At 34.8% G+C, this 72,089-nt stretch overlaps 2 protein-coding genes across 2 annotated transcripts in view; one reads left to right on the top strand and one right to left on the bottom strand.

Annotated features, from left to right (window-relative positions):
* Positions 1-1,625, top strand: part of LOC113554399 — a 7,652-nt gene extending 6,027 nt beyond the window's left edge. The window contains exon 2 of the mRNA XM_026958225.1: positions 790-1,625. Coding sequence (XP_026814026.1) covers positions 790-1,413 — 624 coding nt within the window. The 3' untranslated portion in view covers positions 1,414-1,625. The remainder of the gene's footprint in view (positions 1-789) is intronic.
* A 14,192-nt stretch (positions 1,626-15,817) lies between these two features.
* On the bottom strand, positions 15,818-65,783 carry LOC113554475 (ski oncogene). Its single transcript, XM_026958351.1, has 6 exons — positions 64,014-65,783; positions 17,287-17,540; positions 16,942-17,191; positions 16,728-16,815; positions 16,426-16,604; positions 15,818-16,271 (listed from the first exon to the last, which is right to left on the bottom strand). The coding sequence occupies exons 1-6, from the start codon at positions 64,941-64,943 to the stop codon at positions 16,002-16,004; spliced, it is 1,971 nt and encodes a 656-aa protein (XP_026814152.1). The 5' UTR covers positions 64,944-65,783; the 3' UTR covers positions 15,818-16,001.
* Between the last annotated feature and the right edge of the window lie 6,306 nt (positions 65,784-72,089).

Genomic DNA, 72,089 nt, shown 5'->3' with positions numbered 1-72,089 from the left:
TTAATAATTTATCATATTTATAACACTTGCAATATAATATTATAATATACGCAGATACATCTCATCGTAACTAACCTCGTTTGAATTTTTATAATTAAATAAATTCGGTCTTAAGAAATTAGACCATTTTTCCATCAAGCTATTTTTATAATGGGCTTCATGTGGGTATATTCAATATTATGTCGTGTGACACTCAAATCGAATTAATTAATTTAAGTTAAATATTAAATTAAGTTAAATATGCACGCGTAGCATATTATTAGTCACTTTCTAATACGCGAGTGTTCAAAAACGTTGCATTTTTTTTGATGCTTCTTTTAAAACAATAACAAAAAAAAAAATCGAAAATCGAAAATTCTGATTAATCTACATAATCCCTAATAACGTTGTCAAGACTTGACTGCGTGCGTTATAATGCATGTGGCTTTTGTTATCGTGACATAGTATACAAAGATCAGCTATAGGGTCGATTTACTATACAAAAAAAAAATAACAGATAACTCCCCTCACAGAGTTAAATATTGAAGCATTTTCACTGCTCTAAAAAGTGAAGACAAACACACATGCACGATGCACACACGTAAACACACACAATCGCATTGTAGAACTGAAATACATAATATTAATTTCGGTGTTAAGATTTGTATGTGTCGTTGACAGCGTAAAATATTTATAATAATTCGTAATGAATAATGATAACATTTTGGAGGGGGGGGGGCTCCAAATATCTCGCACCGGGGCCCTGCACGAAACGTAGTTGTGGCACTACTATTATGGTTTTTTCCTTAGAACGCAACGTGCACATCATCCGCCAGTGGAAGCGATGACGAAGACGGCGGTGGCGGTGGTGGTGTTAGTAGTGCCGTTGTTGGCGGCGAGGGCACATCGCCGTCACCGTCGCTGATGGACCGAGTGACGGGCGTGATGGACAGTGTCAAGCAGCAAGCATCCGAGACGCTCGACGGGGCCGGGTCCGCGGCCGGGAACGCGGCGTCGGTGCTCAGCCGCCTCCAGCCGGCCACCACCAAGCAGGTGTCGGAAGTCGGCGGAGGCGGCGGCGGATCGCGCACGGCTGAGAAGAAACTGCAGTCCGGCGACAACACGCTGGGGCGGCTGCAGGAGACCAAGGGGCGCACCGTGGCCGCGGCCAAGAAGGTGGTGGACGAGACCATACACAAGCTGCAGTCGACCGTGAGCGACATACGGCGTACGGTCACCGGCGACGACCGGGACGACGTCGGCGGCGACCGGAGGATAAGCAGCGCGCTGGACGGCCTGCTCCGGGCAGTCGGCACGGAAGGCAAAGCGGTGTTTGAGTACGCGTCCGATGTCATCAACGAGACGGCCGACCGTGCCAAGGCGGCCGTCGACAAGGCCCAGACGCAACAAAAACGACGGCCAAACCAACAATGATCATATTATTATTATTATAATATAAATATAACATTAATTATTTATATAATAACATTTTTTATTATATTATGACACTGTTCGCGATGTCAAATAATACTATTTGTGTTATACCGAGACATTGTTCGTTGACTAATATTTGTACGATAACGTGTGTGTGTGTGTGTGTGTGTGTATAGTGATATTGGTTAATAAATTATACTCTCTCACAATAATTGTACACAAATGTACATTATTTTTGTGAATGTTTGTGACTTAACTTTGCAGTCCCATAACACAATAGCATGCGTATTTCTACTATTCCATTTTACTTGGGTATAATACATTATATTTTAGACACTACTGAAGGCGTGAAGATACGGTGGTACAGTTTGCTATTTAAATATCACTTCGTAATATTCATACGGGTTGAAATTGTTGCTTTCTATACAGTGAAAGTGACAAAATTCACTTTTCTAATTGAAAAGTAAACGAAATTCATTACGATTTTATTTGTGTATCAAGTAAAATAATTAGGTATCTACATTGCTCAGATTACGGTATTATCCAATATATTATTCCTATTCGTTTCCGTGTATTTATGTCTTGTGTGGTTTCACTACAACTTTGTATGTCGTATGTCGCGCATCCATGTCATGATGTCATATATGGCAAATCATATCCGATATCAAAATATATTGTGGCTGACGAATTTCACTCTGTATATTAGTCAGCAAACACCTGGACATCACGCGAAACAAGAAAAACATAAACCAAAAGTAGCGCTAGATCATCTATAACGTTCAAATCTTTAAAACTAATGTGTTTTTTATGTGAATGAATTTTCATACTTGGATCTCGGGTGTACGTATACTTATTACATGATATGAACGACGTTATTAATGCCGGTGTTACATAAGTTTATTTATTATATAAATCATATTTTAGTATAATATTTGTATATGTAGGTAATATAGGTATAGGCGTACCTTATACTGAAACGACTATGCGTCTATGCGCATTGTACAAATGAGCCAAATGAGGTAGCTCTACATCATAAGCATAAATATTCTGTGGCAATAAATCAAACAAATCGTTTTATCTTTATACAGTACAAAGTTATGAACGTTTACCTAACCGTGCACAATGACAGAGAAAGTCATAGAAATAATGTAAATTTGTGAATCATTTAATATAGTTTATTTTATAAAAATAAAAACCATAATAACTATATCACCGAGTAAGATTGTTCTTAAGAGGACCTGCGGACCACCTTACTCACATGCTGAGTGTCTCTACCTTACGAGTGCATATCATAAAAATGTATGATAAACAGTTCCCATTTATCTTCGTTAATTGTGATTCAATTTATCTACTATTAAGCTTAAATTAAACAACATTTTCAACAGGTTTGCTGCAAATGTTTTTTCGTATTTTAATTTTGAAGCTAGTTATAAGCATTTTTAAATTGTAATATTTTACACGCTTATGATCAACTTCAAAATTAAAATATCGAAATGATATTCATAAAGACATAAAAAACCACATAATCTGTTATTATATTCAAGTTAAGTTATAGGTAAACCTATTATAATATTAAAACTAACGAAGCTAAGTATAAAATACTGCTAAATGAAATATACTAAACGTTAATGTAAATAGTATAATATTACGTTACTGACTTGTTAAACGGAGGCAACACATACGAGTGAGATTTCCTCTTAATAAAATTATACTCGTCGATTTAATTAAACATTATAATTACATTTAAAATGTAAGTTATATTTACTGTTCCCACATCTGATAATAATAATTTATACTCTGATTCCTGATAGTTGGATCGTAACACATTTATAAAAACAATATTTTATTTTACTATGCATTCTAACGTTACTTCTAACGTGTACATATTATTTGTTTATATTTCAGTGTACTGATTGCCAAAAATTAGAAACATTTCGAGTTATGAAACATCATTTAGAGGATCTAATGGCGAGTAAAACGACCGTGATGATTGACGATCATTCAAACTTTAAGACAATAATCCAAAGTTCAATAATTGATTGGAATAACGAAGCTATAGCAGCTATCGAGCATGGTACTAATTTATTAATGGACTCATTTAGGCTAACCGATGAAGCTATTCAAAAATCCACTCATAGTGTTAAATCTGATATCGAAAATGACAAGAAAACAAAAAAAGTGACATGAATAATTAGACTATTGCATTGAAAAAATTCGTGTTTTTATTTTTTTAAACATAGTATAACACAGTAAACAATATTATTGTACTAAAATGAGATAAAAAATAATTAAGTAAAAACAGGCTTTTTAATGCGTCATTATATTTAGAGTAAGTAAAAAATATTTATTAATTTTAGTATATTTAATTGTAAGAATCCTTTGTGTACATCATCTGGTATCTGTTCAAAGTATAAAATATTATCTAGATAATAATAACGATAATAAATAATTAGTTTCAACAAGCTTATATATATATTTTCAAGATCACAACATGTTATACAAATGACAGGTTATTATTATGTATATTATTTACAATAAAGAATATATACACATAGCGCTATCTATGAATTTGTTAATGAAATCCTCATAAATTTAATCATACTATTATTTTTTTTTTAAAACAATAAAGTATGGTAAAAAAATTATGAAAAACAACTTGATTTGTACTTGTCAATATTTTTTCCTTTTCAAAAACAAGAAATGGGTGGGAACTATTTACCACATGTCAATTACTTATCTAATTTATTATAAATTATATGATTATAGTTAATAGAGATTAGGTGGTGGATTAGATATTATATTATGATTTATGAAAAATAAAAAAAAATAAAAGATATTTAATATAAAATAAATTATTCAAAAACATTTCATTACATAAATAAATGTATACTCTGTATTATTTATTTAAGTTTAAAAATATAATAGGCATGAATAAATAAAAAAATATATAAATTAAAAATCAAGTGTAAATATTCTTATTTTTTAAAACCAGGTTTTTTTCAATAACTCAATCGTTTTATGTTACAATGTTATCATTATTATCACAAAAAGAAAATATTAGGTACCTACTTGGAATTGTAAATAGTAATGATTAAATTCAGATCATTTAATGTTATTTCATTATTTACTATTATTGCTTTATTGAAATAAGTCGAAATGCTTATGCTAATAATATTTAAATCTATTTGATTCACTTTTAACCAAAAACTTTATTGTTATTTGACGTTCTGTGTACTATTAAATTGACTTTTAAGATTTTATAAATACGTCATTAATATAATATAGACAATACTACAATATTCTTATTGTTTAATTTAATATTTCTTATCGTGGGTCAAATGGGTTAATGACTTAAACTGCGGATATTTATTAATAAATGTCTTATACAAATACAAGAAACAGAAGAAAGAAAGAAGAAGGGCGTAGACAAATAATAAGACAAAACCGATTCACTGTTTCTTATCTGTCAAACGGTAATAATAACTGAATTGGTTATAACTTATAAGTTATAAGTGATTTAATTGCTCCTTTAATGTTTAATTTTTATTACAATTTTAAAATTTTATAACGTGTTGGAGCCAACGTTTTTTTGTACAATAACTTACTTTACTAGAAAAACTCCCACACCTTTGGTTTGAACCCCCAACCCCCCCCCTGTATACGTGCCTGTCTTAAATATATTTAATCCTACTTTAATTTTTATAATTTTTCGAATTTGACTATTATCAAACTTAAAAGTTAAAGGTAAGTAGTAAGAATAGCATCTGTGATTGTATGTGAACTTTTTACGATATTTTAATTTTTAAATAAGTTATGTGCACTTTTAAATTATAATATTTATATAATACTTATAATTTACTAAAAATCTAAAACACCGTAAATAATAAAAATAAAACCACGAATAATGTTTTATTTTTAAGTTTAATTTAGACCAATTCACTATAATACTACTACAACTATAACAGCATAAAAGTGGTTCTGCTGAAATATAATTTTTATTTTTTATCCTATGTTTTACTATAGTAAAACTAAGACAACACATGCGGGTATGACGTTCTATATTTGTCTTTCGTATTCAATTAACCATTAGGTACAGTATGAATTTTAACCTACATTTTATACCAAACCAAGTTCAATTCAATTCTTTATTTTGAGCAAAAGATGAATTAATTTTACAATGTTATGCGTTTATTTATTTGTATGTTCAACCCGGACTGATGACTTATCAGTAATCACTTTGTAGAGTAGTCAAAATGCTTAAATTTTCAACTTTGAGGGTGGTTCCAGGTAAAATATTCAATATTGGATCTGGTCGGTATCAAAATTTCTAGTGTTTTTCAAAATAAAAAAAAAGACGAAAAACTAGTAAAGCGAATTATTGGAGTGTATTATTGGAGATCGAGTGTATCTTTTCATTGAATAAGTCACTATATATAAGGGTTGTGATAAATTTTAATCCTATGATAAGTCATTGTATACGAAAAATCTTTCTGTGCGGAGACCGTCTGTTCACTATCCAGCTCACATTTTTGAAGATGTTTTATAATATTGTAACGTGATCCTGGGAATGATACCTCGGGAGAGACATGGAACCTGGGAGCCTGTGGATATAATTACTATTGATTATAGCCGGGGGTAAATAAATATAAAGAATCTAAAATGTATTTAAATAACCAGGACTTGATGACAATTGTTATATTGCCTTCTAAATACTTATATCAATTATTAATAACAAATTATATAATCTAAAGTTATACAATGGTCAATGGTAGATCGTAGTCTTACGAAGTGTGGTTGTCGGCAATGAATTGAGGACTAATATTTACAGCGAATCGAACTGTCGTTCTTTGTAATGGTAAAAGGCCTTACAGTTAATTGTGCATGTGAGTATGTTGTTGTATCATCGGTCAGCATTATAATTTGTATCGTGGCATATAACATTGTTACAATATAAATATATTGCTTATAATATAATTTATGTTATTATTTGTTATACGGCAAGTTGAACTAATTTTTGAATAAAATCAATCATATTTATTATATAAATTATAATATTATTGAATTTAATATTGTTAGCCATTATTAAATTTTAACCAACATACCATAGATCAATATAAATATATTTGTGGAATAAATAGCTTAAAAGAGATCTAAATATTTTGAATATTCAGAATATTTAACTGTAGTGAAAAGTTTCGAGACCCTAAATATTGATATTTTTAAAATAACAGTTAAATAACATTAGTGAGTAATTTTTTATCTGAATGTTAACATAAAAGATTAAAATGTCTTAGTTTATATTTTTGATACTTTAAGATTCTTGTAAGAATAAGACGTTATTACATGAGAAACCTTGTATTACATTTTCTAGTCTAAGTTATCTACATAATAATTTACAAATTCTTACAATTCAAATGAATTTTGAAAACATTTTAACTTAAAATTTTTATGAAAAACTATAATATAATTTTTAGTAAATTCTAATATTATTTGATTAACGATTCTAGTTACTACGCTATATATTGTTCATTTTTGAATTAAGACAAAATTGATTTTGTATAAAACTGGTTCTGCGAAAAATTCCCGATTTTCTAAATTATTATTATTTTGTTTTTCTACATTCTTTTGAAAAGTATGGAAAACTTATTAAAAATGTATGACGTTCTATATTAGTGTTTCCCAACCTTTTTGATAATGGTGACCCACTAATTTACTATTTGTTGGGTACACAATCCTCACTAAAAAAAAATTGTCTAGATTTTTATTTAAAAAATTAGTAAAAATTAGTTTACAAAAATCACGAGTCGTAACCAATAGGTTGGGAAACACTGTTCTATATAGTACCAAGTAGATTCAAATATTTTCTAATAAAATTTACTATCTAATTTGAAAATCGAAATATTTTTACTGACCTTAAAAATAACGTTAACTATACACAAACAATTATATTACAAAACAAACACATCGTTGTAATTTGTAAAACCAACATATTCATAGCTCCGCTTAGAATCTAATACAGATAAAAATCGTCAAAATATTTACCCAAAACCAGTTCATGAAAAAATAGATTTTGGTTTTTTATTGTAATTTAAAAATAAATAACCATAGAAATTTGAACTGCTTACTAAATACTTTTATTCTAGACATGATATAATTTTCGATATATTTTGAATAAACAAATTATTTAAACACAAAAACCATCGAAAATCTGCGTCTGTGGTCTGCAAGACGACCGGACGGACGTCGCGAATCGCCAAGACATTTCACATTCGGTATCTATAATCGACGAAGAATACAATTATCGCAGATTGGATCTGCATTGCCATTATATTTACATACTAGACCGGACATGTGACACCAGCCTCAGGACTTAGAACAACGATAGCCGAGTATACCACGGCTACGATCCGGTGATATTATATTATATATTATGTAATATTAGATTCACACACAATTCAAGCCAAACGATATAATATTGATTAACCCCGGCCACGCGGCACACGTGGTGGATCGTCAATTTTATTCGTTCGTCTATCTACGCATACTGCTTTGCTTTAATACAAAATATATTCTTTTCCTGTAGGCGATTATGCGGTTAATTTTAATCTAAACGATTCTCCAATTTCTTCTCTGCGTTCTATTTTATTTTAACGGATAGAATTAGTTAACGTGTGCATACAATAGGCCGCCGTATCATAAAATATTCGATCGCACACACTTAAAATATATCTCCACCGCGCTCATATACAAACATTAAACATATATTATATGTATAGGGTTTTAAAATTTTATGAAATTTTAATGAAATATTTCATTGCAATGTAAAATAAAATATAAATTATTGTATCTTAAAGTTTATAATCACGTCAACTTGCAAGTGAAAATTTTCAAAAGTTAGTTTATTGTATGAAACAAAGAAATTATGTATAATAAATAATAATAATAATAACCAACAAGGACCCAATTAATAATACAAGTGATAAATTAAAAAAATATCAAAAATTTATAGTGCATATTTTTGCATACTTACTATGAATATTTTCTGTGTTTAATCAATATATTATTTCTAATCAACTATAACCGATCATGTTTAAAAAAAGAAAAAATATTTTTCAATATTTCAAAAAGAATGAAATTTTTAATTTTGAAATATTACAATTGAAACATTTCAAGTGAAATATTTCAAATTTAGAACCCTATATATATATGTATGCACGTAAAAAGTAAACGTTATGCATAACCGTATAATCTAAATAATATAGGTTACGTTTTCAATAACTCAGGTTTATTTTACATATTTAATGTGTATCAACGCGCGCACATCCTCGATGGCCCCCTATAATGCTAACTCTATCCTCTCCTACATAGTACAACATTTATGCTTGATAAATCAGTGCCGGTGCACTTTTCCTCTCTTCAATTTACCTATGGCAGATTATGCATAGCAATGATTGATATATTTTTATATGCGATTCAAATTTTCCCAATATTTTTTAACACTTCTTTGAGCGCCACGTGTCCGTCGGAAGGCATTTGGCTGCTGGTTATAACACTGAAAATGTGGTCGCCGGCTGTCACGCTACCATATTATATTACTTATACACCAAGTGTCCGCGGGCTGTCAAATTCGCGTATATTTTTAAATAAGCTCTGTTGTGCTGGCGCTAAAGTTACGATACGTTTGATACTGGCATTGCACAGAGAAGAAAATTATGCATCGAATAGTATATTATTTTACCTCAATTGGATATCTTTAAGGTATGGAAATAAATGTTTGAACAAATCAATGAAACATTCGTCAAAAACGGTCAAGTGTTATTAAAGTTTATGAGCTACAAACATAAGGACAAACATTTTATTAAATACCTACAATAGTAAACTTGTTTGTAATTAAATTCACATATCAATTACCTGTAGCTCCTTCAAAACTATGAATACGTTTTACCTAATGTATCTTGACGTGGCATCTAGTATCAGTATCGGTTCGTGATATCGGACATGATCGGTAACTAGACTGAGTCTGTATGACAGTGTAAGGAAAATGAACGTTCACGCCGCTTATAATTTATATTATATATACAGTACAGATTATTATTAATTATTATTAGCATGATTTAACTTTTAAAGACCGATATTTACTTGTTTAATTCTACCCCAAAAAGTAACTGAAATGTACGATTATTTATAAGTAGGGCTGTGGATTTGTAGAAAAGTGCATTTTTTGGTGATTGTGAAATGTATATATAGCTTTGTAAGTACATAATTTGAATTATGTAATGACAAATCCATTTATGAAAGTTTTATTTTGCATTTTTTTGCCTTGTCGTATTTTCCTTTTTTAGTTAATTTTCTGGTATTTTTAATTAAATTCCATTAAAATAAATACATAAAAATTTTTTTAGGTAAATAGCATTATTAATCTCGATCAACTTCAAAATCTAACACTTTATACGCTCCCATTAGTCCCATTGTATTGACTATAAATACGTTATTAAATTAATATAATTAAAATATTATATATTAGGTATGCATTTAAAAACTATCTATATGCAAAGAAAAACTTAATAATACAGAAATTAGCTGTACATGTCGAAAAATGGCAAAATATGCATAATAAAACTTTGTATTTCAGATCTATTGACTATGATTCAAACTTGTAGCTATTCTAGCTGCTTTTTAGACTGTTTGAAAAAAACATATGAATGCGTATTAATCCGGGCCTTATTGATCATATACTTAATCAAAATTATAAAAGTGTAAAAAAAAATACATAATGTAAAAAATCGGGTCCTTATTATGACTAGGTATAAGGTGTTGAACAAATAATGATTATAATGATATGTATACTTTACTTGTCATGGAATGCCTAATCGTTATGAAAAAAGTACAGGTGTAATTTGAAAAAGTGCAGGTAGGATATAGGTATACAAATTATATTAAATATAATTTATTCTATAAATAGAACACTGCCGCCGTCCAAATTGATAGAGTTTCGATCACGATTATAAAGAACTTTATAGTTCCTTATAATCGTGGTTTTGATATACGAGTTAGGTTAGGTAAATGTGGCACCATCTCTAACTTCTTTGATATTCATTATCTCTCTAGACGCGTGGTCACTGTTTTTACCTATACCCCGGTCATTACAAACGAAAAGTTCTACTATTACGTGAAATTTTAAAACATGTGTCCGGCACATTTACCATTCGACACAGACTAAGATATTGTGTCATTGTGGTGACACCGCGTTGGCGCGTTATCACCACTTTACTAGTTGAACCGCCGGACCGACGTTACCACATTTCATACGTGAATCGCCAATTCGGCGAACGAGTACTTGTATTCCAAACGCACTTTCGACCCGTGCTCGTCACACGATGTTCCCGGACTCTGACCACGAAAGTCGAACGACGACCACAACTTCGTGCTCACCCTTACTTCTCGACGCCGAAGTCGCGTGCCCCCGACACAATGCCGCACGCGCGAGCATAGAGCACCTAACGACGAAACGGCAAATACTGTACTCCCAGTCACCCGCGCGACGAAGTTGTATATTTGTTCTACGTAAATATATACACGGCGCACACGCGACCGAAAATTACGAATCGAGTGTCCCAGTCATTTATTACCTACCCAAGTACCCCAAGTCTTGTCCTGTCAACAAATCTTTATCCTTCTATAACGTAGTCGAAAACTACAACATTTAGGCAACAAGTGTTTGGTCGGTTGGCAAACTTGCACACGACCGTATACCGAACACTTTCGTGCCAAAATATCTATCTTAGTCCGTGGTATCCGATGATCAAATATCAGACACCAGATAACAAGTCAACACCAGCTTGGCCAAGAAGTTTGCTAAATAATTTCTATCTGCGCTGTCGACCGAAACGGCTGCAGGGCTTCGACCACCAACCCCAAGTTGTCGGGGTCGTCCATCCACCCAATACTCTTCCCCCCCCCAGACTTGTGCGGTCGACCTCCCCGCATGAGTACTCACCATCAGCTCATTTCGACCTGCACATTGGCTTCGGAGTTGGCAGCTATCACCTTACAACCTAACCAAACTTAAAAAATAAAATCTAAAAATAGTTAATATTTACGTAATTAATTTTATTATTTTCATTTCTTTCTCATACCTTTATTTTATTAGGTATACTATTTAATATACCTATTTATTTAGCAAAATAAATAATAGATAAAAAGTTATTGAGTTTAACTATGAACAAACTGACAACTGTAAATTTGATTCGGTTTGAAAATTTATAAAAATCATTGCGTACATTACTGTGGTATACAACACACATTTACAGTACGATACAATAGGTCACATTAGGTCATATTATAGTAAAAACGTTGATCTACGTGTGGCAGTAAATATAATATAACACGCGTTTGCTAACAGCGCTACACGCCTACACCTATACATCACAGTACGTCAGTACCTATATAGATATAGTAGGTGCACACATCTATAAATGGCTATAATATATATTTTGCGATATCATATTGCAAGTATTATTTTATTGTAATATAGGTATCATTTATTATCGATTATTATTTAAATGTTATGCCACCTCATTTGAATATAACGCAGCGCGCGAACAACATTTCCGCCACCAAACTCTGGCAATCCGCACTTAGCAGCTCGGAACCGGGAACTGGGTGACGTTACGACTGTCACGAGGGCGGTGTGACCCCTCCCCAGTTAACGTTCGTACATCTGTCTCAGTATTATATATTATAATAACATCGTGGCAAATTTGCAGACACACGCACGCACACACACACTGTATATATATATATATATATATATAATGACAAACCGTATTGCACTCGTGTTTGTGGATTTGTGTGAATATACGAACACGAAGACGAAAGAGATGACATTGACGCAAGGTCACCTTGACCACCGCCGCGACCGATCGACAAGATAAATACACATATTATACAATACCGTGGTCCACCCACCATAACTACCACCCCTCTCACCCACCACAAACCAACATCGAGATTTATCATAATTTATATTTATATTAGATATATGTTTGTGATATATACACGCATAAATACGTCCTTACTCTCTTTCACTCTCTCTTCCTTGGACAGATATATAGTATTATGTCGCATCGATACTTTTTTCATTTAAAAAAATCGTTTTGCTCTCACCTCTCGCATAATATTAACTAGGTACTAGGTATTAGCAATACGCGTAAGTTAAAACGTTTTCTAGCGCCTACTTAATATATATATATATATATATATATATATATATGTACATTGTACAAGCATACAACCATATTTTACTTTGGTGTCACGAGTTTTCGTATAAAAATGTTTATTAGTAATGTTAGAAAATGTAGAAGAAAATCATTAATGATAAAATTAGTTGTTCTGTCGTATTACCTAAATCAGCGTTTAAACCTTACAAAATATTGTTGATATGAAATTTGACTTTCATTTTAAATCCAGATAAAATAATAATTTCAGTTTTGTTTTGTTCATTGTTTAAAAACAATTAATCAATCTATTTCAATATGCAAACTCGATTCTAATTTATATTAGATCGAATTTGATAATTAATTGTTTTTAAATTTAAAATCAAAAGACATTAGCACTTAGATGTGAACAGAGATTTATAAATGTTAATTAATATTCAATACTAAATCAGGTATCCAGCCATTATATATATATTAATAACTGAATTTTCTTCTATAACTCATTTTTCATGGTGAACCATTTTTGTGATATCATTAGGTAATGATAATTCATAACATTTATACTCTGTAAATTATAATTATCCTATCATCATGATAATTTTCTTGTCATAATTTATAATATATAAAATCATAAATGATAATATATTATGTAAGATCAAACGTATGCAAATTTTCGATACAAATTAAAAACATTTAAATTATATACTATGTTATAGATTTCCGTACAAAAACAAAACACAATCCTAATTTTTATTTATTAATATAGTAATCTTTTATTTTGATTCTTTTTTTCTGGTTTTTTTTTTTCAAAAAAATGTCCATAAATGAAATGGTTGTTTTTTGTTTTAAATTAAAAACATTACACAAAAAAAATACATGTAAAGAAAACCCGTTTCAATACACCATATAATCATGTATATTATGATACAATGTATTTGGTACAGGCAGTATAATATATACAAAAAAAATTAATGACTCGGTTTTGCTTAAAAAGTGCTAACAAAGCTTGGCACAGTTAAAAAACTACCTAATATAAGTTACTTAAAAAAACTTAACATCGTTACAAATAATAATAATAATAATAATAATAATAATAATAAGAATAATAATAATAATGATAGTAAAATGAAACAACTAAATATTTCATTTTATATCAGAGTTAGAAAACTCTAAGTTACGAAAAAAAAATTCTGTACATCAACAACAAAATATACATAAGAACATTAAAATTTCAAAATCAATATTATTACACAGTTTTGTCAATTAACATTAAATAATAATGAGAAAAATGTATGTGAACACAATGGTTGTTTTTGATTTCCAGTCAAGTTAAATAAAAATGTGTTATACTATTATAATATATTATTATTCTACTCCTTTAATAAATATTAAATATACATACCCAACAAACTATTACAACTAATCATTGTGTTTTGACATAATTTAGTTAAATTGCACAAGATAGAAAAAAAAACTAATACAGCATGAAAATGTTTAATTTATTACAGAATTCGAGTTATTTACTTATTTTTTATCTTTTCTTTTTTAAGGAAGACTTGATATTTACTTAAACAAATTAAAAAAGGGACCTTATTATTATTCCGTTGTTAACAAAAACACGGTTTAAAACATCTTTAAGTATATTTATATAATATATATTATAATAGTATATACTTTATATATAAATTACCTACTGGCTTTCACATCAGGTACATATTAAAACTGCGTGGTAACAAACTATATTATTTTTAATTAAACAATAATGGGTATAGTTAAATTTAATAGATTTACATATTTTTAAACCTGTATGTTATATTTGATACACATTGCTATTAGGTACTAATATTCTTATTATTAATTTGCATACTTGAAATACATTAGATATAATGAAAAAAATTGTTGGATGACACAACAACGCACGCCAACATTAACAACAAAAACTCACTTAATAATAAATCAATCTACCATTATTTCTAAAATAACATTCTTTTTCTCTTTTTTTTTATAAGCCTAATAAAATTCCATAATTATTATAGTGCATGCAAAACATACATAAACTATATTATATTATTTATGCTTCTTATTATTAATTAAATTTTTTTTTTTGAGTAAGGTTAGTGTATAGTATTGCAGAATTAAGGCACTTACTAATTTGTACTGAATTATTCTCTAGCCCGAGGGAAAAGGATATATTGTTCTTCAAAACTACAATTATAATCGTAATTTTTTTTATATATATATATACATATATTTTAAAACATAATACTTATTCTACGTTGTCATCTTAAAATCATTAAAGTTTATCTACCTTTATGTATATATTAAAGTACTAGGAAATGTATAAATATAATTTTATACGTGATTGCTTTTTTTTCATTATTATTAATATTTGGTGCGATATTATATGTAATATTATGTATGCAAATAAATAATAATTAGACACTATGGAAAAAAATTAGGAATACTGACTTTTCCCAAATAAAAATTTTTTCTTTTTTTTACACATTCCAATATTGAAATAATATACACAAATTCGTCCATTAACTATTAAGTAAAATGTATCGAAAAAGCACACATTATCAAAATAGTCCATTAATTACACTTTGTTTAGCATGAAAAAAAACCTCAGCGTTTATCAAAAAAAAAAATTCCAAAACGGTTGTTGAGACAATATACCACATTGGCACATTAACCGATTGCCAAAGTTTTTACTCGTACTTAACAGAAACTATGTTTAAAAATTTCACAGGTCAACTAATAACGCCCTACAAATATTGGGAAATCAAGTATTAAATTGAGCTCCTTCATAACCATGCTCTATTTTTTTTTTCAAAATTTACCATTCCTATTTTTTCTTCTAATAATTATTGAAAAAAAAAAAACAAACAAAAAATTGGCACAGCAACTTTTAACATAAATAATTTAAAATGAATAACAAAAAAATTCAAATAAATAAATAAAAATAATCCTAAACTAAAAATTCATAACAAAAAGAAAATTAAATTATATATAAGTATTTATATATATTAAGAAGAATTGTCAGGAAATTAAGAAAATCAAATTAACAATATTTGAAATTAGATTATTTACATAAGACAAGAGAATTCAACAAAACATTATTATTGTTATACACAAAATAATAACAGAAATAATAATTATTATTATTATTACTTTATGTATATTTTAATATTTATACACATATATTATACTTGTAGTACTGAATAAATATTATAAAAAGCTTGTATAATTTATACATATTATTATTTACTTTAATTTTATTTTTTTAAGGAGAGATCAATTGTCGGTGGTAGCAATATTAAATTAAATAATAATAATTAATAATAAGTAAACAACAGGCTGCAGTTATAATAATCAGTCGATGGATTCCGATTTGATCAACACTGAGGTGGCTGTGATGGTAGCAGTGGTAGCAGCCATGATATTGGGCTGCAGATTATGAGGTGGAGGTGTTTTGGGCTGACATGGTGGTGAGGTTATCACGGATACTGGACTACACCTCTTGTTCATTAATGGCAAACTGTTGGATTTACTATGTTCTTGGTCAATACCACCGCTGTTTTCCCATTTAATCATCATACAGTCATCTACTAATAACGGATCTTCTTTGTTCGTATGCCTCTTCTGTTGGGGAACAAAAAGATAATCAAACATTAAGAATTTTCAAACATCTTCATCATAAAGGGACACTAATATAATGGTATAAATAGTATGATAAATAATATGTTCAAGTTGACCAATTAATATTTATCCGTTCTGAGTTATGACATTCACTTACCGTGTTCAATTGGTTTCTAAGTATTTCGTTCTCCCGGACGAGTTGCTGATTTTTCGATTCTACTTTTTCAAGCCGCAGAGCAATCCGCTCAACCAATCCGATCACTTGTTGTCGCGTCGTCTCCTTAGCATCGCTCAAGGCATCCAAAACAGCAGCCACTTGCTCCATGACACTGGCGGCTGTGAAAATGACAATCGACGAATATTAAAAAATTAGTAATTGCTGATAGAATATTAGTAAATGAAAATCTGAATAAGTAGACAAAAAAATCTACTCGATAGCTAGACGGTAGGTTTACTCACCAACACTGTTGTATCTTCTCTCAGACTCTTGAGTCGGGATAATGTCTTTGTTTTCCTGTTCACCGTCATCTTTGTCTTTGAATTTGACCTGAAATAGATCATCCGAATATTTATTATAATATTATTATGTTAACACGGAAATAGAAAAACACTATAAGACGACTTGCGTGTACAATGTGCTGCCTACACACGCGGCGTGATGACGTTTACTCACCGTCGGTTTGGCAGTATTGTTGTTGTTATTACTGCTGTTATTATTATTGTTATTGACATTGTTAGAGTTTTGATAGTGATGGTTGTGGTGATGGCCTAGGATATTGCTGGCATTAGCATTGCCGTTGTGTTTAGTAGGAGGCGCCAACGCGACATTCGGTTGAAAACTCCTGCCAAATTGTTCGGACTGCGTGTGTGATATGACTTTTTGCGGGTCCACTAACCTCGGCGGTCTCTCCCTCTTGATCAAACTGCGTTACGGCACAACAAATAATTTGATATTAGTGAAACAAAACAAAAAATGCTCATCTGGAAACCGATGCAAAAATGCGGCGATGTGTCTAACCTGTCGTTTCTGTACAGGTGATGCGAGTTGTTCATGTACATGGCCGCGGGTGGCGGCACCCACGCACCGTAGAAATAGTGAAATGGGTCCACCATGTAGTTAGGCAGCGTGGGCGCCATGCCCAACGCCGAGTAGTAGGCTGCCGTAGGCACCGCAGGCGGCGCATCCTCGAGCTTCGTCCTTTTCAGTGACGGCGGCGGTGTTTCTGCCCTGGACGGGCGAACCGTACACGAAACAGGCACAAGTTCCATCAACTAAAAAAAAAATATGTCGATTAGCTATCATGTACAGATATTGATTATTTTTATTTTACAAGTATCTTTTAATTAAAATATTAATACGATGCTATTAAGTATCTACGTTTAGAAACAGTTTTTGGGCGATTATTACGTCGATCCTTACAATCATCGACATAGATAACTCTTTGCGTACTATCTATATAATACGTAAATATATATAGACTACATCAAACGATGCCCCACACGATAGTGCAATACCATATGCGTTAAACTCGTATCGTTACACAAAGTACCTACACACGAGTAACGTCATTACAAAACGTATCTCTGTCCACTGATATCACAATGACTAATTCGAATGACGATTTTTAAATCAAAAATTGAAAGGTATTTTTACAATAAATCTATTAAGTTATTTTAAATGTTAAGAAATAGATTTTTCAATATCTTTTTAAATCTTGAATTATATGTTATGTTTGTGTCAACACTCAACCCTATCCCTTGATTTCTACCCAAGAATTTCGTTTTTATCAGACCTATACAATTTGTCATGCGCACATTGGCAGATGAATTACAATTTTGGATTATATCGATTCGGCAAGTACGTGCGCGGCACACGCATGAGATTTAAGTCATGGTTGCTAAAGATTATCTACATAATATCAACTAATTTAACTTTTGACGAATAAATACCATGGCCTACACTTCGGTTTCAATGATAATAATACAAATTTGATCGATTTCATTTGGGTAGGACGGGGAAACTCAATACCCACAAAATTCGGTGACATGCATCTATTCGGAAATATTTTTTGTTGTTGCTATTGCTTTATCTAAATGTACCATGATTGTGAGAGGAAAAGGAGAAGGTTAATTAGACACGATACTTATTTTTTATGATCAATTATTTTATTATATTCATGTAATTTCTTTTGAAGCGAAATACGCGTTCGTTGCTTGTTGTAATATTTCTTCTGCCATGTAACTGTGATCACAAAACACGTCACGTGCGCAATTAGTCAGACCGGAATCGAATCGTGTTAATAGACCATTATTATAGTACCATTATATAACAAAAACGATGATGAAGATGGTGGCGGGTTTTTCAAACGTACCGATCTCGACGTTTTCGATACTGTAAAACGTATATCGTAGGATCGCGGAAAAAAGCAATAAAGGGTCAATGGAATTACATTTTTATATAATATTAAAATCTTCAATAAAAAGTTTAATGTATAATTATTGTGTCTATGCAATTATTTTCCTATTCTGAAAACTTTTTCAAGTGAATGTTCAAAACAACATATATTTAATAGTATACTAAACATCGTCACATCAAAAATATAACATAAAAACGCACATATAACCCGAGTCCGAGGTATGTATATTTATTTAAACGTGAGCGTTTAAATCGATCGTTGTAAGCACAAAGCACCCTCCTTCTTTCATAGAAAATATGACGCAGAATGTAATAATAATATAATAAAAAAGAAATATACGTGAAAGTCTATACACAAAGAATATGGATATCAAATAAATATATAACGGTGAAATCAATACGATAAAGGACTGGATTTATGGTTAGGTTAGAATGATAGGTTGAAGATACATCATGGTTTAAATTATTTGAAAAAAAAATATTCTTTACTGTGCTGAACAACAAATTAAGTTATATCAATCCGTAATGATAAAAAAATAAAATAGGTCGATACGTCATTTTAAATATTGGATAGTTTTTTTTTTTTGTTTTTAAATTATTTACCATTTTACATTATTAAACCTAATATAAAATAACAAGTTATAACGATATAGAACATTAACACAATACAAAAACAAATATGTAAAAAAATAGATGAGAAACGTATTCTTTTTACAATAATTTGTCGTTTTCGTAAATGCGACAACGTACTTAGCGCTACGGACTATAACAACAACAAAAGGGTCGTACATAATACGCCTCAATATAATATTATATTATGAAGGAACAGATTTACAGAACAGTAAACCATGATATTGTCATAAATTCCGTTTGTTTTCCGATCGGATATTATTATAGGTAGGTTATAGATATGATTAAGTGTATATTTGTATCATCAACATTTCATCGAAAACAGGTCAAACACTGCGGCGGCGGCGGTTTGAGCGAGAAAATCGATTTCGGTGAAATACTCCGTCGTCGTATAAAGCGTGGTTGCGGCGGCGGCATCACCACAAACTCGACTAAAGAGAGAAAAATTGGCTTGGCAGCGCGTCGAGGGATATAATCGATAAGGGGCGTAGTTTGGAGGGTGGCACGAATTGCAATACATGTCGCATATTAATAAAACTATATTACACAAGTACACTGCACACATACGCACACACACACACACACCAGCACCCGCACGCGTGTTTATAAAAATAAATTGTGCGAATGCAAAAAAAAAAAAACAAAAATACAATGATGTATCATACCAAAGTAGATACAATATTACGAAACGAAAAAGTCAACCGGGAAGACCAACATGCAAACGGAAGTGGCGGCGGTGGCATTCGATAGGTTTCAAACGCCCGCCGACGCCGACACCCGGGCAATCTCATCTACACGGGTGCAAACCTGCGGAACGCGCCTCGGTTGACGAATTGATGTTGGGCGGGGGAAGAGGTTGATTATCGTATAAACATACGGCAGCGAACGAATAAGTACGAGCACCGTACTTGGATCGGAAGAAAACCATTTTGATCGAGTAAACGACTATTATACGACACGTATAGTCAGGTACACTGTACACGTCACGTGATAATGTGCAAGTGATGTCTGACGAAAAACGCTGCGAAAAAATTTGTCTCTCACCCCGTGTAAAATATTATAAATGGAAAATTATTATACTTATTTACTCAAATACGCGTGCGAGCTAGTGAATAATAAATAATAATATGATATGATGATGATCGAAATCGAACCCCCGGGTAACGTATTGATCCGTCTGGCAATGACGTCACGTCCAGACGTCCCTTGCAGACAGTGGTAGCGGTGGCGGCGATGGCGGCGACGGCGACGTGAAGCTGCCGCGCGCCGGACGAGGGTGCGCGGTTGCAACGGCCGAGGGGTGTCGGGTGTGTATATTTGTGTGTGTGCGTGTGTGTGTGGGAGACAAAGGGTAGTATATAGTCGTCGAAAACGCGGGGGTGTAGGGACACGCGAAGGCGGGCTGCCGGATCGAACCCGAGCGCATCGCGTCTGGCGGCGCCCCGCAAAGTTTACGTTTATATGGTGCACATATATGATACTGTAATAATATATTATTATTATTATTATCCTCATTATATTGTATATACAGTGTGTGCGTGGAGATGCGACCGCGAAAAATATAATAAACCACGTGCGTGTGCGTATATATACCAGTGCGCTGAATATAATATATGTACAGTGTGTGGCGCGGATATGACGGGGCGGATTCGCCGCGGGACGCACAAGACATATAATGCAATATAATATATAATATACGTGTACGTTTTTCGAGAAGAACAAAAATCTCATATTATAACCGCCACCGACCGAACGTCGAGCGACCCGCGTTCGGACTGTGCACGAAATGTGTAACCCGTAACACGTCAATGGGTTATACAGCCGTATAGGCATGTATATATATTCATATTATTTTATATCCACGATACGCGTGTTATAATACGCATATACGAACATAATAATAGGTATATACTAAAAATTATATATAAAAACCGAGTCAAAATGAAACGCGTATGGGGCTCTTCTTTAGACAGGGCGGAAAAAAATACGAATATCTGTTGGACGGGTCCAGGAATGCGCGTACGGCGGGTGATCACCCGCTGCAGTAGGTCGTTACGACAATGATAACATATACGACGCCTGCGATAATAATATAATATCGTATTTTATTATGGTACCGGGCGGTCGAAAATTGCGCCGCATTCACCGCCGCCAATCGTCGAATAATTTTTTTTTTTTTTGTGAGGGGATAGTAGTAAGGTGCGACGAACGAAGGTCGGGGACACAGACCGAGCCGATACTGTGACGTAGTAGGGTAGGTGGTTGGTAAAAAAAAAAAATAATTATATAGGTAGTTTATTATACGGGCATGTATGGTATTTAGGTTGGTAAAAATAAGATGAGTACCTAATATAACCTACCTAATATAATGATATGATATTCTGTGTCTAACTCAAAAATACATATCTAGTATGAAAAAATGAAATGCGTATAGCAGCGGTTTTTAAAAGGACTTTCTTCTTTCTAAAAATTATATAATATATCAAGTATTAATAACCGCATTTTTGATTGGGGGGGGACAAATCTTCAAATGTGACTTGTTTTTCGGGTGCGGCCTGCCCAAGTCATTTGATAATATTATACGATATTGCACAAACATTTACATAAATACCTAGGCGATGGCTGTACATAGTTTTATAATGGCGTATGCGTGTGGAAAATACAACGAACAGACCGCGTGTACTCGGACGCATGCAGTGGTTACGTCGAGATTTTACAACGCGATAACGCCACCGTATTTTTTTGCCATACGCGGAACAAAGGATTTCATTTTTTTTTTTCAATATTGTTTTTAGCAAACCGTTCACGACGAATTATTGAAATCTCTTTAAATATACTTACACACACAATGTAGCGTAAAAAAATACTTATCTCATTGTCGTCCGCAAACGAGTTTTTTTGGCGCCGGACGTAACACGATAATATATATTATATCATGGTATACAAGGTGATCCACTTCAGTGTCTACACTCGTATTATTTCAAAATTGTTAACTATTCTGAGAAACTTATATTTTTTATCGTTGTCATTTTTTAAGTATTTAAATGACTATACTAATTAATAATTACTCATTTAAAATTTGATTCTTATGCACCGAACTACCGAAGTACTCTAAGAAATATTTCGATATGAAGTTATAAAAATTGTATAATTATTATATTTTAAAGAAGGTAAAAAAAAATTATAACGATACAATTTATAAAAATAGTATTGAAAATAAAACTGTAGTAATTTTCGAAATAATTAGTGCAGATACTCAACGAATCACCTTGTATATCCTGTTTGAACCTACCTTATACGATTATTGTTAAAAGATTATTATTCCGTTTCCACGGGTAATACGATTTAAATTATCGCTGTTGGGCATATTATACGTATATCAGGATAAAAAAGAAAAAAAATCATATAACCAAGGGCAATTATTACAACACGGTCGTATTTTTTTAGTCTTTTTTTATACATATTAAATATTTATATACTAACTGAATAACTTATACCGCTTGGCAAAACAATAGAGGGACACACGGAATAATCATATGATACGCACTTATAATAATAGTATAACATGCGACTATTTATGCGTATATAGATCCATTATATTATATAGTAATATTGTCGGCGTGTCTATTAGGCGGAGGATTCTGCGGAACTCTTTTGTGGTCGGTCGGTTTTTGCCGACAAGACGTCGAAGACGACGATTATTCTATGTTGTTTATTATTATGTCTTTCTCACGTACGATATATAATATATTTATATATATGTTTATTAAACGGTCATATTATAATCGCTGAGCACAATGTAATATAATATTAAAATACACATGGCCGATCCCGTCTTCACTCCACTTATAAGAATTGAATTTTATTTATTCCCTTAAAACCCAAGCCACGACGAACGACGCTCACACACAAATACAATATATTTCCCTGTCGTCTTGCTGCTGCCTGAAGATTGCGGGACGCGTAATAACACAGGTTACAAACCGGTTTATTTTTCGTTTTCCTCTCATTCCACCGTATACATTCTAGTATATATATACAGAATGATTCACCAAGCATGCTCTCTCCCTGTTTTTTTTTTTTTAATAATTATGCAATTAATCAAAATCTAATAATTTAATATATTATGTATACTTAAAAGGCCGATTTTCAAGTTCTTAAGCTGTGTCCTGTGAAAATACCAACTTCAAAAAGAACCCTCCATTTTTAATTTACAATCAAATTATATTATAGTAGTAACAGATTTTTTTGATAAAAATATTGTCAATATTGATAAATAAATGCAAATACACAATATTATATCTACTTTATATTTTTGTAAAATAATTTTTAAGTACTATTATCCTTAGTACAAATGTCTTAATATCTAAGAAACCATAATTATTTTAATTCTAAAATTGGAAAACATCAAAATTTTCTATTAAATATAATTATTTCTTATCAATTAAATAATGTTCATTATAAAATAGGGTTTCTCAATTAAAAAAAATATAAGTTTGTTTCATCACAAGACACGGCTCCGAGAAGTTCAAAAAATCTTAAGAATTTTAAAATATATTCTTTAAGTACACTTAAAAATTACAAGAATCAGTAAACAAGTTTAATATATTAAAAACACAATCGGAGTGAACCATGAGCATGAATCACTCTGTATATGTATGTATATGTTATACTCGTGAATCGTGATATTCTTTCTTTGCACACACACACACACACATACACACACACACACTTATCGTGTCAGGTCCCATTACCTGCACCGGATGGTCTCCTCCTTCGCGACGCGCAATAATATATTGCGGGGACCCCGGAGATGTGTACCGCGGCTGCGGCCATCGCCTGCGCACATCATGGTCCACAGCCACACACTCAGGGTCTAGGACGGTTGCAGTGGCGGCAACGGCGGTGCGATTATATTATACCGACGGCCACAGCATCACGTCACGCATCTGTTCGACAGCTGTTGTTCGGACAACGAGAGAGCATTTTTGTTATACTCGCACACACATTTATATATATATATATGATATCCACGCGCGCTAAAACCATTGTCTGCCACCGCTGCTGCTGCAGCCGTCTCCGCCTCAAACGCCACTGCTGTTGCAGTGTCAGTGTTTGCCATGCTATCAGTGTGTGTCCGTGATGTACGTTAATTGTATACTATACGAACTGCGATCCTATTACCAAGGCCGCCGAACACCATCGACATTTATTTATTATTATAACTGTTATTCGATTCGATTATAACACAAAACGTAATAATAACAACACGCTGCAGACATGATACCTATTGCCACGTAGGTACGTATATATAATGACCCAATGGTTCCTGGACCAAATGAGAGAAAAAAAAATAAAAAAATAAGAGGAAGAACATTAATTAAATATACGATTTATAAATTAATCGTCTGAATCTGCCGATAGTTAAAAATAAAACAATAGGTAATGTGTTTTAAAAATTTAAGAGGACATCACACCAAATAGGTATAATAATGTGAATACATATATTTATATTAAATTTATATACTTATATTGTTACACACACAGAACGTATAAGAATTTATTGAAAGTGTCAGCTTTCAGACAGAGATCTATTGTAAACGATTGTGATGCAACTTTATTTTGAATTTTATATAATAATTTTTTGCAGAGCTCGTATATATACGAAAAATACAGACGTTGTAATGCACGTATATACTTAGGAAAATGGTGACAATCGGTTAGCTTGTTGTTACCTTTCGTCGATAAGTTTATTATTTTCTATATCGTTATGATTTCTTATAAGAGACTGATAATACATTTCATAGAACATTAAATCATCTATGGAACGTTAAAATAAATAATAATATTATCGTTATTGTTTATAAAACAATTAGTTTTAATTTATATTTAATATTTATACATGTGTTAATACGACTTAACAAAATAACTGACAATTTAAGAGAATACGTAATACACAAATTAATATTTTAGGTAAATAACTCATAAAAAATATTCAAACGTGAAAAGGGTTAAACCATGATAAAAAGTATATATTAAATATATATATATTATGTATAGGTACATTTATTTCTTTTCTTGTTTTATGACAATATTTTAAAGCTGCATTACTTTAATATTTATAAAAATGTAAGCTGTTGAACGCGAAAACAATATCTAATCTTTTAAGCGTTTAATATTATAAACGCTTAACATAATTTATAGGTACACAAAACACGTACAGTAGGTACGTAGGTACGCAAAAAATCTAAATACAATATCTATAATGTGTTAAGTGTGTCGGCACCTATAATAATGCGCTAAGACAAGAAAAAATGAATAAATAATAATAAATTTAAAACCAACACATAAAAAAAAAACGCCGCCAATGTTCAGCAACGACACGGGTGATTATACGCAATTAATCCAATTGTGAAGCAATCGATTTGGAAAAAAAAATAATTAGCGGCAATGTATCTGAAGATTATTAGTCGGACAACAGCAAATGGATTGGAGGCGGTTTTGGCTATACAGGGTTTTGATTTTCGATAATCTTAGGTGCAGATTATTATATAAGTATACCTAATTTACCTAGGACATTTTTTTTGTAGTATGCCGACATGGCGGCGATACGGCCGGTATATTACGGTATGCAATAATGATACTATAAACGCGCGATTATACTGAATCAAGAGATTATTGGAGTTGAATTTAAAATCGGCATACCTACTAAGAGCGTTTTTGACGGTATCCTCAATAAAACCACAGTTATTATATTTCGAGGTTATTCGTTAAAGTATAAATAAGCAATAAACAATGAACATTGATAATACATGCTATAATAAATATTCTCTCACATTAGCTTGTATATCATATAATATTGATGTAACATACAATAATATATACATAGGTATATAGATACATCGCGAAAGAAACGAAACGAATGTCCTCGCGCGCGCCTGAAAATCGTCTGAATAAAATAACATTGAGAAGGACCCTTATTTTTATTCCGTGTCAAAACGACCGCGGGGGTAACGGCGAACGGCGGTGACATGGTGTAACTGCTGTAGCAGTGGCGCGTGCGCAAGACCCCATACTTGTTTTCTTTCTCTCGTTTCTTTTTTTTACGGAAAAAAAAGGTCGAGTGCACGCGCAGTGTACGTCATGTGTAGCTCTAATAATCGTTTCTTTGTATAATGTTGCTGACGAATAGGGCGCCCTAGAGGTTTCAATTGTTTTCGGTGGATTTCCGAAAATGTCGTCACCCGTTTCCCTCCTCAGCCGCACAAAAGTCAAACGCTAATGATAATAATAACAATTTACTCGTATAGGTGTCCCACGAGATAACGTAACCCTGCTTCAGTCGTGCAGCGTAAGGAACAAGCATCGACTGCAGGGAACGCTGCAGTGATAATTAAGCTTTTGAACGAGATCAAGCTGCACGGTACACATATAAAGCCTTCGGATTAAAGTTGGTGCGCGCGCGCTGCTCATCAAAGGGTTGTGGCGGCGGTGACACGACAAGGCCCCTTAAACGGGGGAGGGATGTAGCAATATATTACGGCGGCGGCGGAAACGGCCGCGGAATACAACGCCCACCCGAAATTGGATTCTCGTTTAGTCCCGTCCCGCTTCGTGTCCGCCACCACCATCGGCCAACAGAAACGAATTCAATTACGTGGGGCGAACGCGGCACACTCAATAGCTACTTGATTACTCTCTGTGTATAATCTTCATCGCGACGTTGTAGTTTTAAAGAAATTTATAACTACGTACTATGTTGTTATAATACCACGCTAACATCCCCGTCCACCCACCTTTGACCCAATTACCCTTTACCCAATGTCATCGCGGCCACACCAAAACATTGAAAAATATACAGTTTATACTTTTTTACATTTCAAGATGACGTTTCGCAGACTTTTTAAATGTATCAAACGAGTAAAACCTAAAATAAGTCATCTGCAATAAGCTAATCACGTTTTCGCAAAACCGGATTTTAAGCTTAAATTAAACATACAAAAGACGAGCAGAAGTATTTATTACTATCCAACTATAATCTATAGGCTTATTTCAGTTTTTAATTCCTTTTTATTCAATTTAATTTTTAAACTCACAGATACCAATAATGCAATTTAGTAGTAATTTTCAAGTTAAAACCCCAGCTGATTTGATGTTAATGCCTTTGCATTTGCAACAATCTACGACCCCCTAAAAAAATACAACGTCACTGTTATCGGACACTGCACTAAAAAAGTCGCATAAAAGTATATCATATCGGTTCAGAGACCATTTTGCACGCGATACAGCAACGACAACGCAGTTAACGCTACATATTTTTCACGCATAAATTCCAACAGTGCGATTAAATGATTAAATACTACTCTCCCGCAATCATAATATTTACACAGGTAAATGATAGTAGTTAGGGCTTTATTAAATACTATTTTTTTTCTTTTAAAACACCTGGTAAGTACCTAAGGTATTATATAATTATACAGGTCGACCGAACGCGTGCGCGCGTACCTATACACAAAAATTAATAATAACATTCTTGTAACATGTTATGCATTTTTCAAATGCCACAATAATCGAAAGGGGAAAAACAATTTGTTTATTGTGTATTATTGTTAAGTTGACATAGTCTACGTAAATAACGTGATATTCATTTTTGTCGCTAAAATGTATTAAATTAAAAAAGTGGTCTATGAATTCGAAACTCACGATTATTGTTGTATACATATTTTAATTTTTCTCATCACCAATGTACGAAATTACAAGATATCTATTTATAATTGAAAATTTTAAAATAAAATTATAAAATTATTTTAAATAAAAGTCATACAGGGCAAAGAATATTTACAAAGGTATTATGTTACTTCTTCACACTGAAAATAAGAAAACTAAACTTGACTACTTGAGTGTTCGCGAACTTTTACATAATATCTATGCATCAGTTTTGTCAAATCAAAACATATACATTATACATTTTATATTACATTAACGATAAACTGCATATTATTATATACAATATAATATAAATTGTACTTATATCATTTATACGCATATAAAATTGAATACAGTCATGCAGAATTTATATACATTTTTAATGTATGCATGTTATATGTTAAAATAATTATACGATAAACCGTTCTTAACCTATTCCATCCACCGACTGTACTCAACAAAAACCAGTCGTGTCCGACCAATGGTTTGATCGCCTTATGATATATAGTTTGTATTCAAAGGAAAATAAGTTACGACGTAAATAAGTCGTCTTTAACCGTTACTTAGAATAGTTAATTATGATTTATATTATTATATTGTGATAGGTAGACAGTCAGGTAGACAGGTAGTTCCTGAATCCTAAGTAATAATTTTCAGCGAATGTATCACGATTTTTGTTGAATGGAAAAATAATATAAATACGCTTTAAGTCTTGGAATTGTTCAAGAAAAATAAACATTTAAATTAAATTTGAGACAGAACCAAGACTGAAAATTTTGCATAAAACGACAAAGACTTTTAAAAAAACACTAAAAAATTACTTGTTTACCTTTTTTACCGTTATACATTAAAGTAAAATAATTAATTTACGAAGGTTTAGAAATGAAATACTATCGGACTATTTTTGGATTTATTATAATATTATAATATTTAAATATTTTTAGTCATTTTTTCTAGAAATTATGTTTTTAGTGTGTATGCTTAAAGTTATTACCTATTTTAGGAATTGATTTATGATACTTAATCTTTTAATAAAATAATAGAAAATCAGAAATAATATCTTAACGCAAGCTCGTACATTTTTTAACACTAACGAGTTCAATCAATCAGTACATATTACACCAATAGATATGACGGTTTGACTAAACATTATTTTCAGAAAGCAATAATCCGTAGTTATTTGTTTTAAAGTCTCGAATTTCGATAAAATTGCCTACGTGTATATTCCAAGCATATTATTTAGTTTTTATTTTCACTTTTTGAAACATTTTTTTCGGATGTTAGACATAAGTGGACGACGTCAACAAGACAACAACAGTACAAAAAAACAACTACGCAATGATATATTATTCCTAAAACGTTGTGCGAGAATTCGTCATTACTATAAATTACCACAAAAGAAGCGTGTACAATAATCTAAAATCATAATGGGGATAAAAAAAAATAAAAATTTAAAAACCAACCATTCGCAAAGTGTCAGCGGTGGCTGTGGACTATTTTCATTGTACGTGATGTGGCAATGTTTAAGATGGTACATATTAATGTTATTGTAACCTAACCTATAATAATATTATAATAGCGTTCAGTGCGCGCTGTTTCGCTTCCGCGATAGTGGTTATAGTCGACGCCCGACTGACAAGGCTGTACTTGTACAAGCAATCTGTCATATCGTCGGAAGAAGAGAACCCGGTGTGGTTCCGTCAGCACGGCTCTTTCCCTCCTCGTGCAACACAGACGCAAATGCTCTGTCAAACCAGCAGCAATTTATAACTACGGCTGTATTAAGTAGGAACACAACGTTATGACGATGTTATAATGTTAAAATATTCTTCGCCAATCGTTATTAACCATTGAGATATAGCCGATGTTCGTCGAACGATGAGAGAATCGTCGGGCCATAAGTGTAATATACAATGATGATATAGGTAAAGAAAAATCGGAAAAATAATCTCACAACTGTAATAATAATAGTAATATAACAACAGTTGATAACTCAGTGAAAATAAAAACACCCTTGAATACGCGACAAGGGCTGCCCGATTTTCTACGACGATAAACTCCCTCCCTTCCACCATACATTACGTACCGAATATACGCGTGCTTCAACTAGCATTGCCGTCGCAGTTATTCCAAATACTGCCATGGCCAAATCCTCTCGTTCGAATAATCGCCCTCGGTTTAAATCCGATATTTCATTGCGGATTTATACCCACCAGCATTTCCACATACGCGCGGATGAATCAGATTATTGAGCTTGAGTCGACCGATAGAAGGACAGTCCACGACTGTTTTAATACTCAGTATACACGAGTAATTATTGCAACGTTTTTATTTGTATTTTCCAACCTCACCCATAAGGTCATAACACATGTAACGATCGCCCAACGTAGATATTTAATTTTTTTTTCAATCGGTTTGAACGAATATCGACGACAGAAATATAAAACACGACAACTAAAGTAAAAAACACCTCTGCGTTATAAACCAGATGTGGACGTAATCACGTGTAATATCAATTGGCAATTACACACGTGTAAAAAAGCGCATGTTCTTGCGTTATAATAATTTGTTCGACAATAATCAAATGCCAGCAACGTTGTTTTGTTAATTATTTTTGTTGTGTACCACATAATACAACCAGTCAACCACGTCCTGTAACTGTTATGTGGATGCTATAAAAATCGTAAGACGAAACCGAACGTTTGTATTCAAGTATAATACGCGTGTTTACAAAATGAAAAATAAACGTTACCTCAACGGGCAACGGATGAAGGAAGATGTCATAGGAATTTCGTGCGTAACGGGCTGCAGAGAGAAAACGGATCTATGAGTTTTTACTTACTTGTCCCAAAGGGTGAACTATAGAATATAAGAATCAGACGGCGATATGTTATAAATAAACTGTTCGTTGTTTTAGTGATGCAAAAGAAGAGCAAGAAAGTAAGTGCGTTGACGTACACAACAATTTTTAGCAGGGGTGGCGACTCGATTTGAGTTAAGGTTGACGGGTCTAAGGGGAGAGTGTAGGTTTGGCTACGTGCCGGTATACACGTGAAAAAAAAACATATATATATATATATAAAGCCACAAATTTTCCGATGCCGTCGCTATTAACTGGGTCGGATATACTATACACCTATTATATAAATATATATATATGAATGTACATTGTACACCCCTCGTAGGCTACGACACAGTGGACGCGGTAGCATGCCGCGACTGTGGCACCATCGTCCCACCACCACAACGAAATGTTCAAAACATTGTGGCGGCGCGATCGATTTCCACCAACCTTGAACTTACACGTCCCGGTATACATACACGCGCATATTATATACACGCGTACGCACGACATTGACATAATATATAGCACGCACGTCGTCGGCCCCAATAAGTAATTACTGACAAAAATCAGCAGCAAAAATACCAACGAGAGATTCGCGAAATTCGTTAGAAAGACCGAAAGAAAAATGATTTATAGCTCGTATATACTTGTATACATATATAGAATTGAAAAATACAGAGTGCGTATGTCTGTGTGTAATTCGATCATTTTAACAGATTTTTCACGTCGTCGAGAATTTGGGACATGAACCGTCGTCGCCGACGCGGATCGGTAACAATAATTCGGTACGGCTATCGATCATTATTTTTTGTGTTTCTCTTTTTTTCACTCAAATTCAAGTTAAACTATAATTTAACTATACACATTTCCAGACGGTAATATACACTGTAACCGTAACCACCGTCACTTCCACTGGCCTCTGTTTCAACGTTGCACAATTATGCAGAAAATCACACTAAACTTTTATGCGAGTACGTCATATTATATTATATTATCAATTATGGTCACCGGCCGTGTTATGATGCGCATGAGCTTAGATTTCAGAAAATCGTTGTAACTGCACTGATGGCGTGTACCAATGGTATTGTAGGGTTAGAGGCGGTGCGGAAAAAATCGTAAAAAATAATTATCAAAATCCGGCTCTATTATTGTATGGCGGAAAAAAACGACGCCTAGGAACGAACTGAATGATAATGATTATACAATAAGATGCAGTGCCGCTGACGTGATTTCCGAGCGAAACGTGCTGGCAATGATGTACATGATGTACGGTGAATAACATTGCTGCGACGTCGAGTTTGCCAGGTTGGTAGGTAATAGGTATATTGTTCATATGTATATGTATTATAAAGGGGGAAGCGTGTAACGTGTATTCGTACGTGTATGCGCCGCGTACGATCGATAAAGGTAATTGGAGTTTTAAGAAATTTCCACTCTCGCAACGAATGCGCGCGCGATCCATTACGATAACATAATAAATTATATTTTAAAATTTTTTATTATACAGCGGGTATGTCAAATAGTTGCATTGCATCGTTTATATACTATTTTATGAACGACAACGACGATAGAATATTGTATGGGTATTATTTTACTTAAACCGTAATTATTAATATATTGTCCGGGGAGGAAATAAATCCACGTGAATGATTTTGCGAAATATAACCCAGATGTTTGACGTATGTGTGTATCGTGACACACCTGTGTCAACAACTGGAAATGTATAGTACCTACATGTAATAACACCGTTTATCATAAATACACGAATTTATAATTTAAAATGTTCACATTTCGTTGCCACTATACTTCAGCTCTATCTAAATAATATAATATAGGCATACCGTTGAGGTCGTTTTTGAACATTAAAAATATTGCAATATAATATATTATATCGTGTATTTTTTTCAGTGCACGGTTAAAACTATAATATTTTAGGAATCATGTCTGTTGGCATTTTTATATATTTATACACACATATACCATACGGCATACACGTATATATTTATGTTGTCTAAAGTAGTTCGTCAATATAACCAATTATATACCTGGCCAATACCCAATAATAATAAATCATCGAATACAGTAGTATTAGAAAAACTAAACAAATCCGTTTAAATTATTAAGCACGACTAGAGCTAACTCTACATAATATAAATCTACATTGATGTGGAATTAATATAATAAAAACTTGTGCGGATAATTTGAGTGATAATACAACAGTATAGAATAATATATACATATAAGTGTACATTACACATAATTAAAAGAATAAAAACGTTTTAAAGACGCGTCTAATGAACGAAAACCAGGCAATTATTATTTATAAAGCAATAAACATACAAACATAAATATAATAATATATGCGTATAATATATGATGTGTGAATGTGTACAAGCCAGCCGAACCACTTAAAAAAAAATTTAAGGCTTCCGTCATATAAGTTACAGCAATAATATAAGTAATTGCATCTTGTGTAGTCGTGTCGAACATATTTCATTAAGATGCGTTTAACGATAGTGAATACTCCATGAGCCATGAATAATACACGTATATATATATATATGTGTGTGTGTGTGTGTGTGTGTGTGTGTGTGTGTGTGTGTGTGTCTGTGTGTGAATGAATATATTGTATATTATATACTCCATAAAATACTGAAGACATTAAATCACATTACGTACACATAAACGGTCTATAAAGTGCAATGGTGTGTACATTTAATAAATATGAAAAATATCAAGAATAAAAGTTTTTGTGTCACTGCAAATAGAATATAATAATATGTGTAACGTGTATATGTTTTTCAATATAATATGGTGATCTATTTGTCTACTATATTTAACTCATTTTCTCAATCAAACAAAAAGATAAAAAATAAAAATTTTGAAATACTGATAGTAATAACAGGAGTACCAATTAAAATGTTATCACTTGGAAATAATTAACAATTGTATATTCAATATATATATATATATATATATAATATTTATACATTAAATTGTTCAATTTACATACATGCTGTTAAGGTAGAAGAAATAAAAATAATAATCTAAAAAGTCTCAAAAAGTAAATATGATAAAAATGGTTGTAGAAAAATTAAATTTGATTCTTATAAATGTATTTTTATATTATTGAGTGCCTTCGAACTATATAAAAACGTTGTTAATAAATTCCAATGACGAAAATGAGCATAAAGCCTGTTAAAACGAATCACTCTATACACCAAACGTGTTTGTAAGAAAACAATAAATATGTAGACGATCACGCTAATGTGATGTATTTATGTGTGTATACAACTATATTATATTATAGTGTGATGTGTTATATATAGGTACAGTACATATTTACTAAATAGGTACGTATAATAATATATTATCTTGACGATTTGTGTTAGTTTTGGCTCTTATTTGTTAAATTCATGTTGTCTGTTACATAGTGGCAGCGTTAGCGACAATAGTAATAAAACGAATAACGTCAGTGCAGTCGTGACAGGACAAAAAAATCACCCCCCGGAAAGGCTTGTCGTCACGATGTGAGCAGGGGCATTGGCGACAGTTATGTCTATAGACGTCAAACAATCGTCTCAAGTCTAGTATGTTTCTCCGCCCCAATCTATACTCTATAGAAAGTATATTTTTATTTCAAGTTTTTCGCGTGAAGCGAACTTTAATAATACCAAAAACATGTCATGAAGCATATATGTATATATTTATGTATAGGAGTTTTATAATATGCAAGTGCATTGGCACAACAGACGTTTACTACATAATTTAAATATTATAAAAATATTTAACACTATATATTATTATATACTCAATCAGTACAATTGCAGAAAAATTTCATCTTCATAGTTCTAAATAGAAATCATGTATTATTATTTATTATAATTTATAACTATAATGCATAATTTCGAATATAGCACAAACGATCTAGAACAAGACTGCCACAACTCAAAATGTATAGTTTTGAGAAAAATCGATTTGAAGTTTGGACCTAAGATATTTTAATGAGTTTTTTACTTATGCGTTTGAAATTTAACACTTAAATACTTACAATCATACTTTACAATATTCATTTTTCAAATATTTTGAAATTCACTCCTTAACCCAAAAATTTAGACTTGTGGCCATTTACAATTTTTTAAGTAAATTCAAGACTGCCATATATTGAGATGTGACTGTATAGCATAAAATGACAATAAATAAATTTTCTATTTATAAATACAATAGAGACATATTTCGTGTTGTGATCACAAATTATAAAATGCAATACTGCCAAAACTCTAAATATTGCTGTTTTGCACTCAACATATTACACGATAATTAGTTTATATTCAGTGCAAGAACGCCACAAGTCGAAATAAGGCAGTCTTGAATTTTGACTTCAGTGATAATTTGGATAAATAAAAATAAGTAAACTGCCATAAAATAAATATGGCTCTCTTGCATTGAAAATCAACTAATATTTAAATAATTCAATACTGACACATCTCTATAGTGGCTAAATGAAAAATGATATTGAATGCGGCGTTCTTGCATTTTATAGAGCTTATTTTTCTTTATTTAACAGTAGTCATAACTCAAAATTGATGAATTTTGAGTTGTGGCAGTCTTGTTCTAGGAGTACGATATAACGAATTAAATACTTATTTTTAATTCTATCACTTCCAAAATACAGATCATATGTCTTCTGATGACTAATGTGTCCGTCCATTCCTTACTAGAATCGTGTAGTCCATGCATACTCGACACCAAATTATACTCAATCTGAATCTAAAATATCCTGTGAATAATTCATCGTTTCCAGAAAAGAGAATGAGTGACTGTGGACTGTGGAGTTATAATAGTGACCAACAGTAAACGTTAAAAGAATAGAAATTCTGCCAAACGAGCGTTTATGACCTAACAACGATGAAACGATGAAGAGTGAAACAGCTATTGCTGTCAAGGGACGCAGTACCGAAATAGCTATACGTACCTATATATTTTACAAATTCGCCCCTTAAATCAATAAACCGTTCCCGCCGACCCATCAGACCATGCCTGCTGCCGCCACGACCGCATTGCACGACGGACGGCGCCACGGAAGTTCAAATAAATATATTCACCGGCAGTACGGTTATTGTATATAAAATGGCAACAGACGTTTCGCGCTAACAACTACGATATTTGAATAATATTATGATCGGAAATTGACAAGATTTGGTCGGGTTTATTTTTTCATTTTTTTGGAAATATATAATATAATATTTTTGTTGTGCAAGTCACGACAACGACGGGTGTCTATACCGATACGAAACAACTTATTACGATGTGGAATAAAAAGACGAATATGTCATGCCGTACGAGTGCGCACTCGCGGGTAAAAGATTATTATTAACAACCGTCAACGAGGGGCAACGAGACGCGGCGGCGATGGTGACGAGGGAGTCGTTTAAATACCCTTCACAACGGAAAGGGTTCACGGGCCATTACCCGAACACAAAACGACAGGTCCGGTTTCCGATTTAAACAATGAACGGGCATATTTGTGTCCGTGTAAAATTCCTTGCACACACATACGTGCACATATTCTGCATATTATATACTATACTATAATATTATAATCAACGTCGTAATCGCAATCCTCGTCGTATTATGCGTATATTATAAGCTAGTCTTTTTCCCACACGCCCGCGCTCGACGCCCACCAAACCCCCACTCCCGGAGCAGTCATCTGGCCGTACAAAGAGGGTTTGCATACCTATACATTATGATATTAGCCACGTGATTGACACGTCTATTAACGCGCGTACACCCCCGCTGCCGACGATTCCTTCCGGTCCGAGAGTTTTCTTATAGCACATTCTTTCATTTCGGTTTTGCACCCCATATATATGTATAGTATAATATCGTATTCACAGCTTATTTTTTTTTGTTGCTGTTTTGTCTTTTCACCCACTGTTGCGTATATATTATAGACGAGCTACATAATGCTTACTATATTATTTTATACAACGCGGCGATCATGCATTCGGATTATGTAGATGTGTGGTAAATATCGTTTGAGTGGGAACGATAAAAAAAAAAAATGATGAAAATCCGTTACATCGTGTTTAATCGGATATAAAACTTGACGGCGGCAACACAGAACAGGGATCGTTGAAGTGATGAAAAAACACGGTTTTCTCGAGATTCCATGGGCTGAGAAAATAAATAGGTACTTCTTTTAATATATATATATTTACAATTATTAATAAGATATATCACCGAATTTAATAATGGTATAAACACGCGTTATACCATTCTACAGTTACAGAGTTGCGTAGGTCGTATATGTTTTATTATAACGCATGCACAAGACATTATAATATATACTGCAATGCAATATGTTATGTATATGTTACCACGGATATCATTATTATTATTATATTATGTCCTTGTTGAATCATTTTTACGTATGCAGTGCTCAAGACATACACACTGGGCGGTCCGCGGTCTCTGCCACAGATGAGAGGTGGAAATAGTTTCAGAAAAATAACGAGTAAAAGACAAAAAAAATAAAAAAAAAATAGAAGAAATGGAAGAAACGTAATATACGCGCAAAACATGACGATCTAGTAACTTGTCTGCATAAAATACATCTGCGCGCGAAAGTCCGTGACTACAACCTTGGCGTCTTCGTATTATTATTAAGAATATGCTCAATGAGTTAAAGTGGGTGCTGACTGCTGGCCACCACACCGCTGACATAGTATATACTATACACACTATTATAGACCAGTACACCACCACTCACTCACATATTATTCTCTTCGTTCTTTTTCATCGTTCGTGCCATATATTTATTTTTATAAATTATTTTTTTTCTAGCTACACGTGCACGACACGATTGATGCGACCATATTGCTCGCTTCTGCGAATACTTATAATATGTAGGTACATATATATATATATTATGAGTATCATTTTTAGTATGCGCTCTTTGTTTTCATATAAATTGCGAATGAATAATAACATTGATTAATGATTATTATTGATTTACAAGAAGAAACGTGTCAATTAAAACGGAAATAAATTAATGGATGAACGCGCCTTTTTAATATATTGCAATATTAATTAAATGTATATCAACTGTATTACAGCATGGAGTCTTTACTTCGACGACTACTAACCAATACAACATGTCAACATTGGAATATTGTACTATACGCTAGTTTGTATATATTATTAATCGATAAAAAAGATTCTTTACCGTACAAATACCAGTATACTATAGAGCTATGTAGCGTCGTATATAATATTATGACGAGAGACGAGAGCGTTACACCAAAATGTGATATAAAACGAAATTTTTATATCAAATGGTCCCACGCATGGGGAACAACTCACAACCATAAACTAAATTAAATATTATTTTGTTATATATCAAAGTATTTTTGACGATATATCACAAAAAAGGTTTTCACAAACATCTCGCACGTTATATCTACCTACGTACATAAGAAATTCGATAGTAATATAATATTTGAATTATTTTCGCGTAACAGTTATTACACTATATTCTATAAATATCAACAATTAAGCAGTTTTTTTCTGAACTACCGTGTGAAACGACTGCGATGCCGATAAATAAACAAATATAATTTTTTATACATGGTTAGAAATTTTTTTGTATTACTACAACTGCTCTTCGTATGTAAAAAAGAGTACGAGAAAAAAATGTCACATATACTATAGTTTATAATTTAAGAGTGTTATAAGATATATAGACAGCCGTATTATTTTAAACATAACGATACATTTCTTCGGATTATCGTTGAAGCATCGTTATTATTTTTTACAATATTTTCCATAATCAAAATGTAACTCATTCGCCATTGTGGAAGTCGCTCATTGCAGATACAATTATGATTAAAAGTGAACATCTTTTATGGGAGTATAATATCTGTAGATAGTTAAGTTATAATGTTATGAAACAACTTGGCAGTATTAAAAATATATTTTCGCTTGTAGGTACAAGCCTTTTTACCAATGTAAAAAAAATAAAGCGTAATAATAAACACTTCATAGCAGATGCCTAGCATTCTTGTTTTAGTGTAAGTGTACTGTGGATAATCACGGTTTTGGTTTTCCAATTATTTCATTGTACATTTCTCATGATGAAAATTCTATGTGAATCGCGCAGTAGGTCCGTGTCATTGCTCTTTTATGCTATGGTCTCTGTTTCTCAGCCATGTCGTATTATAGTTCCCTCTCTCTCGCTCTTTATCTCTTTCTGTCTCAATCTAGGCCCATCAATTTTATTTGTTCCGTTGTTTTGGTTTCGTATACACACGTCACAGAATTATTAAATGTACTGCACACGCGCACAAAGACGCATTTTTTATACATTTATATTATTATAAATAAATTCATATATATTTATTTAATACATTTTTAGATGGCGTAATCCATAAATATAAACATAAAACAATCATTGGTAAAATACAAAGTTTAAGAACTGTGGCCTACAGTACATAGCATGTTTGCATCAAATATCACATATTTTTCCTTATCGTTAAGCTAATTATTTTTTGTTTCGTATCAGTATAGGTATAGTTATATAGTAGGTAGGAGTAAAATATTTTTAGTTATTATACTGTTATTGTTTTCAAAATATTAAACCCGGTGTATGTAGTTGGCGGGGCCAAAATCGTCGAATTGCTCGCAACATGCGAGATACAAATGTCTAATTAAAAACTAAAAAGTCCTTCGCTATATGCCTATATATCTACCTGCATATGTCTCCAGGCCCGACGCAAAATGGTCATTAGAAGCCGTCTATATATATATATATATGTGCATTATGCATAACTGCAGTATACCAGTATACTAAATCACTATCTAGTACCTAACTATACTTGGTTTAAATTATAATTTATAATACTTTATTCTTTTTATAAGTCGGCCAGTTTTATTTTTTCGATGCGATTTTAGTGGGTTTTATTTTTAAATAGATTTGGTATAATGTTTGAAAGAATAAGAAGTTTAAACTCAGTCAATAAAACGACATTTGTGCTGTCAAGCACGACACGTGCGTGTGTGAAACAACAGCTACATAAATGTATACATCATATTGGTATTATATATACTTATTATCGCGCAGACCAAGTCGTGTGTACATATACTATACTATAAACAGTTAATACCTTCTGTTGGCGTAACGGTTAATCGAGTTATAGTAGCATATATATTATATACAATATACACACAGTTGGAATCAAATGACTGTCAGGAGTAATAAAGAAATGAAAGGAAAAAAAGGAACCAGTCCGCGTCGTAAGTCCGTCTTTGTGAACGAGCCGAGTCATTGTTGCGTTCATTCGCCATCGCGTTTGGGAATATGCGAGAGAGCGCGCGCGCGCGCGCTGGTGTGTGCGTGTGGATAACGCTGGGTGGCCGCCGACCGAGTGAAGGGTTCTGCTGTACATCGGAAATCTGCTGCTGCCGCGACGTCGACGTCATTGTTCGAATCAAGAGGATTAACTCTTACGTGTGTAACTACGACGACGACTTCAAAGGTCTTAAATGGGGATTTTATTTTTCGACCTACTCTACGCGCGTATCTATCCAGTCGGATCTAAAAACAACACGTAAAATATATTATACATTATATAATATAGACGAGGCGGTATTCGAAGTCCACGTGAGAAAGGTCGTGATCGTTTTCACGGCCGTGTGAGCAGCACATGTAAACGCCAAACTCTCAGCACTCTTTTTACTACCCAGTGCAGTAGTGCGTGTGCGTGTGCTTATGTATGTGTGATATCGGGTGTGCAAAAGGCGGTTATACTCTAGAAAATACTGAACGCATATAATATTAAATATATAAACGTGCGTGTATAATATTCTTTGCACACAATCATTTGCATGTGTAATGAAACGCAGCTGTGATGCGCCACCGCCTGCGCACACACGACTACCTACATATTATATAATATATATATCTATACACTTTGGGAGGGGGGTCAGCGGAAGAGGACGTACCGGAAGGGCGGTAGTGGTGGGCGCAAGGGTGGTTTTTTTCGCAACGAGTGGCGTACGAAGAAAAAAAAATAAATACGTACCACGCCAAATAAACGACCGTGTAATAGGTTTTCCTCGAGCCGATAAACGGGATTTTGTGAAAGCGGGGGTGAACACAATGAACTATATATATATATAAATAATATGTACGATAATGTGTATACACAGACGCGACGGTGGTGTGGTATCGTAGTGCTGCAGGAATAAATATATAGATATGTATAATGTACACGCAATGCATGTATACTTTATAATAGCACGGGGAGATGAGGAGGATAACCCCTCTTGGTCCTTGGATTTCCGTCGAAGAAAAAAAATAATGAGAAAAATTCTTACGCACTTCAACTTGTTTTCATCCACATCGAAGTCTGCAGAAGTTTTCGCTCACCCTCATTTCACAAGATATTTGCATTTTTTGCTCGGAAAGCGTTATTAGTATTATAATATAAAATATAGTACTGGTAAACCGGAATATGTTGGTTCGCAGAAGCGATACAGCAAGAACAGATCATTTGTATATTATTATATACGTAAGCGAGGCTTTTGATAAGCATTGCCAAGACGCGTTGACTGACACAATAATGGTCCACGGAGCTCATCCAAGACGGGCTACTTATAGCTTTGTTTTCTCAAAGTCTTATTTTTTTCTGTGCAAATTAAAAAAAAAATCGAGTGCAACGACCCCGGGCAAGCGATGGTGTCTGTTGGTGGACCGCCAGTGGCCGGCGAAAGTTTTGCCAAAATTCGCGTGCTGCGTTAGTTTTATCCATGTGGGTTTATTTTTTAAGACTTATATGATTCAAACACAACACGACATCACTCTAATATAACTATCGGTACATTTTGTACTGTAGAATAAAAGAATTTCTATATTATAGAAAACACTGTTATTGTGATCGACTATGTCGCTATACAATCTGAGCCTTTACACTACAATTCCAACACCAAATACAATTTGTCAACATCGTTGTCGACACATTATACACGGATCAATTGATGACGACAAATATTTGGAAATGCACATTAGACGTTTTGAATACATTAAGTTTGAAAGCTGATGGGACGGTATCTAAGACAGACATGCATAAAGGAGCGACTGATATCTCGCGAGAAATCAAGTTAAAGAAAGGAATAAAAACGTCAGGCTTATTTTATCGCAGATGAAGCGCATTTCTCTAGAATCATATGCCACACGATATATACATATATATAATACAATATAATAATAACAATCACGTTATGTAATACTGTTGACGAAAAATTTGCGTAAATATTTTGAAAACTTATAATTAAAAGCGATATACATTATACATACATATATTTATATTATATTATTCATTTGACAGGATTACAAATCCTAGGGAGTCTAAAGTATATATACGTGTGCGTGGTGTCCGTACATTTATGCAGAGGAGGACGCTTCAAAGAGACGCGCCTGCGATTCGTTTTCACTTTCTGGTGCGACGACGTCTGGTAAGCTAGGCGATACGTAGTGATATAGTAGAATATATGGAATGTAAGTGTATAATATATCGTAAATTGTATATACAAATACATTTAGTAAGATATAGTAGTTTCACCTACCGAAATTCGGTAGGATAAATTCGAGATTTATCACTCGTCTTCTAAACGTGGAATTGACCTATTTTTTCGTCCAAACCCATATATACGCCGCCGCCACACATTAGCGAGTAGCGACACAGTAGGTACACACGTCCGCGTGCTCAACAACAACAGCATAAAAGCAATAATTTTATTTCTATACTTAAAATACACGTCCGTGATTTGTTGTTAAATAACGAGTGTTTTATGTACGAGTGCGAATAACAATAGCTTCTTTTTTTTAATATATATATATATTATTATATTTTACTATTATTATTATTATTCGGTACCGTGCTCTTGCATTATTTCTATTAAGTGGTTCCATTGTGTGAACATATCTTGACCGTTGCAAAGGTTAAAGGGTCTGTTTCTTTTTCATGAGCGGGCCGTATTACACATTACATTTACACGCACACACGTATGCACATCAAAAGGGTGGCCACGTTGGCAGAGGAAGAACACTTCATGAAAACAGTGAACGTGCGTGTTTGCCGTATAGGTGTGCGTATGAAATGTACTGTAATCGAATAGAGATCTGAATAAACAGAATTTATACATGCCATGATACTGAATTTATTTGATTTTTTCATTATCCCTGAGAAAAGGAGATATTTTCCCATATATAGAGCACGATAATCATCTGTGAAATAATCAATGATCATCGTTGTATGTATAAATGATATAATATTAACTGTATTGTACATGGGTAATGGTTTTTTTTACATAAAAACCAAATACCATTGATGTAATACATAATAATATTATAATAAATAGCAATAAGAAACTAAAAAAAATTATATAAAAATTTAAAAACCTAATCGTTTTCATTGAGCAATAAATTTGTTTACGTTTCTGTGAACATATATGTATTTATTTTATACTGTAATACAAGTAACTGCGTTCACAGAAGTACACATACGTCCACAAATAGATTATAAATCTCGTTTTACGATGTTCGTTTTGAAGGCGGATCATGACAATTTATGTTACAAAAAAAAAAAAAAAACAATTACAATATCGCGTATTGGGGGGCTGTTGTATACCCTCATCTGTAATCAAAGTATACGGGTGTACTTAGAGCTGAAAAACCGAAATGCGACAGCCGACAAGGAAAAGGAACTATATTATATCGTCCTATCATTGTATAATATTATATTCTATGTCCAAGATGAGATACACTCGTATTGGAATTGTCGCAGTGCCGTACTATAATATTATAATGTCATACAAAAATTAATTTTACTTCAACTTTTAACTTATACGAAGTTAAATCACACTCATGTGGTACTTATGTGTGATGTGTATACTATGCATGTGTAAGTGTGTTTAATATATGTGTGTGTTATAATAGTATGTACAACCGTGATATATACCTAAATATATCTTATTATATACGCGCCTCGACAACAAGGAAAGTATAAGTGTTAGAGACAACGGTTTTTGTGATCACCGCGATAGAGCACGTCAACATTATGTATTTAAACTATTTATGTAGATATACCTACCGATCAAAAAACAGTGGCGAGCCACAATTCGTGCTGTGCGTCAGAAACGGCTGCAGAAGCACGATGACGAACAATGCGATGAGCTCGGACACCGCGGGAGGTCTGATTTCTGTGTCATAGACGACGACGACGTCGTTGTCGCCGCCACTGACTGACCAACAAGACGTGCCACCGTTATACCCCTCTCGCTGTTATTATTCAGAAATCCCTTCGCTTTTTTTATTCCAACAATGTGACACACAAAAGAACACCCGTATATTATATGGTTTTTAAACGTTTTCGCATATTTCTTTCTCTCTTACTCATTCTCACTCTTTCTCTCCACGGGTTCCATTCATGGTTTTTTTTTTTTTATATATAAATATATTTATTGTTTGTGGCTTCTTCTCGCGCGAACATACTGGCCAATTTTGGTTAGTTAGGTCTATGTGTATGTAAATACACGAATACGTCCGGTTAGATTTTGATGTGGTCAAGGGTCGCGCGCACACACATCTCGGAAAATAATAATAATCGTTCACGAACAAAAGGACCGAACGAGGCGCGAATTCCCCCAAGAACATATATGCACAGTACAATTGATAGTTTATTACAAAAAAAAAAATCTTATGTTAAAAAACCGGTCAGCCAAAGTATAGACAGAAAATTGTTACAATGTCGCGGCGACGTTCAGCTTTATAGTGTACATGTATAACCTGTTTTTTTTTTTGTAAAAATAATGTTGCATACATTTTATTATTATGTATATTATATAATATATAATATACATTCGTGGCATTGACGGGTAAAGAAGAAAAAAATTATAAATGTTGTGTCCAGCAATTACATGGCTGTTTATAGTCTCTCCGCGTTCAATAACAATCAAATGGGTCTCTGATTGGAGACAATATATATATATATATATATGCATACATACAAATAATATACAGGCCCGTGCACAAAATACAATTTAGCATATCTCTCTCTTTATATATATATAACCACTATTTCTAAACGGTTAACGATTATTATATACATACATGCAACACATACATATTATACTATATAGTATCATAATTTATATTAATAAGTATTAGACGGATAAATTGATCGCAAACTGCAGAGATGTTATACAATCAAAGAATGTTCTCTGATAGTCTGATATGAACAAAATATTTAATGAACTTTGTGGCTTAGAAAACATACAGTTGTTTATATATATATGAACAACAGTTTTGTGTCATGTATGAACATGGATATAAAGTTATTATATTGTATAGGTTATACGCGCACACTAATAATTATAACCGATATTTTATAATCAAGTTCAAAGTTCAATGACTTTTTTGTTCGCAGTCCGACAACACTGTCGAATGTGCGCGATCAAAAAAATAAAAAAAAATACTTAAATAATAAATACATAATGTACGTAGAAAAAAAGTGACCTTTGCGAATATTGATTATTATACTATTAGTATTGTTCAAAAACTTTAATAACATAACGAAAATGTTTAAAAAATATTGTACTGTAACAATACATAAATTCAAAAAACAAGGGATTAATGCAATTTTTTGCATTATTTAAAATTCTGAACGGCAAAGTTAATATTCTTACCTAAATAAACATTTCGAATAGTTTACGTACTGTATAAAATACGAAGGACGTTTTCTTATCACTCGATTATAATAACTAATGCGATAACTTTTATAGGGTTAATGGTGGTTAAGCTTGCAATTTGTATTATACGTGTTCTGTTTGCCCAGACACACTCACGCGTATATATAGTAAATAATTACGTGTATTATGTATATACATAGGGTCTAAATTCTACAGTATATCAACTTTATTTTTAAAATATAACTTGAAATTTATATGTTGGGTGGGTAATTTAAATTGAAATAAGCAATAAATATAACTACGTCCAACATAATATGAAAATGTTTAGGATAATATTTAAAATGGTACGCATAATTTCCGTATAGATAACTTGAAATTGGAAATAAATCTATCTATAATAATGTAGCGGTATAACATCTTAGATATATTTTAATTTTGTACAAAAAGTAAAAGAATGTATTAGAATGCTTATCGATAAGCATTAGTTGTTTATTTAGGGAATGTTGTTTCATGGGCTCTTTAACCACACAATGAATGATATTATGGTAATACCACGTCTTGAAGTACAGTAAAATAAGGTCAAAAGCTATCTGAAAAATAATGTGCCCAGGTAATAACAAAACGTGTAGATACTAGGTATACAAACTATATAAGCACATGGATACATAATTATTAATAACCTTAGTTCCTACTCGGCCTATGAAAGTTGGATGATGGTTAGTAGGAGATTAATTAAGTGTGAAATTAAAATGTCCATTGATTAACATGAAAATAAACTATTATGTGTAAATATGAATTTAAACGAACTTGTATTGAACGATACATAATAATATAGTTAAATCAATTAATTAACAAACGAATATATTCAAAATTAAATTATTGTAACTCGATAGAGAAAATATTTTATCTGATTGATAATACAAAATACGAAAATACAAACTACTGAAAAATTTGAATAATAAATATATTTAACGTACATATTTAATATTTTTTAAAACATAAATGGGATAATTAAATGATAATAAGTAACTATAAGGAATTAGTGAAAGCATAAAATCATTGAAAAATATGCATTTGCATAACAACATTTGACATAACTGTTTAAAATTGGATTTATAAGGGTAAAGACAACTTACAAGTAAAAATTAAAACAAACCAAATCAGCGGAATCCTAAGATATGATGAAAACACGATTCCACTTAAAATTGTTTCCTTTAACCTATTTGAATACTAAAACGATTTAATAAGAAAATTTTATTTCAATCGTATAACAAGGATTTGGCAGCTTCCAGAAAAAAATATACAAGCATAATAATGATGTAATATAACAAACGATGATAGAGTGCTACAGTTTTTAATCATATTTGAGTAATTATGTTGATGTTCTATATCGAAGTATACTATAATTACATAATATAACATAAACATATTTTTTTTTTATTTGACGTGTCAATAAAAAAAATATACATGACAAAAATTAATGGTAGACGTTTATATGACGCGATTAGAAAAATTGTAAATGCCGTTTTCAACATGTCAGAGAGATGTATCGTTGGAAAAAATAAAACTGACGAGGGAATATTAATGCTTTTTTCCACTTGACAAATATTTGCCATTTGATATTTACTTAAAATAAAAAAAGTATAAAAGTAGAACAAGAAGCGTACCTGACAGAAGGATTTGCATCAGAGTATCAGACGACGAGGGGAAAGAAGTAAGTCCTTATTTCGCCAACTGTCGCTGTCAAATATTTGCGTCCGACCATAACGTCAAGTCGTATGTCATTAAAAAAGGGAAAAAATAAAGAAAAATAAAACGACAGAAGGAAATATGAGAAAAAATGATGGAAAAAATGTAATAGCGTCACCACTCGCCGATCCCTAACTGCCGGCCCAGAAGTGGAACACAACGACACGCGCGGGACATGTCTATCTGTCGAGCAAGGAAAAATACAAGTTCCAGAAACGCGCACGAGATGACACTATTAACGTTATACAACAAGTAGGAGAAAAACGACAATCGTTCGGACAAACATTGATGGAAAATACACTCTAATGTAGCAAAATATGTGTGAAACTGTATTTGTAAATTATATATTATAATAGGTAACCAATAGGTAAGTGATACCAAACATTAATATCACATGTAAGATAGTCTATTAGATATTATTTAATATTTTTATTATCATTATTATTCAAGGAGGGTTTTTTACACAGCCTCTTGAAGACCAAATATGGGACTCAGGCTGCAGGGGCGTCCTCAGAGAGTGGGGCAAATAGGGCTGCAGTCACTCCACCCGTGGCCTTTTTTCCTTCAAATTTTCTTAATTTATACCACACTTAATAAACTACTAAATAATTTGTGTGTTTTTATGTATATATAGTGTATGAAGTTCGCCTTATCCTTGTATAAAAGGGTCTAAGGAGGCCATGACTATAAAGCTAAACTACATAAATGGATAAACTATAAATAAAAATAACACCATATTGAAATAATATTAGGTATATGAAATAATTATTATAAATTTAATATATACTACTGGACATAGCTGAATTTGTGACGAAGATGATGGAAGGCGTTTTTGTTTTCGGGCAGCAAAAAAAAGTTATTGTCTTCGTCGTGAGAAAAAACACGTTATTGATCGTTTCATATTTTTTTTTTTTGTATACATCATAATGCGTTAGTTACCCATGTGCACGGTGAACACATAATAAATACATATACATAATTATAATAATATGTTTATGGTTTATATAATATTAAATACAGCCAGTGAATGTGTGTACACACACATAAATTCATGTTCGCGCTTCTGTGCATGAATACACTCCTGCTGGGTTCGAGCGGCATACCCCCCACCATATTTTTAACCACCGCCTGCTCAGACCTCCTGTCCGTCATCAGCTGTCAACCGCTTTTCTGCTGTAATACCGACCCTCCCGAAATCTGACAAAGAAAGAGAGAGAGAGAGAGAGAGAGAGAGAAATAAAGGGATAGAGCAATAGAAACCGGTGACCGGCACGTTCGCGGCGCCGCGGTTGTTTGCTTTCCGGATAAGTCCAATAATACAGAGAGTGAGATTTCGCCGGTTTTTCGTGAGAAAATCACACGCCGCGAGCACCGAAGCTTTGCAGTGCGTGAAATCTGATGCCGTGATGCGTCCATAAGAATGATACACATGTTGTAAAATTATTATGCCACAACAGTTTTAATTTCAGGAGCATCGTCACAGAACGAAATCAATAATCGCCGCGGCCGAGTGACATGTCAAAAGTCAAAATTATGTTGCACTATAACACCAAAAGTCACCAATTTAATAACAACTCATTAACAAACTTTATTTGTCTCGCGGGACAAAAAAAAAATATCAAAAAAATCAATTTTTTTTTATGTTTAATTAAATCAGGTTTTTATTAATGTACATTTAATATTATCTTTAATTTTTTTGGATAAACATGAACATAAAATTTGAATTGCACCAAAAAATATTAATCGATGATCCCGGCAATATAATAATATAATGCTACTACAGGTATCTAATATTTTAATTGGTACTAAGAAAAATAATAATCATTACTTCAGCTTTTACGACAACGGCCGAAATCTATTAAATACTGCGAAACTGCGAAGGCTAAAAAAGGCCCGATGGATGGCGGTCGGTGACCGATGTATACGGACAAAATTTAAAGCGTAAAAATATATAATAACACGACAAAAAACAAAATGCGCACAGCATATACGTAACAGTATATTATAATATACACCACACAGCGGCACAACACACGTGCACATAATACGGCTATAAATATAAAATCGAGAATTCCTCTTTTTATTAGCGTAGCCCCGACTATGCTCGACCGTAACGCGCTGTTGCACGCTCTCGCACACATTTTGTACAACATTTTGTACACATTTTTGTATAAATTCCCAATTGCATTCCTACGGTGCAGAGTCAGAGGGCAATTTTTAGAAATATTGCGCACACGCACACGCACACACACACACACACACACACAAACACAGTCGCACACAAGAAGGAATATTTTGTTGTTTTCTTTTTCTGGAAAATCGTTACGTATTCATAAGGCGCCGTCGCACAGGGTTGGTCGATCGGCGAAATAAAAAGCCCCTGTTTTCTCCGCCACGCAAATCAATTGCTATTAAACGCCGCGACAGCGGTGGAGAATAATAATGATAATAATAATAATAATAATAATAATAATGATAATATCACGGGTGCTGCCCCGTATGGAAACTTGTTAACAATAGATAAATGTTTACCCAACAATAACCCTAAAACACGTTTTTTTTGTTATTGGTCCCGTATATTATATTATATTGTATAAATAAATAATCATAAATTTATATATTTTTTCTTGTTCGCCGACGTACAACCCTACTTCGTCCACGCGGTCATCCTTTCTTTCGATTCTATTCGCTAGTGTTTTCCACACCTTGTACGTGTCAAATATAATATAGGAACATAATATAAGCAATATAATTATTATTATTTATATACAAGCACACCTCCAGAGTCCAGATACTATTCAAAGGGCCACCGCCAGCGCACAGTTAACATATTTTGCCTCGGGGGTAATGACTAAAACATCAAATGAGGGGGAAGAGTTAGGGGGGAAAGATCAGGCGTCCCTCCGACGAAAAGAAGTAACGAAACAAATACAGATGTCACAGTCGCTACACCGCTGTTTAACCCCCTCCCGGAGCTAGTGCACACACAAACGCCATAAATCATTATTTCGCACCGGTTTTCATCAGCTCCGATCCGCGGTAAGTCGTATATTATAATGTGTTAATGCGCCCGTGCGCGATTATTCATTAATTATTCAATAACACGACTGTATGCGATTTATAACAGTATAATAATATTAATTTAATAATCAACGGAAGCGACTCCCGAAAATAATTAACAAAAACAAAATAAAAGTTATATGCCACGCAAGCGATGCCTTCGGAGCTTGAATTGATTGCTAGATGCGGGACAATACAGTGCGAGTGTACGGTTGAAGTACGAGTTTCAAACATTTATGGAAATAATCATGCAATCGTTCGTAGCTATAAAAAAGTCTTAAAGGCTTATTTATTTACAAATAAACTATTGATTACGCGCCTCTATAAAAAAAAAAAATATATATCTCGTTGATATGTAGTAACGACAATTATATAACAATATTGTCAATATCAATTACTGTGAAAAAATCACAAAGAAAAATCTAAACAAATAAAATAAACTGTGAGTGTCGTTCACATGAAGTCCGATACAAGTATATAGTGTGTGGATAATGTGTTTTATTCTATGCGCCATATTAAAATAAAATATTATAAAAATATATGGTCACCACTAAACCTAACCACATTGGGAAACTGCGAATTCTTTACACAATCGGATTGATACGATTGGTTGTTTACGTCAGAGAACATGATATAACATTCACTATATTATGTATACCGATTATTATTTTGCCGAGAACAAAATATAATCGGCTTCATATTTATCTACTTGACAAAATAATTAATTAAATAATTAACGTATTATACGGTAGCCGCAGTAACACTATACTATTATAAGTTACAACTTATTACGGCATACCGTCATCACCACGACTGCATTACAGGTACCTATTAAATCTCGTCTGTTATCGGATGGCACGCCACTCTTTTCCAACGCCGCAATAACCCGCCAGGTTGTATATTATTATTATTGATTTTACTAATCTCCTTGCACGTGTTGAATGATAATGTAAGCACATACAATATTATTAATTACAAGGATTTAATCAGTATAAATATTATTTTTTCAAAACCGTTTTTCTGTTTTAATTGAAAATAAAACAATTAGTATATACGTTCTTTAAAAATCATTACAGTAAATATATTACAGTAGGTAAACTATAATACTGTTAACACTAATACCTATATCAATTTGTAATCGCGTTTTCTACATTCCTGTACACAAGTTAGTAAATAATTTTTTTTCAATTTCGTTTATTACTCGAGAAAACTGTTACGGCATTTCTATAACCCTGCGGTCTCCTCGAACAGTATATAATTTTAAAAAAAGTTCTGGCACGAAACCGAAAATTACTATACTGCAGCAGCCATATAGAAATAGAGTCCTTGAAGTATTTTTGACTCTCTGAATTTTATTCTCAAAAAAAAATCACCTTTAGACAGTTATTTGTAGAGACCGTCACTCTCCTTAAATATTATTTTTTATACTAAAAACCCAAAATATTATTCATATAATATATAATAAAACTAAATTATCTTCTTTAAAATGTTAAACTAAGTTTAATATAGTTTATAAATATAAAAAAAATCCATCTTAAACCAATTCCATTTTCACAGACGAATTACGGTGGTACACTAGTACGCTATGTATAGAGTGGTTAATGGTTATAATCTCATGATAAAGCGAAGCGGAAAAAAATAAAAAATGCATTAGGTAAGTGCGCGCACCCTTCACTCCCTAGTCGCTATCGTAAAATGCAAAAATAAATGAAAAATTGTCATCCTTATACAGTAGAAGGAAGCCCTCCCATTTATTAAATGGATTTATTTGATTTGATTTTTTTTCGCACCGCCAGAGTTCATAACTTTGTTTTATAGTTTGGGAATAACTGAAAAATCAATCTTACCCGTCGGATCGCAATTTAATGCACCGAACGACGTGGCGGCCGCGTCATTATAGAATCATTATTATTTTTTAATTTTACGGTTGCTGTACGAAGGAGAGAAAAAAAACTGCAGTCATCCTTGAAAGGTTTCGCTTGCACCAAGTGCAGTAATAACTGCATTAACGTTCCACATATATAAACACACACACACGCCATACACTAGGTACATATATACTCTCGCACAAGGCCAAATCGCACAACACGCAACGACGCCACCAAAGCTTCGGTTGCGTCCGTTATTATTGTCTGGCACGTGTACACCGCGTTGGTATAATATAGCTAGCGTGGGTTCTGTGTTAGCGACTTTAACAATGTATAGAAACATACTGGACTAGACCTTCCGAGGTTAAATGATTCATACTTCATAGTTTAGATTATTACGATCGACTTTGATCACTATACACTCGAATTCGAAAAAGAAATCATTAAACTACGAACGAGGTCGGCGTTGTGGATGCCTGCGAATGGCCAGTTATATATTTACTACGGAAGAAAGCGTCGATTGCGAAGCGTTTATTGTCGATTTGGTGTTTTAATTTTAATTTTTGTTTTCGAATTGTAATTGTAATTGACGGCGAAGTATATCCTCGTAGGAATCTTTGACGGATTATTATCGCACACTGCGAGAGGAAAAAACTCCGCACCTAACCAAAATGAAGAAAACAAATCCAAGGCTAAATGGCGCATAATTATAATATTCTTGTACTATATAAGCAGATTTCTAATAAAAACAGAGATATAATGTCATATTTAATGCGACAGCATATAACCGTTTTTCAGCAGCGTTTTAAACGACGATAACTGAGAAAAAAGTATAAAAATAAGTGGATTGTACTAATAGAAAAAGTGAAGGGATTCGGTATCATTTTATCCGGGACGACGATAATAATAATATACATACATATATGCTTTAAAGGAATGAAATGTCGTTTCGATTTCGAACACACTTGACAGACAAATTTGTGCAACGAGAACAAAATGTAATTTATACATTAAATGCGATGAAAATATATCACTACGGAAGATCATATATCCATATATGTATAGGAAACTACTGACTGTATGTCCTTATGAGAAACAGTAAAATCTAGGGCCAAATGTGTACTGTAAACGAAAAACGAGAAAATGGATAAAATCTAACAATTTAAAACAGTATTCCGGGGACTTAATACACCATACACGAAGCAATAATCAGAACAGTTATAACCTTATAACACCTAGCTATTTAAGTATACAGAACGTACTTCGTCTGTAAGATAAATAATTATTCATATCAAATTAGATAATTAGAGCGTTATGTCGCCCACCATAACAATAATACGATGTCTTCTGTATTACAGAGAACGCTCAGCTAGAGAGAAAAATACATTGAAAAAAACAGTTTTAAATCAAAAAAATAATGAACACCAACAAGTAACAACACTGCAGCTATGTATTTTCATGCATCATCTACCAAACGTGTAACTATTATGGAACGACCTCGGAGCATTTTTGTGAACCACTGTACAGTTCTATCGTCGAGTGCCGGCGTATTTTAACACGCAAAACGGCCAAACTCGGACGTTCGTCGGCCGGCCAATAACGTTCGATAATGGTATAATATTACTTCGTGGGTGCGTAAATTATTTACACTAGCTGGTGTCGAACTTTAACAGCGAGCGCTCATAATACGCAGCAGTAAGATAATAAAATATATTATAATAAATACGCGCGACAACAAATGTTTTGGGCCCAACCCTGTCCGGACACTTAAGTTATAAACATTAGGAAACCGAAAGCATCGTTGTTGAACGCTGTTCAAATTTATGGCTCTCCGGCGACGTCTATAACAACGTCAGAATTCGTTGCAAATTAACAAAAATCGTATAACACACATAATATTATCATAGTAAGCAGTGCCAGATCTAAGTATCGGAAGGCCAAACCATCAAGGTGCAACTATCAATATTAGAGGCCCCTTAAAAAATTGCTATTTATAAGTATCGTGATACATTCATTAACTATGTTTTTTTTTAGTATTAGATAAAATTAAAAATGGATTTTAATAAGAATACATTTCAACTACGCGGCTATGCCTCGTGGCTCATGTGCTCCTTTAAATCTAGTATGAGGGAAAAAAAGTGAGTCCACATCAATTTAAAATAAACGGGTGCAGATAAAACCGACATTGATGGTGACTGGCGAGTGAACGACTATCAGGTTTGGCGCATAGTATAAAACATTATGGAATCGCCGAAAGAGAATCGTACGACACATTGTACCATAATAATGACATACAATGTAAAACAATAATAATACTCGCCTAACACCTTCGTGGCTATTATATTACATTATTATAAAAATATAGTATTTTATTATCGTCGCCATCCATCGCCGTCTAAAAAAAAAAGGCACGTTCGACAAGTGAAAGAGAAAGAGAGAGTTTATGATAGCGATAATAATAATAATATTAGTATTGGCGTTGTGTTTTTTTGTAGCTGTCGTTGTTAACGGCGTCGGCTGGCTGCAGTAACAGCAGACTTGTGGCGGTAGGATGATGTACGACGGGTGGGAAGCTCGTGAACGTGTTGCAATGGCGGCGGCATTGGCGCGAACGAGCCGAGACGCGACAGCAGCAAAGCGAGCGCCGCGCGCGGACGACTGACGGCGGCCCGGCGGCGCGAGTTGTTCGGTCTAGCGTACGCATGTGCGTGCGTGCATGAGTGCGTGAGTGCGTGCGTGCGTGCGTGCGTGCATGCGTTTGAGCGGAGAAGGTCAGCCGGCGCTGGTGCGCCGGCGGGTCAACAACCGGTTCTCTCGATCGTCGGCGTTTTTCATTTTACACCGAGAGACGAATATAGTTGCACAATACCTCCATAGGACTATCCTCGACCGCCGCCAACAGTGCCGACAATTGTTTATCAACTTTTTTTCAGCTCTCGCTCGCGCGCCTGTCCCTACCTCCGTATACTCAGGACCACTGTTGCGCGATTGCCGGAGACCACCAGGGGTCGCGTAACGTATAAAATAATTTCGCGTTCCAAACAACAAAACGTAAATAGCGTGTAGCGAAATACATAATAATATTATAATATTAATATGTACAACATCCCGACATCCGTTATCGGATGTACCTTTACGTTCCGGAATTAAGTAGATATTATTATGTTCGAAATAATGTTTGCGGCGACAGTGAATTTTCTTTCAGAACGCAATATGAATCAATAACCCTATGAGCGTGTGTTTTGCGATTAACTTACAATTAACTTACGTTGAAACAGAAATTTGTTATGATACATTGTTTAAAAACCAAACGTAACATATGAAATCGCACGGTCTGTTCTACGTCTGCAAACCCCGCCGGGAACAATAAATAATTAATGACTGCGAAATATAAAAACAATAAAAATATTAAATGATAACATATTATATCGTTACTCGTTATTATCACAACCATCATTAAAATATGACGTCGGATCCGTCCGCGTAGACGCACGAGCGACGAGACGGCGACGATTCGCGTGCGCGTAAAAATAATTTTACAAACGGTCTCCCGCGGATCCCGGAGCTGTGGCGGAGGTGTGCGTGGGACGAAAATATCACATCGTTAGCCACCACGCGGTAAGTTGTAGTAGACGTACTACGTGTGGAAAAAAAACGTGTAAAAACACTCCGCCGCCGCCGTCGCGTCTCGTGTTACACAACAATTGATGCGTGCGCGTGCGTTAATTGGCGACGATTTAGTTGTCGGGAGGAGGTGTACTTAATACTTATACGCATACCATAATAACTATCGTTATCGTAATATGAAATACTCGAAATCGATAACACGCCGTACACATCGGGGACGTTGCAGTCTTTACAGAGTCGCAATTGGCGACGTGAGTGCGCGCAGACGACATCTACGGTCGTGGGTCCACGGAAAAACGAAAGTCTGGTTAAACGGAATAGGTTCATAAATATTTATTGTACGTATTATAATAATGTTATGTGCCTTCTGTACGCACACGCGAGAAACTGTTTTATTTTTCCTCGCACTTATCCATTTAACTTTCTGGCAGGTACGGGCGGCGGGCAGCACAGGCTCCGTCCGAGCGCGTCTAATTTTGGATCGCGGCTATTTCTACCGGTGCGGATAGCGCTGGCCGCTGCTCTTTGGCCCCGCGCGCGATCACCTCCGTTCGCGTATTGTGCGTGCGAGAACCAGAACGCGAGCACAGATTATATTATATTGTACACCACACTCATCGTATTCAGCCAGAAGAATATATTATTATTTCTTAATTTTTGCCCTACTCCTGGTCCTGATCCACTACACGAATTCAAAGAATCCCACAAGTTTATTTAAAACGACTGTATCCTCGAAATGTTATCGATTCAGCATTTTTCTTTTTTTCTATCCAAACAACGTGTCACGCGGCAGGAAAAAATTATGATAACATATTATATCGCGAGAATCTTATTATTATTAGTGCACACGGGCGATAACCGGTTTTTCGCCATTGTGCAAGCAGGATTCCAATTGTAAAAAGCAAAGAAAAAAATTATCCAATTATAAATGTATATATTATATGCATATATTATAGTTATACAATTAACGCCGTATTTTATTTAATATCCGAATACCGATAGTTCTGGATAGACATTTGGCATTGCTCCCACCAATCCCAACAAGTCTACAAGAGTGATCGATACTTGGTTGATGATGTGTTTGCCTCACAGATAAATCAAACAATTTATTCAATATTGTTCTATTCATTCTTATAGTTATAAGGTGGAGTATAATAAAGTACTTAAAATTAGTATATTTGTATTACACTATAATCATCATTGAGTTTAATGTAAAACGTTATACAATATAAAAAAAAAAATATATATATATATATACATACACCAATCACCAATGTACCTAATATATTTTAATCTTGAAAGGCCATAGAAATACGAAATAAATTAAATTTAAAAAACAACTGAAATTAGCATACCTACCTATAGTTGAATTAAAAGAAATATTTATAAGGTAAAAATTAGATTGTTTAGTTTCAGTAGGTATCTAAAATAATTTATACCTATATAGTATATATATATATATTAGTAAATAGTAATAATTAATGTATACAATTATTAGTTACTGATGTATTTTTAAAAAAAATAGAATATAGTTGGCCATTTGATATAATTTTAGAAAGATCTTTTATCCCATGGATCTTCGGTGACACTCATGGTTGTCACTTTATATCGACCTGTTCCACCATTGTATCATGTACTGTCTAGGATATGTGTAAATACATCTATAAACAGACTCGTTCGAGAGGGTATTCGCAAAGGAAATTCGTTATCGCAAGTGTTCGTACGTGGGGAAACTTACATACTATTATGTACACAGACTTGGGAAAACGCCCAGCTGTTACAGTCCCACGAAGTTAGCGGAAACACAAAAGCACTAATTCCTACTATAGTGCCAAAACTTAGTGTTATATTAGTGCTTTCTGGATATGCAAAAATAAAAATGAGCGCTCGAAACCCGAATTATTGCTATTTTCGTTTTTCGACTTGACGGGAGTATGTAAAATGCTAATTCCCGCTACAATGCCAACATTTAGTGCTTTCATAATATACAAAAATACAAATTAGTGCTCTGGGATTTTAGTACTTTGCGAACGTATAAATATATTCAAATCGGCGAACGTTTGAGAACACCAAAAAAATAAACGAAATGTGCCAAACTAATCGATATAAGCTTGAGGATTTCCAGGGTTATGCATAAATGTGCGCCGATCGTTGAGCACGCGCAGCTTATATGTTAACCCGATGTTATGTGGACCGCAAAAATGGTAAACTAACGGAAGTATCTGACAAAAGTGGTCGTATAATATAATATATATATACCAGTATACATCATTAGATGTTTGGATCGGTTTATCATATTATGCGAGTATGTGTCCCCAACCCCGGGACACCCGGAATAGACTGTAGAGACTTCGCGTTCCGTGAATTCCTATACACATATAGGTAGGTACTACATAATACATATTATATTATACATGAGCATGTCGCTGACAAAGCCTTCGGGGTGGACGAGAACAGGCCACAGGGTACACCGAGAAAAATATATTGATTGTTGCAAGTAATAACGTTTGAAAAAAACGCGAATAATAGTCGTCATGATAATAATATCGTACTTATATTATAATAATACAGAAAAACACCTACGTGGCTGCTGTCTACAGATATTGTATGAGTGCCGATACAAGGGATATAACTACGTTATTTCGACGGGGTGAGCCAGGAAAATTCGTGCGGTAACTCGATACACGTGGGTATTCTTCAATCATATCCCCCGGTCGGTTCACGGACTTGGATCTACATCGGGAGGACGTACACATGTGACCTCTGAAATCGCGCACACAAACAACGAGTAGTGTGCAGACGCGCTACTCCAAAAGACGCGTATAGTTTATTTTATACACAGATATTCAAGTAATAAGATCGTCGTACGTTCCTAAAAAGGATATTTTTTCCGTAATTTTTCTCACTGGCCATTCACCTGAGCTCGTTAGACCTGTTCTTCACCCCCTGCCATCGCCACACACGCACACATGTCTCTCTCACTCGCCGTTTCATCTCGCGCCGTCATCGTCATCCCGACTCGCTCGTTCCCTATTATATTATTATTTTTACTGCGATTCCTGTTTCCATTGTACGCCGCCGCCGCCGCCTCAGCACGGCCCGGGCCTAGGCACACGAAGTCGTCGGTGACAGCGAAGAGCGGGGTTAACCGAGTCCGGTTCTCTTTGTTTTCGACGTGTTTTTCATTCGGTTCGTCGCAAAAAAAAACAACCAACAACAACAACACAACTACGACAACAACAACAACAAAACGAAAACGCAACACACGACGACAACCCGATGCTGCCGCCGCACGCAATAACAATGGCCCATACAATCAACCTGTCACAACCGCGCCCGGCGACGGAAACAATAACAATAATATCAAATAATATAAAAACCGTAAACAGAAAAAAAACATTTCGAGAAATAAATAAAAAAAAAATGCATCCGAGTCTCCAATACCATCGTCCGGGACGGATATGATTTCTTCAACGACCATCGTTTTCCGTCACAAGAAGATATTTTGTGCGCGAGGCTTCACCGGACGTTTTTACGCGTACCTTCTACCTGTTCCTGGATCACTTATACATTATATATTATTATATATATTCGACTCGAGCGTGAACGCGTTGTACCGTAACAACATTGCGCTGTCGCCGAGTTTCCTCAGCCACCGCATTAACGAATTTCTTTTCCGTCGACGAAAAAATATCTACTAGAGGATTAAAAACCTTTTATAATTATTTTTTATACTTAAAAATAACATATCTTGAGAAAGAAAATTCTTCACTCTTCAGAAACCAATTTAATGTAATATTAATAAATTCATATTAAATGCTAATACATTGAAAAAGAGGCGGTCCGACTTCAAATTCAAATGAAAACAACGTTATATATTAATTCATATACCTAACCCAACGTTTTATCCGTCTTAACGTTATTTAAAAACTTTTTTTAATCCATAAATAATATTCTACAAGAGTCGTTTTTCGTTCACGTGTGAGATAGTAGAGGTCTAGCCGTAATTTATAATAATAACGTTATAAAGCCACTGCCGCCCATTGTGATTTGTAACCGATCAGTGACCACTAATGTACTTAAATATCAGTGGTAGCGACGGAACTCCCGACGCGCGGCGAAAACCGATATTTTACACCTCGTCTCAGCCATCGGCATATCAGAACGGTTGGTGTATTAACCTCCGTTTATCCGCGCCGATGAAGATCCGTAGACGCGATCGTCTATTTGTTATTATCACTTTTCGTGTTCGCGGCGATACTTCCATCGCCCTACAAATCACGTTTTTACCTAAAAAAAAACATACACGCCATGTAACCAACAATGACGGTGTGCGGTCTGAGCATTTAAATATTTTCATCCGATATACAACCTGTTGTACGCACCGCTTTTGTATAAATCGTCATTATTGTATTATTAACATACACGTATGCGTATAATCGCATACGTATAGGTTAGCTACTACCTACCGCGGCAATATTGTCTGATTTTTATGAATGGGACGATAAACGTTTTTATGGTTTCCGATTTACAGTAAATACTAGTTACGGCGGCGAGATAATAAAGGCATAACTATACTATAAGTTAGGCCCACGACTGCGACAAACACCGATAACATACTGTTACAGACTACAGTGCATATTTTATAACGAATAGAAAGAACGTACATATTATAATTATTATAATGTGTTTTAATTTATTTCGTTTTGATTTCTAGGAAAAACCGCAATTTATAGTTAAGTTGTTTGTGCGCCGGCGTCGATGTGCAAAGCACGTTCAGCAAGTGAAAATATTTACTACAGAATTCCGTTGGAAAAAAATATATTTGAGAGAACAACAGTTGACGCGTTTGGTCGGCGATCATTGTAATATTATTGTGCGTAGGAAGGTATCATAGAAAACGTTTTCTTCTCGCCGACCGCCGACACTAACGTTACACCGCGTCTGCGATAAATTAACCGACCAGTTCTCCGTGGCGGCCGATCAAAAGCACAATATTAATATAATAATATTGATCGTTGTCCCGACTGTCCCGAGTCGGTGGTGAACTCGCGCCTCCTAAGTCGCTTTCGGTGTTCGTCGAGTACATCATCATGGTAAGTAAATATATATATAATACATATAAAATAAAACACAAATAGGCAATAAAAATTCGAAAAATCGAACCCGAAAAACCACCTGTATGCAGCGGCGGTCAATAACACGACAACAATAAAACATCGAATAATCTCGTCGTTGTCATAGTACGCGAGCCGGGAAGATACGTGACGCACGGGTAGTCGGGGGACAGCGATGCACACACACAAGCCGATGTTGCCCACGTTAACGAAAGTCGCAGTCGGAGACGGATGACGTGCGCGCCATTATTGCACACAGCGAATGTAGGTGCATTTTATAATAATAATAATAATATGTAATATTACGTTCGTTCCGTCAACCGTTAGCGAGTAGCGGTGTGGTGGGTGGGTGGGTGGACGAGTCGGACGTGAGTGTGGTTTAGAGCATCGCCGTGTCCTTGGCTATAAAATATAATATAATATTATTAAATATAGACGGCACTCGTCGAACACAAGTGCATACGAATATCGTCGTCTTGTTCGCTACACACATACATACGCGCGCGCGCACGATTTGATTTTGTTTTTCGTTCGTACGGTTTGTTATTGCGCGCCGCTGCCCTGACGACGACCGTGTGTGCCGCACACCATTCCTGCCACCACCGCCGCTTCCACCTAACGACAGCCTAACGTCAATGCACACACGCACACACACATGCAATCGCGCCACAATAATAATATAATATGTGACCTCGTCGTCGTCGCTGTTTCTCGCTCACTCCACGCGATACTCTAAAAACACACACATGCGCGCGCCCGTCTGGACGGCGGTTCGAATGGCGCGCGCGTGCATAACGTTACTGCCATTATCATGATGTTATCATGGTGAACCTTCATACTCGTGTATGATATTAAATCGCGTTTGTCGCTATATATCTGTCGAACGCGGGCGCTCGTTTTCTGCACTGACACAACACATTAAAGCGTCCCGAAGCAAGATATACTTGTTTCGCCTCTATAACAGAAATTATACTCTGCGCTAAGACCCTTTGAATTTATATTCATTATCATTTGTCCACCAAATATTTGACAATCACCTGCAGCACCCCTTTTCCTCCTACAAGTAAACCTTCAAAAAAGTTTTACCACCTGAGACAACTGCCTCCTTTGCCGTCTGTGACCGTTGATGTACCAATAACAGATATAATATGAATAGCACACGCAAGGTACGTGCGAAAATAGCCAGCCGACGTAAATGCGAGTACACTCAAATCCGGACGTTTATATCGTTATTATTATTATGATTGTAAGTTTTTGTTTTTCTGAACAGGTATTTCTTTCCTCTGATTTTTTTCATTTTTTTCCGACAACACCAATAATTAATAACTTAGTTACGCGTATTATCCGAGAAAAATATTAATTGTGGTGTGATCGCGCGACGCCATTCGCGAAGAAATTGTTTCCCGACTTGAGAAACTCCTATAAATATTATATACGAGTATATAATTATATTTTGCGAGAGAGTAAATCAGACGAATCCGAAACAGGAGCAGCAGTGTCTTGTTCCGACTTTTTGACAACCGTCGAAACTCGAGGTGTAACTCAATCACGATCTCCTGACATACCCGGGTATTTCTCTCAGCCACGACACTAGTGCCAAAAAAGTTGTGCCTATAAGTTTTTGTTTTCGACAAGACTACAAACGCAGATAACCCGCCGCAGAGTGTGTGATTACTTATTTATCATTGCGTCAACAAATCATTTCGTACATGACACGATAATGTACACGGACGACTGAGAAAATGGAAACTATAATATTATTATTATAAAGTAAAGTAATGCGTGAACACTCGGCGACACCGATGAGAGAGACAGAGATCACAGCGGTCCTTGACAACGTACCTGCTATTGTAGTAGCGCGCCCGATAACAGTGATAACACCACTCAACTGGTACAGACAGATTATAGATCACGTTTGGCAAGACTACTTTATGCGATATCGGTTATCGCATAAAGTGGCCGGAAAACGTCTGCAAACAGATGCGCAGTTTTTAAGATGCGATTGCGTATCAGGATCAACCCTACCATTTTTCATATCATCACGATTCCATAAAAATTTCATATTATTTATACTATGTTAAATACATAAAACGTATTGAATAAAATAAATCCGAAGAAACAAACTGACCAGAAAGCTACCATCAAATGTAAAGTATATACAGATAGCCACTATATGCGTATAGTGCTCATATACCAACACGTGTAATACCTACTAATTACCAATATTAATATTGAAATTAAATTAAATCAAAAAAATTTTTCTATCACAAGAGACGGCAATGAAAAAATTTTCTTCTATCCGATAAAATGCGTAATTAAAATATATAAAAATAGTTTGAAAATTAATAACAATCTGTTGACATGTTTATTTTTGATTGTTTTATGACGTAAACTTGCTAACCATATTAAACCAATTTTTTTAACAGCAATTTCAATGACGATGATTATAACTAAGTATAATACTATGACTGATTATTGTTTTGAAATAAACATAAATTCATTAAACCACTGCTAGACTTTTACGGGCAGACGAAATGAAAAAAAACCATTTAATTTCTGTACTTGGAAAATTGTATACCCGATTATAAATTGTACAACGTCTGAGCCAATTTATAATACAACCGTGACGCGTATTTTAGGATACCTGCGCGGTTCCAGAGTGGGTACAAGCGCAATGTTGTTCCAAAAATTAATGTTAATCATACGCAATCGAGTCTACCCTTGACAACTGATCCTAACGCAAGTGCGCACGGATAACGTTATCTGAGCGAAAATGACTTAGTACTTGGAATTGTCTATGTATAGAGCTAAATGTATATAGGTGTACCTATTATTAAATAACACTTTGAGTTTAGTATCGAAAACGTTTGACCATCATTGCGATCGCTATAGTATAATGCGAAAACAACGATAATAACGACCGCGGGCGATATTATAAATTAACGGTTGTTATTATAATTGTTGTCAGTGTCTTACCTGCTTTCGTTTCCTGGAAGAAAAGTGCGCGGTGGCCGACTCGTCGATCTGCTCCTTGAACGTCTCGAACAGGTTGACCACTTGTGCGTAGTCCGGGTGCCCGTGCGACACCTTGACGTACGCTTTCCAGTTCTCGCGCTTGTAGCCCCAGTGGCACGAGTTGGTGCCCGTGAACCGGTGTATGTGGTTGACGAACCGCTGGGGCGCAAACAACGCCTTGCACTCGACGCACTGTATGCACGCCGAGAACTTTTCGGTGTACAGCTCGGGCATGCACACGCCCCGGGTCTTGCCGAACACGTCATGGAACACCTCGAACGAGAACGTGACCACGTCCTCGGGCACCGGGGCCGCGGGCGGCGGGATCCGGTGGAGGAGCGCAAAGCACAGCCGCTCGGCGTTCGTCTTGGTCATCAGCCCGCACGACGGCGCCGTCACCGGCAGTATCTGGCAGTGCTTGAGCATATCCAGCTGTTCGGGCGTACACCGCGAACAGTAGATGCGCAACTCGTCGCACACTTGGTTGATCTGGGTGAGCGTGAAGTCCCGGAGCACCGTGTTGAGGATCTGCGGCAGGCACAGGCGCATCTCGCCGCCCACCATGAAGCAAGCGATTTTCTCCCATTCCAGCTCCGTTTCGAACAGCTCGCATCCCGACTGGTCCGGCACGTACAGCACCGGGTGCAACGGTGGCGGTGGTGGTGGCGCTGGCGCCGGCGTCTTTCGGCCCCCGCCGGACTCGGAGTCGCCTCCAGTGGCGGTGGCCATAGGCGCTTTGGGCGAGCACACGGCCACCGCGGCGCCGGACGGTTCGTCAAGCACCGAATTCGGTCCCTGCAAGCTCCTGGGTGCACTCATCTGGTACGTTTTCAGCACTTTGTTTATGTGCGGGTTGTTCACCTGCTGTTCGTTTTGGTGGTCGTCTTCCATCTCGACCGTGCCGATCGAGTCGTCTTTCAGAAGTCGTTGTCGTCGCCGTCGTCGTTTTCTTCGTCTTCTTCGTGCCCACACAGTCGAGGGCTCGTGTCTTACGCACGGACGTCCGTGCTCCGCACTACTTCCGCTACTACTTCTACTGCTACTCCTACTTCTACTACTACTACTGTTGCTACCGATTTCGGCGATAATCCGGTCACTGATCGACTGCGACGACGGTACTCATATCGCCGCGTCGAATGCGAACACGTCATGGCCACAGTGTGCAGACGATCGCGCGGCAACGATTACCGGTGGCCGTAGCGGCCGTGTCGACGACGGCATGTGTCGCGGCGGGACCGCGTCGACGTCAACACCATTAACACATCGGTATGGGTCGTTAGAAAACCTGTGGAAATCGCGCATGCTACGGGAACACTTGCGAAAACGTATCGAACGACAACTCTGAGTGAAAAACGACTGAAAACGGAATTAACTCAAACCAAAAAAAAGTCGTAAAAATGTTAAGTACACGTACTTATGATTAAATACTGCGTTTAAACGCGTGACACGCAAAAAGTATGCTATGATGATTAATATCGTAAATACCTTTGGTATGAGATGAACAAGCGCACACGAAACTTAATACGCACACTCGGAACACACTCAAAATAATTAACGGTTTTATTTCAATATTACAATGTTATATTATTAAACAGTTAAGCAGTATTCATATATATATATATATATATATGGTTATGATAAAAATAAAACAAAAATACACGTCGCGAACGAGAACAACAAAACGAACACACTCGTTGACGGGCGCGCGTACACTACACGAATGACTGTGTGCGACTGCGGCGGCCGGCGGCAGTAGTAGCGCGTCGTAGTAGTAGTAGTAGTAGTAGTAGTAGCGGCGGCGGCGGCGGCGGCGGCAGCGGTGGTACCGGTGACGTTGGTGTCGGCGGCGGTGGTAGGGGCGGAGGTAGCGGTAACGGCGGCGGGTTGGCGTCGGCGGCGGCGGTGATGGTGGTGGTGCCGTGACCGAGTCGAACGTAATAGCGCTGCTGGCCCCTGATCGGCAGCGGCGGTCGGACACGCAGACGACGGCGGCGGCGGCGGCGGCGGCGACGCACACGCATCGGAAAACAGAGTGGGAAGAACACACAGTGTTGCGATAGAACATGCGGCGCAGTGGGAAGGGCAGAGCGGTGCACACACACTCACACCGCGTTACCAGTGTGCGCGAGACGATAGGACAGCGGAACGGTAGCGGCGACGGCGACGTTGGCAGACGTCGAGACCAGACAAGGGGCGGCGGCGTCGTTGTCGGCGGCGCGGATTCCTGTGTGTGTGTATACGCTAGTGCGCGCGCAACCGTCTGGTCGCCAAAACCCGAAATTATTCGCCGCGTCACATTATTATTATTATTATTTTATAGACCAAGACGTACCGACACATACGGGCTCGTACGTTTTCACGCACACCGACGTCATAATATTATGTTTTTTGTTTTGTTGTTCCAGAAAAGTGCACTTTTTAGATAAATTTATTAGTCGGCTTGTGTCGCGGCAACGACTGCCGTGTTTACGGTTGGGGAGACCTAGTAACTGCAATTACGAGTATTTGTCCACGTTTCCTCATTTTGTGGATGTCTCATTAGCGATAATTTTTAAACACCTCTAAAATACGCATACCAGTCGTGTGTAACTTGTGTGTCATGTGTGGCATCGGACGATATTAAGGATTTGTAAAAATGTTCTCTTCTTTGTTGAACGCATCAGTTCAATCTAGGGCCCAAGGGATGGGTTTGTCTAAACCGGAACGCCCTAATGCCCACCCCCCAACGAAACCGGATGCTTATAAGTTAGAATTATACGTGTTGAATGTTCGTAATTCGTATGGCAATAAAAACATTTCGGTTTTCATCTCGACAACTTTACTATTATTAGTATAATATTTAAATATTATAATATGTGTGTGTGTAAAATATTAATATTAATATCCAAAATCGTCGTGCGTCGTCAAGATATTGTCGTATGTCAGACTTCCCTCGTTGAGGAGACTCATCTGGAAACTCGACCGCGGACAGACACTGTCGTCATAGGTACGCCAAAGATTGCACACGGTCGGTGGACCGAAAGTGAGACGGATGTGTTTCGGGTGTGTCGTGAGCGGCTCTCACACGCGCGCACTCACACCGTTGTGTGGCTGTAGCGTGCGTTTGTGCCTGTGCCTGTGTGTGCGCGTGTGTAGTGTGTGTGTATTGTGTGTGTGTGCGCGACTACTACCAGGCCGCTAGACGCAGACGTCGGCGAAAAATATTACCGAACGTTGACCTCTCGTCATCTTCGTCCGACGGGCGACGGCCGACCGTGCATGCATAACAACTATAATAATAATAATATTATTATTATAATGTGTTATTAAGATGATAATAATATACCAAATGCACACACACATGTGTGCACACGCACGCACAAACGCTAATATTAATATAATGCACACATGATATTATTATTATTTTTCCACAACTGCGAGCACGCTGTATAAACGCGCAACTGAGATACGATACCGTTTGTCGAGTGCTGTCCATTACGATCATTATTATATGTTTTTTTTACGGTATGCCCGCTGCAGTACGTGCACGGTGTATAGTATATTTTTTCTATGCACATAATAATACACCGAACTGTGTAATGCTTATCTTTCACACGTCCATCGCCTATGGTTCGTTTTATTTTTATTCTTTTACATTAGATCGTCGCCGCCCGGTAAGTGAACTGTTCACTCGCCGAAATCTGCCGTTGTTCGTGGCTGCAACAGTGGATTGGCCGTGTCACGGAGATGATATACCAAGTACCAACCATGCGGTATATTTATATTGTTTTTAAATCGTAATATAATATTACGAATAGTGTCGAGCCCAAATGGGTCCCTGCGCCACAAGCCCCACGAGGTTAGGTTTTTATGGTTTTAGAGGCTTTGAGGTCTTACCACAGTTTTTGTCTCAATAGGTTTTTGTAGCAGCATAAACTTTATCAATCATACAAAAAGTAAGGACATAGTAGTACTATATAGAAGTACACGTAAATGATAAATGATTCATCATTAATAAAACTATGTGATATTTATATTGGCTATATAGTATTGGAAAAAACTATTTACCATATAACTAGCTACTTAATTCGTACAGTTTCGACTGTGTCTAGTTATTAAATATACCAACGATGTGTCGATGTCTCATTATGATTTCCGTTAAAGTAGGTATAGCCATATAGGTAAATGGAAGCTAAGGAAGACGTTGCAACGAAGTTTTTGTTTTACTAAAATCATAATTAACCTAACTACAGTATAATATAATAATAAAATAAAATTGTTTTTTAGGGCCTTATTGAAAAGTTTGGTTCCGAGGCTTCTAGAAGACCTAATCTGGCTTGTCAAGATTTGTTCAGTCGAGCTTAGTTACGATACACGTAACAATGATAGTACGCAGACGGAATGATTTTCTTTACGTGTCGGCAGTCACTGCAGTTGCTCAGTGCCATTGACATATAAATTAATTAATAAATTATATAAATTAGTTTATATGTCTATGCTCAGTGCACAACTAAATAAACAAAGTATAACGATATACGTGCGACGACAGTGTCTATTATGGCAAATTGTTGTACTAACTGCTCTCTAGATAGGAGCGCGTCACCCTTAATTGACCGGAATGTAAAACATAATAACCGCACGCGTGCATATTATGATTATTATTATTGTTGTATCTGTAGTTATTTTTTTTCGATAATAATCATAATTATAACATGCGCGGACGACGTCGGTTCAACTCGTTCCGAATTAATTATAATAATATTATAAATTATCATCGCCGTTACCGTTGGTCGGCGGACTTCGGACAACGATTATTAATTTTTTTTCTTACTTTTCGCGCGGCTCGCGCGCGCGCACACACACACACACGACATGCATAATGCATAATATCCTACTCGCGGTATACGAGTGCAGCCTTACACGGCCTTATACTGTATAATATATAAACACACGCGCACGACCGGCACATTAAGGTGTACTAAACGCGCATCTACCTGCGGCCCGGCAAACCAGTAGTAGTAATAATAATAATAATAATAATAATACACTTTGTCGTCGAGCCGAGGACACAACGCGCCAAGTGTGTGTGCACCGCGCAGTGACTATTGCGAAATACCTATACGGTAGGTATTCTATTTTTTTTTATAACCTACCTCATTACTATTATTATTTCGTACACGCACACGTGTGTGTAAAAATGCATTTTTTTTTTCGTTTTGTTCTATTTTTTCTTTTCATTTAATTTTTATCTCTCTGGCCCGTCATCCAATTATTAATGTCTTATTGTTTTAATATATTTTAATGCGGTCCGCGTTTAACGTAGTTGAATTAGTACGCAATTATAGTTAGCGGTGCCGGTCCGGGAAAAACGCGCGGAAACTGGTCACACTGGTCTCGAAGAAAGATCGTCGGAATGGAATGCGAACGAAAATACAAGACTGAGATGGAGTGACTCTCCTCCACATCGTCGATCCAGGTGGATTGTGCCAAGAAGGTTGCCAACGTGGTCGTTTCGCCGCCCGCCGTATATCGCCGTGCCGCGTGCGAGCCGCCAATTGCTGTCGCCGCGATATTGTGGGACGACGATCGCATCCATCAGCGGATCAGCGGCACCGTGAAAAACGTCGGCTGAGGCGCGCGGACGACGGGCACATCAACATCGCCATCGCCGAGAGAGAGCCGCGACGTAGAGCACTGCACCGCGGCCAAATCTCTTAACGCTCAGCCGCTGGCAAAACGATAATGATGTAACAACAACATTAACAATAATAATAGAATGCGACGTTTCGCTCGCTGCTTATTGCCGTACGTTTTGTAACGTCGTTACGTTAATGTCCCGGATAATACAACTAGCGGACGGTGTACGGAGTGATTCGCACCAAAAGCATATTATGATGCTTTCATTGATCACCCCCGTTTTTTCATTGACCGTGCATTCATTCGAGTTCCGACTTTTTAAACATTTTTAAACACAAAATTATAGGTACTCCTCATCGTGACCATATTTTTAAATACTTCGGGTTTGTTTTTTATAAAGACCTACGGGAATTTCAAGTTTTTTTTACTTAAACAGACAATTTTATTTTACTACATAGTGTATATACATATTGAAGCAAATGATTTTTTTGAAAATTTAAATTCGAAAAAACAGTGGCTCATTACTAAGTCGTTAAACTTTATAGTGGTACTGAGGATAATAATTCGTGATGTTAAGGTTAAAAGATATATACCGTGCTTACGATGATGGTTTGATAATTGCAGTAAGTTAATTACGGTATTAATAAATTAACATTTTATAATTTGTAGTAATATTGTCCAAAGTACTAGATAATAAATATTACAACGTATATTTTATGTAAAACCATTATTAAAAATTCTTTTACTTTCTTGATTTTAACCAAGTAAATATGGATTAATTGGGTAATTGAAATGAAAAAAGTCTGAGTTTTTAAAACTTCAAGAATTTGTGTTAAATAGGAAAAGGTTAAAAATGTAACTCGGTTGTAATGAGTAGGTGGATAATTAAGCTAACTTTAATATACAATATTAATGAAAGAGATCCGATATCACACCCAAGCGGTATAGCGATTTGATCCACAAAAATGTCGACATGAAAACAGTCCCAAAATTTCTATATTTTTAACTTTTCTCCAAAAATATTATAGTTAAAAAGTTGGTAGATATCTCATTAAAAAGGGGATAATCTCTTAACCTAACCTATAGATACAAAATATGAGATTAAAAATTTTTAAAAATAATTATTTTTTTGCTAGATTTTCATTTAGCGTGGTAGATTACTGAAACTGGAGAACGGATTTTGTTATTTGGGGTCTTGTCAAATTCACATTGGCTAGTAGAAGTGCAGTAAAGATTTTCAGAACTTTATCTTCAATCGTTAACTCACTATAAAGCTATAAAGCTGAAAAACATAAAAAACGCCCAATAAAATGTATTTTAATTTTTTTTTGAAGCTCCGTAGTGAATTAACTATGAACTGAAAATCTTCACTGCACTTCTCCTAGCGAATTTGAATCTAACAAGACCCCAAACAACAAAATCCGCTCTCCGGTTTCGGAGATCTATCTCACAAAATGAAAATAAAATACATTATACATGCATATTGCATATACCTACAATTAATAAATTTCTAAAAATTAAAAATCAAGAAAGTTTTCATGCCAATCTCTGACTTGACAAGCAGTTTTTTTTTTTTATTATATTAGAAAAAATTCATAGTCTATACTAAGAAACTACGGGTTCAAAATACGTTTTAGATACATCAATATTTTTAAACAAATTATTGCGGGACAATGCTCATTTAGAAAAAAGAAATTGTATTACCACAATAATCACTTCTTAAATGGTATAAGAAATTTCAAGTGTTTAAAGTAAAGTGTTGACAAGGGAATCTTTAAAATTTCAATAAACTCATTATTAAATAATAGAAGAGGAGATAATCCTCATGCTTATAGTGTATTACCCTTTGTGTGACCTTAATCTTTGATCAAACGAGAAAAAAAGCCAATAATCAGTAGGTTATGTTAATTAATCAGAAAATAACTTTAGTTCATGATGTAATGCAAATATCTTAGTGCAGTATTTTTTTTGTAAGAGGACGTTACACTCACATGTGTTGTCACTTGTCTTACACATGCACAACATAACAAATCAACAAATACCAGATTCTTACTACAGTTTATTTATAGTTAATATTAGATTCAATTTACATATTATCGAGTTTACAGAAAAGAATATTAATTGTGCCCAAGCCGAGTTTTTTTCGTATTTTTATTTTAAAATAAGAAAAAGTACCTCTTTACATTTTTTTTTTCAAATTCTTCTATAACCAGTTATATAATAAAAATACCATCTTCTCGTGCACAATTTATTTTCTCAACCACAAATTAATATTATAATAAAAACTTGCTCTGATATTAACTATAAATAAACAATAGAGATAATTTGGTACGTAGATTTGCTATATTGCTTGCGTATATATAAGACAGAGATAACACATAAATACATGATAGTGTATTGTCTCTATAGTTTATGTAATGA

Source organism: Rhopalosiphum maidis, chromosome 2 (assembly GCF_003676215.2).
Source record: "Rhopalosiphum maidis isolate BTI-1 chromosome 2, ASM367621v3, whole genome shotgun sequence".
In the NCBI taxonomy this organism is placed as follows: domain Eukaryota; kingdom Metazoa; phylum Arthropoda; class Insecta; order Hemiptera; family Aphididae; genus Rhopalosiphum; species Rhopalosiphum maidis.
This window is presented reverse-complemented; position numbering and strand designations above follow the sequence as displayed.

Bases quoted from the DNA above. Each gene is read 5' to 3' on its own strand.
- LOC113554475 (XM_026958351.1), bottom strand. From the start codon at position 64,943: ATGGAAGACGACCACCAAAACGAACAGCAGGTGAACAACCCGCACATA. The intron at 17,192-17,286 runs GTTAGACACATC...GCCGTAACGCAG, and splicing joins CACCTGTACAGAAACGACAG to TTTGATCAAGAGGGAGAGAC. The intron at 16,272-16,425 runs GTAAGTGAATGT...GTTCCCCAACAG, and splicing joins TTAGAAACCAATTGAACACG to AAGAGGCATACGAACAAAGA.